The sequence below is a fragment of the Primulina tabacum genome, chromosome 5 (assembly GCF_025594145.1).
Source record: "Primulina tabacum isolate GXHZ01 chromosome 5, ASM2559414v2, whole genome shotgun sequence".
NCBI lineage: Eukaryota > Viridiplantae > Streptophyta > Magnoliopsida > Lamiales > Gesneriaceae > Primulina > Primulina tabacum.
Window position 1 is genome coordinate 42,759,367 of NC_134554.1, and position 72,089 is coordinate 42,831,455.

At 36.6% G+C, this 72,089-nt stretch overlaps 2 protein-coding genes across 4 annotated transcripts; both read right to left on the reverse strand.

Annotated features, from left to right (window-relative positions):
• Positions 1-24,825: 24,825 nt before the first annotated feature.
• LOC142544494 (uncharacterized) lies at positions 24,826-25,221 on the reverse strand. The gene has a single exon (XM_075651537.1). The coding sequence runs from the start codon at positions 25,219-25,221 to the stop codon at positions 24,826-24,828; it is 396 nt and encodes a 131-aa protein (XP_075507652.1).
• Positions 25,222-56,769: 31,548 nt separating this feature from the next.
• LOC142547807 (uncharacterized) lies at positions 56,770-72,019 on the reverse strand. 3 transcript variants are annotated; one of them, XM_075656274.1, is made up of 24 exons: positions 71,814-72,019; positions 69,856-69,936; positions 69,663-69,762; positions 69,486-69,570; positions 69,345-69,394; positions 68,740-68,819; positions 68,529-68,588; positions 67,963-68,062; positions 67,799-67,876; positions 67,013-67,077; positions 66,783-66,851; positions 66,624-66,701; positions 66,445-66,540; positions 60,426-60,496; positions 60,197-60,274; positions 60,005-60,095; positions 59,609-59,704; positions 59,260-59,477; positions 59,062-59,170; positions 58,376-58,507; positions 58,176-58,283; positions 57,988-58,097; positions 57,779-57,880; positions 56,770-57,696 (listed from the first exon to the last, which is right to left on the reverse strand). In XM_075656274.1, exons 1-24 carry the CDS (start codon positions 71,856-71,858, stop codon positions 57,192-57,194), a joined length of 2,607 nt encoding a protein of 868 aa, XP_075512389.1. In that variant the 5' UTR covers positions 71,859-72,019; the 3' UTR covers positions 56,770-57,191. The 3 variants fall into 3 exon arrangements, with proteins under 3 accessions (XP_075512389.1, XP_075512388.1, XP_075512390.1); XM_075656273.1 differs by having other exon boundaries at positions 59,062-59,176; XM_075656275.1 differs by lacking the exon at positions 71,814-72,019 and adding an exon at positions 71,638-71,795 and having other exon boundaries at positions 59,062-59,176.
• Between the last annotated feature and the right edge of the window lie 70 nt (positions 72,020-72,089).

Consider the following 72,089-nt stretch of genomic DNA (forward strand, 5'->3'; position numbering starts at 1 on the left):
TCAAGAGTTGTGGGATATCGACGGAATTGAAGTAATATTTTATGAAGAGTGTGGAGGAAGCAAGAAGGAAGAGTTACAAATTGAGGATCTAATCTTAGCCCCGACCCAAACGGAGGATCGACATCCGGAGACTCAAGATCCCTTGGAAGAAACAAACTTGGGGACCATGGAATGCCCTAAAACCACTTATATCAGTATGTGTGATGAAACAAAATGTGTTGGAGCCAGAGCTTTATACAGAGGCAATGCTCATGGAACTTGAAGATTTGGATGAGTTGAGAAGGCAAACTGTTGGAAACTGAATTTCGGAAGTTTGACAAAATGAGCGTTTAATATATTGAACTAACTGATCAAGAAGACTGAAAGAAACTGATCTAAAATATGCAAACAATCGGTTGTCTATAACTGAAGATTAGTGCGCAGTTTCTCGAAGACAAATGACTGATCAGTTGGGATAGCCGCATGTCAGAAAAGTTGCAGTGTACGATTGTCAGAAGAATGTTGACGTGGCAAACAATGGATAGAAAGTTTCAAATCAGATTTAATATTACTGTTGGAGGCAAAGCCTATAAATAGTAGAGAAGAACAGCTGAGAAAGATACAATACTCTGAATCTCAACTCTGAATCTGAATCAACCCAATTGATATACCGTTAGTTACTCTGCTGAAATCTTTTCTCACTCTTATTATATAAATTCATAGTATTCAAGGCTATACTTCGAGCTTACAAGCACAAACCGTTATTGTTATAATACTTGATTTTGAAGAGATCAGTTTTGCTAAGTTATTTCAGTCCAGTTGAGTATTGTAAAGTGTTTTGTAACTAAGAATTTCAGTTTGGCATTGTTAAGTCCAAAACTGAAATGAGTCTGTACAATTATTTGTATCGATCAAAGTCTTTTAGTGAATATCATATCCTTGTGATAGAGGGGTGACGTAGGAGTGTTTGAAATCTCAGAACATCCATACAATCTTGTGTCCTCTTATTTCAGTTTTTATTCTATCTATCAGTCAGTTTATTTCCCCACTTTTATTGTTAACTGATTGATATCGGTTGACAAGATTCCCCAGTATCAGTTTATCACTAAACTGACTCATAAACCGAGAAAAGTTTGTGAAAATTGTTAGTGTTTATTCAACTCCCTCTTCTAAATACTCTACCTTTAACCGATCCTATCAAGTGGTATCAGAGCAGTTGAATCTTGTTCCTGAATATTTCAATATACAAACTGATTAACATGTCTTCATTCAAAAAAATTCCAATGTTCTCTAGAAAAGAATTCGATGATTGGAAAATCAGAATGCAGGCTCACCTAGCTGCACAAGACGATGACATGTGGTACGTTATTGTAGAGGGACCCATGAAAATATTGAAGGCAAACACTGCTGTTGCCATAACTGATGGGGCACCACACCGCATTGAAAAACCCCGATGAATGGATAGTTGAAGACAAGAGAAAAGCCAACTTGGACAACGTGGCTAAAGATATTTTGTACAAGACGCTGGATAAAGTCACCTTCAGCAAAATAAAAATGTGCAAAACTGCTAAGGAAATTTGTGAGAAACTGATTCAGCTCTGAAGGCAATGAGCAAACCAAGGAGAATAAGCTATCTGCTATTGTTCAAAAGTTTACAATATCAAGATGAAGATTGGACAATCCATGCATGAATATGATGAAAGGATCAGCAGCATAGTAAACGAACTGAATGCACTCGGTTTGAGTTGCAAACAGAGAAGGGGAACCTTCTACACCAGCTGCTACAACTGCCCTAACTGCTGTCAAAATGGAACCAACTGGTTCAGTTGACAAATCAGCTGATCAGTTAAGTAATGATGCTATGTCATTATTTGTCAAAACATTTGGAAGATTTATGAGAAGAAATCAAGGAAACTTCCAAAGACAATATCAAATAAATAAATCCAAGGAAAAACCCAATGCTTGCTACAATTTTGGCAAAACTGGTCATTTTATTGCTGACTGTTCTAATCCAAAAAAGGACAGTCGAGGCTCAACTGAAAAGGGAAAGAAATCTTATGAGCACAACAGAAGAACTAAGGATGACAAGAAATCATACAGAAAGAAGCATGAGGTGCTTCTAGCAGAGGAAAGCAAGTCCAAATGGGCAGAATCTGACAGTTATGATTCAGAATGTGAACGCTTGAGCTGCTCCAATGATGATGATGAAGAGGTTAAGTATCTAATGACTGATGACACAGAACTGGAGTCAACCAGTTAACATGTATTTGAATTTAGTTCAACTGACTTCACACGAGATGGACTTATTTCTACACTTCATGACATGGTCAATGAGTATCACAAGCTTGCCCTATCTGTTGAGAAGGCCAAAGCAAAGTAAACTGATCTCATTGACGATATAACTGAAACTGATGAATAAGTTGATTTGTTGAGTCTTAAACGAGAGATTGCTGAAAGAAGCAAGAATCAATATATGATTCAGCAGTTAATGCTTGAGAATTCAAAGCAAAAGTGGGCTTATTAAGGTATGGAATAAATCATCTGTTGCACTAGCTGAAATACAAGATAAGCAAAAATCAGTTACAGATAAAACTGGTTCAGGGTTTGGCAACCAAGATGAAACTTCCACCAGTGATACCAGCCAAAACTGAACATGAACAAAGCGAAATATAATCACTTTGTAAAATCAGTTGTGGTACAAGAACAACCAGATCCAAGTAAACTAGTTGTATAGCCTATTGAAAATAAGAACAAGGCTAGAAGGTATGGTATTGGTTATAGCCCAAAAATTTCAACTGACCCACAAAGTCAGTCACCAAAAAAGTTTAGCAATAAATACCTGAACTATTCAAATGGCTACTCCAATTACATAACAGCAAGCCAGTTTAGAAAAGATATCGGCGGAACAACCAGTTGAAAAAGGCTAAAGCTCATATTGCTTCATCTGCACACTACACATCAAGCACACACCAGCCAAGAAAAACTATCTGGAACACATCAACTGGAAAGTCAGTTAGACTAGTCCAAGTATGGGTTCTTAAAGGATTGATCAGTTTAGGACCCAAATAGATGTGGGTACCAAGATCATATATTGTGTGTGATTGCAGGTGACAGGTATAAACAAAGAATTCACCTGGTATCTGGACAGTGGATGCTCACGTCATGTGACAGGGGATGCAAGTTTGTTATCCCAACTGATCAAATACACTGGTCCAAACATCAAGTTTTGGAGTCAACTGCAAAGGTAAAACTGTGAGTAATGGTAAGCTTATCCATGGAAATTTTACTATCAATGATGTTTTACTAGTTGAGAATTTGAAGTGTAACTTGATTAGCATCAGTCAGTTATACGACAATAAATTCTCAGTTCAGTTCGACATACACACTTGCTTAGTTAGAGGCTCAACTGATGAGGTCATCCTAACTGGTAATCGTTGTAGGAATACCTACAAAGTCAGTTGGACTGATCAACCTTATGCACCAGTTGTTTTATAGCCTCCAAATCTTCTAAAAACTGGTTGTGGCATAAGAGGTTGAACCACCTAAACTTTAAATCTATTGCCTATCTGAGTAACCATGATCTTGTAACTGGTTTGCCCAAAATAGATTTTTCAAAAGATAAAATTTGTTCAGCATGTCAGTTTGGTAAGCAAGTAAGATCTTCATTTAAAAACAAAGATTGTAAATCATCTTCCCGATGCTTAGAACTGCTACATATGGATCTCTTTGGTCCTATACTATTCATGAGTTTAGGGGGAATGAAATACACCTTAGTAGTTGTGGATTATTTTTCAAGATTTACTTGGGTTATCTTTCTTAAATCCAAAGACCAAACTGCTGCACAACTGATTAAGTTTTTGAAAATATTATTAAATGAAAAATCAGTTGGGATTGATCGAATAAGGTCTGATCGAGGGACTGAATTCATCAATCAAGATTTTTCACAATTTTTAAAAAATACTGGGATCAAGCATGAGCTATCAGCAGCAAGAACTCCTCAGCAAAATGGTGTAGCTGAGAGAAGAAATCAGACCCACCCTTGAAGAAGCTGCTAGAACAATGCTTGCTGATTCTGGTATTTCTCAGAGGATTTGGGCAGAAACAGTAAACATTGTATATTACACTCAGAACAGATCAATGATTAATAAGAATCATTTGAAAACACCGTATGAGATTTGGCATGGATGCAAAAGCGTGGTTTCTTATTTTAAAATATTCAGCTGCAGATGTTTTATTCTTGATAATGACAAAAATCATTTAAAAGCTTTTGATGCTAAATCTGCAGAGAGAATATTTCTTAGGTATTCATCAGTTAGTAAAGCTTACAGACTATTTAACAAATGCACTTTGAATGTAGAAGAGTCTATTCATATTGTATTTGATGAATTTGTGCTAACTGATAAGCCAACTGATTCAGTTGAGCTAGTTGATCACTTTATAAATATTAGTTTGGAGGATGATAATGAAGAAGAGAATCACATTAATCGAAATATCCTTTCAAACACCAGAACCAGAAGTGCTGGATCAATCAGTTGAACAAAAAACTGTTACTGATAATCAGTTGGTAGAGCAAAATGATAATACTCACTTACCAACTGATACAACAGCAACTGAAACTGAAGAAAATTATTCAGTTGCCAACCGAAGCAGTTGTTGAGATAAATGCAACAAATTCTGAGTACAGATGGAAGAAATCACATCCACCAGAATTGGTAATAGGTAATCCATCTGATCCGGTAAGAACTCAGAATCAAATGTTTAATTTATTTATTCATTCAGATTTCGTTTCCCAACTGGAACCTAAGAAAACTGATGAAGCTCTTGCTGATCCTAACTGGATAAATGTCATGCAAGAAGAGCGAAATCAGTTTACCCATAACAATGTCTGGAACTTAGTTCCAAGACCAGTTTCTAAAACCATTATAGATACAAAGTGGGTATACAGAAACAAACTGAACGAAGATGGTTCAGTTGTGCGCAACAAAGCGAGGCTTGTAGCACAAGGATATAGGCAAGAAGAAGGAATAGATTACGATGAAACTTATGCATCAGTTGCAAGACTGGAAGCAATCACAATGTTCCTTGCTTATGCCCCATTCATGAATTTTAAAGTCTACCAAATGGACGTGAAGAGTGCATTTCCGAACGGTCGGTTGCAGGAAGAAGTATATGTTGAACAACCACCAGGTTTTGTTAATCACTCTCTTCCTGATGATGTTTATCATTTGAACAAAGCCTTATATAGTCTTAAATAAGCTCAAAGAGCTTGGTATGAAACTCTTTAAAATGCCTAACTGATCATGATTTTACTGTTGGATCAGTTGATAAGACTCTGTTCAAATTTTCAAAAAATGATCACATTTTACTTGTGCAAATATATGTTGATGATATTATTTTTAGTCAACTAACCCGAAATTATGTGAGAAATTTTTCAAGTTAATGCAGGAAAAATTCGCGATGAGTATGATAGGTGAACTGAAATTTTTCCTCGGTCTGCAAGTGAATCAACTGGAAACTGGTATTTTTATCAGTCAGACTAAATATACTAAGGAATTTCTTAAGAAATTTGGCATGGAAACATGTTCAGCTGCAAGTACTCCCATGAGTTCATCAATCAAACTAGACAATGATCAAGGGGGAATATCAGTTGAGACGACACTTTACAGAGGTTTAATTGGTTCATTATTGTATCTAACTGCTATTTGTCCTGATATTGTATTTGTTGTTTGTATGTGTGCTAGATTTCAGGAAGATCCTAAGAAATCACATTTTTCAGCTGTCAAACGCATTTTAAAATATCTTAAAGGCACACAAAATGTGGGCTTATGGTATGCTAAGGATTCTTCTTTCAATTTAGTTGGATATTCAGATACAGATTATGCAGGATTTAAGCTAGATCGTAAAAACACCAGTGGTTCATGTCAGCTTCTAGGAGACAAACTGATTTCAGGGTTCAGCAAGAAGCAAACATCCATAGCAACTTCCACAACTGAAGCAGAATACCTTGCTGCTGGAAGCTGCTGTGCACAACTGATCTGGATCCAACAACAACAGAAGGACTATGGAGTCATTGCAAAAGAATCACCAATATTTTGTGATAATACAAACACGATTTCAATTACATACAATCCATTTCTTCACTCTAGGACCAAGCATATCGATGTCATGCATCACTTCATTAGAGATCATGCTCTGAAGAAAGCAATAAGGCTGGAATACATATCAACTGAACAACAAGCAGCTGACATCTTCACCAAACCTCTACCAGAGACTAAGTTTTCTCATTTTCGCTTCTTGGTTTAATTGATTTGTCTTAATTATACCGATGATATTGTTGTTATGTCAGTTGTTGTTAATTTTTATTCAGTTAATCAAATATCATTTATTAACTATTCGGTTAGTCAAATGTCAGTTATTAACTTTTCAGTTAGTCTTTATCAGTTAGTTAACTATTTGTCAACTGATATCAGTTCATATGCAGATAAGGAAAGAGCAATGAATCAAAACAACAATTTTATTGATAAAATCTCATCCAAATTACACGATTCAGTTCCCTTTCAGCGGAATCTTACCGAAGGGACATCCAATTAAATAATTCATGACAATTATTTCTTCTGAAGCTTTATGAAGAAGAAATATTTTCCAGCACATCCCACTCCTTATAAGCATCAGCTGGATAAGACAATCATCAGTGGCATGCTCTGAAGTATGGTTGACTTCAAGACGCCTCTTATACTTTCTTGCAATTGCCCTCTGCTTAGAAGTAGCAACTAATCCATCACGTTGAATGGTCTGAAGCTCGTGTATCTTGGTCCAAGTGGACATGACCTTTGAAAAGATGAGTTCTTCAATAGTTTCCTTCAATCTTTCCAAACGGCGAGGCGTTAATGAAGAAGGAGGGACATTGGAACTGCTTGAACTATCCATCAGTGTTTAACTATTATTATCTAATGGCTCTACTCTTATTTTTAGACAGACTAATATTGAAGAAATATAAGAAGACGAAGAGAAACTAGTCAACTACAAACCCTTCGACTTATTCAGACTAAGCTTCTCTTATCATTTCTTTTATTAATATGCATCTATTGAGGGGGAATATTGAATCTAAAAGGTTAAATGGGAAGACAATAGTCAGTTGATCTTCAACTGTAATGACTCAGCATACAACTGATCACTCAGTTGCTGACCTAACTGATCTTCTCCAATAAATTAACAAATTAATCGATAAATATTCCATAATAAGTGATGTGACTGATAATTACGCATTTAATGCATGTCTTTCAATGAATAGTGTTTTAAAACATGGCTTTACGTAGTCCATTTAAATTCTACACGTTTTCATCACATGTACACTCGATTTTATTCAATTTATTTTGGATTGACATGTGTCCATAAATTTGAACAATCACATACATATATACTTATCCCCGCCTCACTTCAGTTTTTCCTTTACGTGCATTTCAGTTTACAGAGCACTTCAATACACAAAACTTTCTCTCTCGCTGATAACCAATCCTTCAGCAATGGCAAATCAAGTTCCGGCATACATGTTGAATGCAATGGCAATCGACTTTGATTCAGGCATGACTGTCCAGGACGAGGACATCAAGTATATATTTCTCAAACTAGAGACTGCTGGATTAAAGACATTTCTGGGAATTTCTTCCCAAGAAATCTATCCAAAAGAGATTCAAGATCTCTATGCAAATGGATTCATTTCCGCTGACGACAACATCTCTACCACCGTCAATAATCAATTGCTGATAATAGAAGAAGACTCCTTCAGCAATTTCTTTCAACTGCCAACTTTTGGTCTGGCCAATATCTCTGATGTGAAAACATCTGATGTAGAGGAGATGCAGACTCTCCTATCAGCTGATGGACGGAAAATCAAAGTTTCTGATCCCAAAAAGAAACTGAAGCCAGAAATCCTGTTGCTGGCGGACATCGTGGCCAAAGGGCTACTTGCCAAACTTGGATCCTTTGCTGCTCTCACTCTAGAGAAATTTCAAGTCATGACTGCTACCATGGCTGGAAAAAGACCGAATTGGAAAGGTAACATCTTCAACCTCCTTAAAAACATGTTTCAGTCTTCAAAACAACCAAAGGGCTTTGCGGTGCCGCTCGACTATCTGCTAAAAAGCAAGGGCTTGGTGGGTGACTCCTCTGAGATGTCATCCAAGTTCAAGATATTCAATGAAAAGAGTTTTCAGCTGCCAAAGCTCAGGCTGTACATTTCTCCAAAAAAATTTATTAAGATGAAAAAAGAGATTGGGACGAAGGAGGCTCACAAGCCAGTGAAGAAATCCAAGAAGACAGATCAGAAGAAGACTATCAAATGAAAACTGATTGTCAGTGAAACTGATTCTGAAAAGACTCCTTCTCCTGAGATTGCCGAGAATCACTGAACTCTGAAGACAAAACTAGCAATCGTTGTGGGCACCATCCAACTGAGAGGCTGTTACTATCTGGAGCTGAACAGCCGATCAAGGCTACTCCGTTGCGGGCAAAATCAGTTACAACTTTAATTGAAGAGCAGTTACCTCCATCTGCTACTCCTCTCAAGAAGGCTATCACCGAATCTGGTGATAAGAACAAACCTACTGGAGTTAAAGCTCCACTAATCACTATCTCTGACCCAACTTCATTGCCATTTGACAGACCCAAAGGGATAGTGATTAGAGAAATGATTGATGCAACCAGATCAGGATTGAATATTCCTCATATCCTGACTGACTCAAAGGGCAAGGAAAAGATGACAAGAGCCCAGACCAACAAACACAATTCAAAACCATATTGACCTCATCTGGAAAGAGGTCAATGAATTTTTTGAGACTAAGCTTAAAGCTTATGATGAATGGGTAAGGTTTAGGACTGAAGTGTTTGTCAGGCAAAAGAAATCAGTTTTGAAGAAGTTTATTTCCCTGAAAACCATAGTCCTAAAAATGGTTAAAGCAGCTTTAGTGGTTCAAGCGTTGCAGAGGAAGAAGTACTTCTTTGATCAAGTATGAGCAAAGAAGTTAAGACAAATGGTTGTTCAGCTACACCAAAACTATGATCCCACCAGTCCAACTGCCTTTAATGACAAAGCAGTTCATGACCAGCTGGACTCGGATCTTATTTCACTGCAGATGGAGATTAAGCATTGGGAACTAGATCAAGAACTGACCATTCCAGCATATTCCCAAGATCTTTCATCAGACGAACTAGCTGAACTATCAGTTCAACCGCAAAAGCCATCCCAGGAACCAGTTCATGAATCTTCTGAGCAAGTAACTGCTCCTTCTTCAAAGGATGCGCAACCGTCAACTACTGCTCATCATTCCTCAACTGTAGGACTTCAAATTTATACTGATGCTGGATTGTCATTGGAAAACATTGTTGAAGTTATTAAATCAGTGGCCTCTGATATTCAACAGACTACAACAGAAGCAGTTGAAGAACTATTCGCAACTGACGAGCCAGCCTCACATGCTACTTTTCAACCCAGTGAAGGGTCAGTTCAGTCGACTTCCACGACTGAACAAGAAGTTATTACAGGAACTGAAGAGGCAGTTCAGTCATTCTCCATGACTGAACAAAAATTAACTGAAGAGGTGCCATCTGCACAGCCTACCACAGTTTCAGTTGTTCAACCAACTGAAGAACTTATTTCTATATCAGATGAGCAACCAATTGAAGAACCAGCTACCATTTCAACTGATCAACCAACTTCAGAGCCTTCTAGTTCCGCTGTTGTTCCAAATCTCTCTTCTTCTCCACATCTTCAACAGGAAACTATGCCAGAGGATACTTCAGAAATGGTCAATCTTGAAACTGAAACAACTGACACGGCCTTGGTGATCGTCAATCAAGAGAACCAGGAGCAGGAACCAGAAGCTTCTGAGGCCATGTCTCCTGGTATATCAATAGAAACTGAATCTTTGTTTGAAGAAATTCAGGCTATTCAGACCAACCTTGTCAGTGTAATGACTTCCATTTTTTACATCAAGTCAACCCAATTTTTGCACACTATGAGGTTCGACTCTATAAAGGAGAATACCATGGGAAGACTACATCAAATCCAAAAATATGTAACTTTATTATTTTTCCAAATGGAAGAACTTTGAAAAGACATAGCGTCAGCTGAAGCTCACTTCCAAACTCAAGCCTTGGTTAGAAGACGTCTTGATTTTTTTGGAAAACATTGTCTCTAAAAGAATGGATTTGCTACAAGAAATCCTGATGAATGCAGTATCAAACCTCCGATGTGCGGATGTTATCCAAAAAAGTTGATGCGTTTGACAAAAAAGGGGAAGAAGAAGGAAAAGATCAGTCGGGGCAATCTACAAAGTTGATCAAAAAGAAATAGAAGATTATTTGGCATATTTTGAAGATTATTTTAGTCAGTTAGAAAATTTTTAAGATTCTTTTATTCTTTCATTCTTTGTACGAATCTGAACATTGAAATAGTTGTCAATAAAAGATTATTTTATCTACAATGGATTCAGTTGATCAGTTCTTATTTTCTAAGTTTTGTCAAACACCAAAAAGGGAGAAATTATTGGAAACTGAATTTCGGAAGTTTGACAAACTGAGCGTTTAATAGATTGAACTAACTGATCAAGAAGACTAAAATAAACTGATCTAAAATATGCAAACTACTAGTTGTCTATAACTGAAGATTAGTGCGCAGTTTCTCCAAGACAACTGACTGATCAGTTGGAACTGATCAGTTACTACTAGCAAACTGAACTACGTAGACAACTAACTACAACTAATTGTAGTAATTGATCAGTTGGAACTGATCAGTTACTAAAATCCAACTGATCAGTTACTACAATCAGTTGTAAGCTTATCAGCTGTGTTCTATCAGCTGATCCCTTAGCTATACACATCATCAGTTAAGGAAAAGGACGTTCAACCAACTACACAAAAGCTGACTGCAAAAAGTAGTGGGATAGCCACATGTCAGAATAGTTGCAGTGTACGATTGTCAGATGAATGTTGACTTGGCAAAAAACAGATAGAAAGTTTCAAATTAGATTTAATATTACCGTTGGAGGCAAAGCCTATAAATACCAGAGAAGAGCAGCTGAGAAAGATAGAATACTCTGAATCTCAACTCTGAATCTGAATCAACACAATTGATATAATGTTACTCTGCTGAAATCTTTGCTCACTCTTATTATATACATTCATAGCATTCAAGGCTATACTTCGAGCTTACAAGCACAAACCGTTATTGTTATAATACTTGATCTTGAAGAGATCAGTTGTGCTAAAATATTTCAGTCCAGTGGAGTACTGTAAAATGTTTTGTTACTAAGAGTTTCAGTTTGGCATTGTTAAGTCCACAACTAAAGTGGGTCTGTACAACTGTTTGTATCGATCAAAGTCTTTTAGTGAATATCATATCCTTGTGATAGAGGGGTGATATAGGAGTGTTTGAAATCTCCGAACATCCATACAATCTTGTGTCTTCTTATTTCAGTTTTTATTCTATCTATCAGTCAGTTTATTTCGGCATTTTTATTGTTAACGGATTGATATCGACTGACAAGATTCCAGAGTATCAATTTATCACTAAGCTGACTCATAAATCGAGAAAAGTTTGTGAAAATTGTTAGTGTTTATTCAACCCCCCTTCTAAACACTCTTTCACCTTTAACCGATCCTATCACAAACGTATGATACTTTGATGCTTCAGAAAGTCAAGGTGGCTAGAAGTTACAATAACCACGTGAATAAGAAAGTATTCGAGGAGGGGAATGTAGTTTGGAAGGTGGTTCTTCCCCTTGAGTCCAAGGACAGGGAATTTAAATGGTCGCTCAATTGGAAGGGACCGTTTAAAGTTCATAGATTGCTGGATGGAAATGCATATCGATTGATTTGTTTAGATGGTGAGCCACACATGAGGTGCATCAATGGAAAGTACTTAAAACATTATTATTCCAGTAGTTGGGTAGGGGTACAAGAGACAGATAGTTCGTGAAGTTAGAACGGACTAGAAGTATTATATAAAGTAGGCCAGATGGCCACTTTGATGGGTTTGATAGTGCTGACTTGTAAAAAGTTTATGTAAATATGTGAGGAATAAGCTTTTAAGTCATTCCTTGCTGAAGTTGTTTGTAAATAATGATGGAGCACTTATGAATAAATAAAAATGATGGCTCATAGAATTCGCTGTAATTGATGTATTTTGAGAGGAATGTTTGTTATGTTAGTTGGCCAATTCGATCATAAAGAGAAGTTCGTTTAGTGCATATCTCGAAACTTTGGTGAGCATTATTCGAAAAATGTTGTTTAGTTGTTGGTTGGTGACAAGTGTTGGCTAGCGGTGTTTGCGTCAATATTGAAGAAAAACAGGCTTTTTGTCGTTTGTTTAATTTTAAAAATTTTGTCATAGTTTCCTTTATAAATGTGATATGCCAAAATTGTAAACACCTGCAAATATATCCCAAGCAACATATACAAGAACAACAATGTATTTTACCAGCAAAGTTTGGCATTCAAGCTACTTTCCCAACGCTACACATCAGAAAAGAGACTTGTCAAATCATGACAAACAAGTATAAAAACGTACACCTACTGTCCCTAGCCTATGTATTTTATTTTCTCTCAATGTGTCTGACACTTCATTCATATATGTTCAGCCGCTGGCAGAGATATTCACCAAAGCTTGGTAATTTACTTTTATATTGGCACTGAAACGTCCACTACTCGTTTTGCTTAAAAAGTACTAGATTTTTTTTTTCTTTTTTTCTACTCCTAATTCGGCCGACATACGCGCGCACGCACACACACATACATGTCTATATATATATATATATATATATATATATATAATATTTTGACATCATTTTAAATTAAAACAACCAACTATACGTGAAACTCAAAAGAAGAATTTAAAACATGAGATCGTCAACCGTTTTGCCAAAACTAAACTATTAATATTTCAAAATATATTAATACTACCAACCTCTCAAAAACCACTCAAAATCAATCATAATAAAAGTCGTAAAAATATTTAACATAAACTTAAAATCATAAGTGCGGAAGTGCACCTTCAGTTCAGTAAGATCAACCATCAAGACTTTATTAGCATCAATATCATACTCACCTGCTTCGATCACACTTAGTGAGTCTAAGGACTCAGCAAACCATAATATTGATAACAAATAATACGTATATCATCACATGCAACAGTGAAAATACTTTTACTTAAAATAACATTTCATAATCATGCATAAACTTAAACATTTTCATATCATCATAAACATATTCATATCCATCATATATATACGTATTCCTTTTCGTTGAATTCACTTTTCGTTGAATTCAGATCGTTAATTGTGACTTTCGTATTAGAGGTCGATGGATCCATCTACATGTAACAACAATACTAGGCGGTGGAGACACCAGAGACACTCTCACCCATCAACTGAGCATTTGTATTACGTATTAACATATCATCGTATTCGTAATAGTCACAATTACTTCACTTCTTTTAACGTTTCATATTTCCATCACTTTATAAAATTCATGCATATAATAATCTTTTTTCTTTTAAACCAAGCATGCAACATATCTTTTATCGTTAACAATTCATCATAAATTCTATAAACATTTGAAATAATCATTTTAACATATTAAATAGCATTCAGAGTACTGTCATGACGTTTATTATTTTCTAGGTGTAAAATGACCGTTTTATCCCTAGACGTAAAATTTATCGATTTCAAATTTTTCTTGCTTTCATTGACTCTAGACCGTGTCAAATAATTATTTAAGCTTAAATTGAATTTCTCATATTTTTATTTAGCTTAAATTCTAGGTTTTCTAATTACTCTTTAGTTATTATTTCGCGGAGCGTTTAATTCCTAAAATAATTCAAACTTTAATATAAATTTCCCAAATTTTAACATAGATTTTTTTATTTAATTTACCCTTGTGAACCATGATTTGGCCCTTGTTGAACCATGTTTCAAACCTTAGTCATTTAAACCCTAAGTTCGAACCATAAACCAAACCCTTAAACCATCTCCCTTTTCTCTCGAGCTGCACCTGAGCCACCCCGACCAAGCCCTTCCCAGACCCTCTATGGACTCTACTTGACCCCTAGGACTCGACCCTAGCTCGAGCCGAATCCACCTACACCAGAAGCAAGCTGCGGCCGAGAACCCTTGTAGCACTAGGACTCTTGCAACTCGACTAGGACCCTTGCCCTCGAACCAATCCCGAGCCCTGCCCCTTATGAACCCTCTCAGGACCCTAAAGACCTAGGCTAGCCCAGCCATAACCACCCTATCCGTGCCACAAGCCCAAGCGCACAGCTGCAACACGTGATAGGCCTCGGGAAGAGTCCTAGCTTGCTAGGACTCCTTCCCAGCCATTGTTCTTGGGTACTAGCATGGCTAGGACTCCTATACTGACCCAACCACGTCCCAGCCCAGTCCTGGTTGAGCCAAAGTTGAGCCATTCATCGTGGTTCCCTCAACCTAGCCTTAAGACATCAAAACACATTATTTCGGTTCTAGCTGGTTTTAAATTCATGTGCAGCCTATCAACGTGCATCCTAGGACCCTTAACTCGTTTAAAAATGTTCCCTATTGATCCTTAACCATGGTAGCCCCTTCGCATAAACATATATCATGTTTTTGGAACACAAATCAAACTTTAAACACATATTTTATTCATAAAACAAAATTAATGAAAATGGGTTCATGTTTTTCATGCAAATCATAAACAAATAGATATTAGGGTGTGATAGATGAGAAAAAGAAAGAATTATGGAATGCCTTTGCGTATATTTTGAACAAAAATATGTTGACGATACGAAAAACGGCGACGAGAACCCTTGGCTGAATTTTCCTCCACAAAACCAAAGCCTTGCCCTTGAAAATAATCGTGTGTGCGTGTGTTTTGATGGTGATAGGAGTATTGTGAGGTTAGGGGTGAGGGAGCCGCGAGTTTTTAGCTTAATGGGATGGGGTTTAGGCTTATTATTTGCTTAATTAATAAGTGCGCAAGCCTAGGCCCATTAGCATTGTACAATAGGCCCAATAAGTCAAATATTGCATTTAAAAATTATTTCGTTTAGGAAGGTTCATGAAATTATTAGCCGAGTTGTCAAAAAATTCATATTTTTGTTGAAAATCAAATACCGATAAAAATTACATCTTGGCATATAAAATCACCTCAAAAATCCTTATTTCAAAAATAACAAAAAGTATCAACCTTATTTTAAATAATTAAAAACAATTATTTAATAAAAATATTTTTCATTTTTCAGCCATCGGTCTCCGTTCCTCGATCGCAACTCGAATAATATTTAAAAATACATTTTCAAGCATTCACGTAGAAAACTACTTTAAAATCATATAAATATATCAAACATAATCAATTTAGGAATTGAAATCATTTAATTAGCTATTTTCTATTTTCTCTAGATCCGCATGTAGTTGGATTACGTCGTTTTAATTTTGAACCTTACAGGCCAGTGGCACTACCATGAGGATTTTTCATCTCCATTGATCTTTAAGAAAATGAGATCTCATCCTCAGTGAATTTGGTATAGCATCACAATTCTTTGTCCTGATAGATTTCTTGTAAGCACATGAAATATTACATAAGTTACACAAACTATAGACCAAGCTCTGAATATGCACACCAAGGGAGCCACTTTGTTGAGGTGTAAGGTGTTGCTCATCAAAAAACTCATTCAGACATATGCACAAACACCTTGAGTACACCATGAAATGTGGCATATTCTACAATATTTTTGTGATAGAGGATTGGGAAAAATGCGAAATATACCTATCTTCAGAAGGTGTGGCTTGATGTAAAGGACATTGATGATGACAATTTTCAGAAACTTATATGGCATTACAAAGGCGATGTAATCGATTGTTTCTTCGGGAAGATCGGTGGGCACCGATGGAGATTTGGGGGAAGGAAATGAGGAAGAAAGAGATAAGGATGGGGTTCAGGGAATGCACACTCGGATTTAACCTGTTGGAGGAAGAATGTGCGTTTTAGCTGTCAATTCTTCTTCAAATTCGTAGAACCATTCCTATCAACCATGTGATTATATGCTGAGCTCTGAATAGTTAGAAGACCGAACAAAGTAATTACACAGCCAACTTGGCCCACTGGGCCAAATTGGTCAAATTAGCCAAAATGGGCCAAATTGGCCATTGGCCCAAATTGGGTAGGAGGACAACTGTTGTGCCTAAAAAATAATTCAAGAAGCCCACAAAAAGTTGGAAGCTCGTAAGCAAAATTCCAACATATGAAATCCCAAGAGAATTGCTGTTGGCCAAGGAGAAGAACGATGCGACCAGTCAAGGCCACTACCCAACATGGAAGTTAGTGAAAAGATCGTGGAATACAGCCTAAACTAACATGCGGAGTTGAACAAAAATAGGAAGAAAGAATCAGAAAAAAAAAAACAACACATCCAACAAAATCTACAGCAAAGCTCTTCAGAATTCTCTTAATTCTATGTCTGTTTATTTCAATTTCCAGCAGTCAAGTATTTGAATTTTTTACATATTCCTTCAACTTTCTTATAAAAACGTTGATCAAGTTCATAGCAACATAATTAGATTTGATGTTAAAATATTCCTCATGTGATTTTGTCATATTCATCATTTTGTGTTTTCGCTTTTGAGTCATTTCGAAGGAGTTAGAACTTACGACCGAATCAGTACCTACAACGTTTGGTTAAAGAAGGCAGATCATTCATATTTGGCACGAGCACGTGCCTGGCACGTCCCACAATTTTCGTGAGAAACAGGTACATAAATCGAAAATTTGAATATATATTCTGAGAAAAATCACTGGCATAAAATGCAACCTCATATATCAATTTAATGAGTAAGAGTTGGAAACCAACTCCTTATCATGATTTTAATCTACCTAAAACAAGTCAATAGCATTATAATTTCAGACACAAAATATGTTAATTCCAGCACACAACCAAAACAATTTAAATATATTTTGTATTTTATTGAGTATATAAATCGAGAATTCGAACATATATTTTGAGAGTAACAACTAGCATAAAAAGGAAAACTCGTATATCAATTTAATAAATAAGAGTTGAGAAACTAATTCATTACCATGATTTTAATATACATAACACAAGCCAATAAAATAATAATTTTCGATATCAAATATGTTAATTTCATCATACAACCAAAAAAATTTCACTATATTTCATATTCTATTGAGTACATTAATCGAGAATTTGAGCATATTTTTTGTGGGAATCACTAACATAAAAATGCAAACACATAAATCAATTTAATATTAAGAATTGAGAAATCAACTCCTTACCATGATTTTAGTCTACCTAACACAAAACAATAGCATAATAATTTTCGATATGAAATAGGTTATTTCCAGCATACAACCAAAACAATTTCAGTATATTTTGTATTTTGCTAGGTACATATATTGTGAATTTGAGACGAACAGCCACCATAAAAATGCAATATTCATATCTCAAATTTAATGAGTAAGAGTTGGGAAATCAACTTCTTACCATGATTTTAGTCTATCTAACACAAGTCAATAGCATAATAATTTTCGATATAAAATAGGTTAATTCCAGCATAAAACCAAAACAATTTCTGTATATTTCGTATTCGATGTATATCTCATAAATTAGCACAAATTGGCTCTACTATCCACTATTTCTATCACTGCCTAATTCACATAAGCAGGATATCCTCTTATTCTTAAGGAAGAATATTTGAGTGGCTTTTCCATCTACATCTCATATGGAGTTCTATCCACTACCTTTATATGGACTTGGTTCAACAAATTTGTTGTTGTTTCTAGTGCAAATCCCCAAAAAGATGACGGCGTTTCAGTGAATTTCATCATAGATCGAATCATGTCCATCGATGTCTGATTATGACATTCTGACACACCATTCAACTGGGTTATGGCAAGTAGGTCCATTGTGAGAGGATCTCATTGTCTTTAAGGTAGTCTTGAACTCAGTTGTAAAGGCCCGTATTTCGTATTCATAATTTTTTTTTTCTTTAAATTAAGTTATTCTTTGAATTAACTTAAATTTAGGAATGTCTTTCTTATTATTAATCTTATCTCTAATCTCCAAACTCCGGTCCGGCCTCGTGCTGGAAAGATAAATCTAAACATCTACTTTTAAAATAAATCAAACACTTCATATATTTATAAAAATTCATTTTTTATTTAAATAGTAGCAATTATGCATGGCTTCTACGTAATCTGATTTTCGGGTTCTACAACTCTCCCCCCTTAAAGGAATTTCGTCCCCGAAATTACAACTTACCGAATAACTCAGGATAACGACTCCTCATCTCCGGCTCAGATTCCCACGTAGCTTCCTCCTCCGAATGATTGAGCCACTTGACTTTCACTAGCTTGACCATTTTGTTCCGAAGCCTTTTCTCTTGTCTATCTAGGATTTGCACTGGTCTTTCCTCATAAGACAAGTTCGGAGTGAGCTGCAACGGTTCAAAGTTCAGGACATGCGATGGATTCGTCATATACTTCCTCAACATAGAGACATGAAACACGTTGTGTACTCCGGCCAGAATCGGCAGAAGGGCAACACGATAAGCTAATGTCCCAACTCTGTCGAGGATCTCAAATGGTCCAATGAATCTCGGACTGAGCTTTCCTTTCTTTCCGAACCGCATGACACCTTTCATCGGTGCAATCTTCACGAAAACATGGTCACCAACAGCAAACTCTAAATCTCTCCTCCTCTGATCCGCATAACTCTTCTGTCTACTCTGAGCAGTCCTCATCCTATCACGAATCTTGACGACTACATCAGCAGCCTGCTGCACAATCTCCGGACCCAACTCTGATCTCTCCCCCACTTCATCCCAATGAATAGGAGATCTACACTTGCGACCGTATAGTGCTTCATATGGAGCCATACCTATAGACGACTGAAAACTGTTGGTAAACTCCACCAACGGTAGCTTTGATTCCCAACTCCCGGAGAAATCAAGAACACATGCACGAAGAAGATCCTCCAAAATCTGGATAACTCTCTCGGACTGACCATCTGTCTGTGGATGAAAAGCTGTGCTAAACAACAACTTTGTGCCCATAGCTGAATGTAGACTCTTCCAAAATGAGGAAGTGAATCTAGGATCTCGGTCAGACACTATAGAAACGGGAATACCATGAAGTCTAACGATCTCCCGGATATATAACTCTGCATACTGGATCATGGAGAAAGTAGTCTTAATAGGCAAGAAATGAGCTGATTTCGTAAGACGATCAACAATCACCCATATAGCATTCGACCCTCTGATTGACTTCGGCAAATCGAAACCGAAGTTCATGGTGACATTCTCCCACTTCCACTCGGGAATAGGAAGAGGCTTGAGCAACCCTGCTAGTCTCTGATGTTCCGCTTTCACTAGCTGACACGTGAGACACTCGGATACAAAACGTCTGATATCCCTCTTCATTCCTGGCCACCAATATAATAACTGCAGGTCTTTATACATCTTCGTACTCCCTGGATGTATAGAGTACGGCGACATATGGGCCTCAGATAAGATATCTGCTCGAATAGAATCGCTGCTAGGAACCCATATTCTGTCTCGATATCTGACAATACCGTCTCTAACTGCGTACAGGATACTGCCCTTGGCTTCATCTCTCTGTCTCCACTTAGCCAACTGCTCGTCTGCTAACTGTCCACTGCGAATACGGTCTAGAAGAGAAGACTGAATCGTCAAAGTAGATAGACGAGGAACTCTACCTCGAGGATATGTCTCTAGATCAAACCTCTGCATCTCAGACTGAAGAGGTCTCGAAACCATCAAATGAGTCATCCCTGCGACTTTCCTGCTCAACGCGTCTGCAACTACATTAGCTTTGCCAGGATGATAGCTAATGTCACAGTCGTAGTCCTTAACTAGCTCCAACCAACGCCTCTGCCGCATATTCAACTCTTTCTGTGTAAAGAAGTATTTGAGACTTTTGTGGTCGGTAAAGATCTGACATTTCTCTCCGTACAAATAGTGCCTCCAAATCTTCAATGCAAACACTACGGCTGCCAACTCTAGGTCATGTGTAGGATAATTCTTCTCATGAATCATCAACTGCCGAGAAGCATATGCTATCACCTTCCCATGCTGCATCAATACCGCGCCTAACCCGAGTTTTGAAGCATCGGTATACAGAACAAAGTCTCCGGGTCCTGAAGGCATGACCAACACTGGTGCTGAAATAAGAGCTTGCTTCAATGTATCGAAGCTCTTCTGACATTCCTCGCTCCACACATACTTAACATTCTTCTTCGTCAATGATGTGAGTGGAACTGCGATGGAGAAAAATCCCCGAATAAACTTCCGATAGTATCCTGTTAGTCCAAGGAAACTACGGATCTCTGATGCATTTTGCGGCACAACCCAATCTCTGACTGCTGCAACTTTCGCCGGGTCTACCTCGATACCACTGCTAGAAATGACGTGGCCTAAGAACGCCACTTTCTCTAACCAGAACTCGCATTTGCTGAACTTCGCGAATAGTTTGTGCTTTCGTAAGGTCTGCAATACTGTGGTCAGATGTCTGCTGTGATCCTCTTGATTCTTTGAGTAGATGAGAATATCATCTATGAATACTATCACGAACTGATCAAGATACGGCTGGAATACGCGATTCATGAGATCCATGAAGATCGCTGGCGCATACGCAAACCGAACGGCATCACCAGAAACTCGAAGTGGCCATAACGAGTCCTGAAAGCAGTCTTGAGAACGTCGGCGTTTTTCACTCTTAGCTGATGATAACCAGAACGCAAATCAATCTTGGAGAATATCGAAGCTCCCTGCAACTGATCAAATAAATCCTCTATTCTCGGGAGTGGATATTTGTTCTTCACTGTAACATTGTTCAACTCCTGGTAATCAATGCAGAGCCTCATCGAACCATCCTTTTTCTTCACGAATAAGACTGGTGCGCCCCATGGCGAAAAGCTCGGGCGAATGAAATCCTTGTCAAGAAGTTCCTGAATCTGTTTCTTGAGTTCTGCCATCTCCGTCGGTGCTAATCTGTACGGCGCCTTTGAGATCGGTGCCGTACCAGGCATAAGCTCAATAGAAAATTCCACCTCTCGCACAGGTGGTAATCCAGAGACGTCATCAGGAAAAACGTCTAGAAAATCCCAGACAATTGGAACATCGGATGCTGACTGTTTGGGCGTCTCGGGAACGGATACAAGAGTAGCTAAAAATGCTCGGCACCCTCTACGAATGAGCTTCCTAGTCTGGACACAAGATATCATACGCGGTAAATTAAAATACCTGTCTGGCTCGAATAAGAATTGTTCCATCCCAGGCGGTCGGACGAGAACTGATCTCTGCTGGAAGTCAATCAAAACTCGGTTCCTCAGTAGCCAGTCCATCCCTAGAATGATATCAAATTCTGGCATCGGCAGAACAATCAGATCCGCATACACAAGATTACCATGAAGTTCCAGGTCTATATCTCGGATCACATTAGTAGCTGTCATCTCCTCTCCAGAAGTCAATGCTACTGAATACGCTATGTCTAGCCCAATTGATTTGATCTTGAGAGAATTTGCAAAGGTTTCTAAAATGAACGAATGGGTAGCCCCTTAATCTATCAAGGCTTTCGTAGCTGAACCAGCTATAAAGATTCTCCCTGAAAGATTGGAATATTATGCTAAACCCAATATTTTTACAAGAACTATGCTTATAGACATGCAAAGGTCAAAGTTCTTCTAACCTAAATTCCCGTAAATAACACTGATTAGAGCATGCAATCCTATCATAAATTCTAAGTTCAAAATATTAACCCAAAACATTAAACTTCAAATACAACTTAAGGATTTATGATACCTGTCATGAGCATCGTCTCCGGGTTAGTCTCCCAGCATGGAGAGCAAAAACTCTGCCTTGGGTAGGCAGATTCTTCTGTGGGCAATTCTTCAATATGTGGTCAGTACCACCACATTTGTAACACTTTCCCGAACCATACATACAAGGCCCAGCATGACAACGTTAGCACCTGGAACAGACTGGATACTCCACTGTTCTCGGGACTGCTCGTCCCTGCGGTTGCTGCTTGCGGCCCTCTGTCCTTGGGTGGACCGTGGAAATGTCTCTTATTCTGATGCTGTGACTGAGGAGGACGGTGTGGTGCCTGAAATGGTCGTTTTCCAGGGCGATCGCACTCAATATCATTCTGGTCTTGCTCTTCCGCTAGAGCTCTGGAAACAGCCACATCATAGGTAGTAGGGGCCAGCCACCCTAACATCACAGCGTAAGATTGGCCGCAGACCATTCAGAAAATGCCTCAATTTGGCTTCAACATCATTAGCAATCAGGGGTACAAAATGGCATCCCCTCTCGAACTTACGGATGAACTCCGTAACTGTCAAATCCCCCTGCCTCAGGGTCATGAACTCCGTGGTCAATCTGGAACGCACCTCTTCAGTAAAGTATTTGGAGTAGAATACCTCTGTGAAGCGTGCCCAACTCAAAGTAGTCAAATCCAAAGCCACTGATGCTCCTTCCCACCATAGGCGAGCGTCTTCCTCCGAACAGATAGGTCTCACATCGAACCCTATCTCCATCTTCAAGCCCCATGAACTCGAAAATAACCTCAAGGGACTTAATCCATCCCTCGGCAGCCATAGGATCGGACGTCCCTAAGAACTCCTTTGGTCGCATCTTCATGAACCGCTCATAGATAGCCTCCGATCCCGGCTGTCTGGCTCCCACTGCATTGTTCCCCGCAAACTGTGCGAAGAACTGAGTCATCCCAGCTAGCATCTGGGCATTCATGTCTGGTGGAGGGGGTGGTGGTAGATCTCTCTCCTCGTTCTCCCTTTGTCTCTGACCCTCACCGTCCTCATGACGGCGCTCATCATTACCTCTCGGGCGTCCAACACGGCGTCTAGGAGGCATGCTGTTCCATAATTATAATCCATACGTAACCAACATGCATAATTCCACTATTTCTTTAAATTTAAATAAATAATACATAATCGTAATCTTGACGTAAAATATTTCATGCTTTAAAATAAATGCGTAATCGTAAAACTTACAGACCGAAGACGTGACTTTATGAGCTTCTCGAGAGCAGTAGTAGTACAACCCTTTACAAGATCATAGGCTCTGATACCAATTGTAAAGGCCCGTATTTCGTATTCATAATTTTTTTTCTTTAAATTAAGTTATTCTTTGAATTAACTAAATTTAGGAATGTCTTTCTTATTATTAATCTTACCTCTAATCTCCAAACTCCGGTCCGACCTCGTGTATTTATCCTGGAAAGATAAATCTAAACATCTACTTTTAAAATAAATGATCATGACTTAAAATTATTAAAATAAACCAAACACTTCATATATTTATAAAAATTCATTTTTTATTTAAATAGTAGCAATTATGCATGGCTTCTACGTAATCTGATTTTCGGGTTCTACATCAGTACTTAAGTAGTTTTCATTTAAATCAGATTGAAGTGTTTTAATATTCTTTCCTGATTTTTTTTTTACTTCAGCTCTGAATTCTTTGAACTTTCAAAGGTTTCATACTTGTATTTCATTAAATACACATACTCATACTTCGAGTAGTCATCAGTAAAGGTAATGAAGTGTGATTGGTCATATTTCGTGCTAACACTTAGCGGGCCACAAACACCTGTATGGATCAAATCCAATAGAACATGTGCATAATCGGTTCATGAGATTTTAATGAATTTGAAAGATATTGTATTGAGAAGTAATCTATATGGACTTGTGAAGCGTATATTTGTGTCAGAGATCCTGGATATGTAACTGCTCAAGATATCATCTTACTGCCTTATGCAAAAATTGCCCCGAAGCCTATGATTTTTTGAATCCAATTGTAGATGTTATGCCAGTTATACCTATGTTTTTTTCTTTTAGCTTTTGTTTGGCAAGCTGCTTAAGTTTTCGATGAAATCTTTAATAATAATTATTTAATTAATAATATATATAATAATATCCTATAAGTTTTAGAGTATTAACTATCGATTAGTACATTGAGCTAGTGGATAGGCTTTGGTCATCTTTCCTTTCACACATGATCACATGTCTCTAAAAATTTTATGAGCGATGAGTCAACATGTCATCTTCCCCTAGCTTGTGCGTCCTTCTATGGGAAGTATGTCATAGCCTAGTGTGTCACAAGTATTCTTGATTTAGACTATCTTGTTTTTTTTGTTTGTTGTTGTTAATATCGTTTTAACTTGGATATGGTTGTTCGGAATATATTTTATTTTAAGTTATAAATATTGTTTTGTATTTCGCATGTTTCAATTAAATATTGCAAACATATTAGTAAATAAATAAGAAAATCCATTTGTATCAAACATAACAACGGAAATAATTTTTTTAACCAAATCTGGTACATATAGAGCATCTCTCAAAACAACTTAAAATTATTGTTTAATATTAAATAAACATATCAGCAACTCTAGTTACATTGCCCATCATCAGGAAAATCTCACCTTCCTTAACCTTCTACTTGTTGTCATTGTCTGCAAATTATTACATAGATGATATCCACATCTAGTATCTAATACCCAAGAATTTGAACTAATTGAAATATTTATTTCAATACAGAATATATCGTTGCCAGAACCCTTATGGGAAAAATATTTCTTGCAATTGCGCTTCCAATATCCAGGCTTCGTATAGTTGAAGCAAACATATTCTACTTTATTTGGCTTTGTGGGTCCTTTAGAAGTGTTTTGGAGCTTGCTTATTAATGGGTTGTTTTTATTGGAAGGAGGAGAACATTTCTTTACCTTCCCTTATGGATGGCTTTGTCCCATATGAAGAGCCCACTAGGAAAACATGTTTTTCTTTCTTGATGGTGGCTTCATAACTTGTAAAAATATTGAGCAAATCTTCAAGGCTGACCTCCAACTTTTCATTTTTAAGTTCATCACAAACCCATCAAACGACAATGGCAGTGACAACAATATAATGTTCGTGGACAATTCATTTGGGATAACCATGTCCAAGCCCACTAACTTCTCAATGAGCCCAATCATCCTCACACAATGCTCATGGACCGATGTCGCTTCTCGCAAGCGTGATGTCATGAGCTCTTTGTTAGTAACGTGTCTATGTAGGCGTGTTTGTTCACCATACAAATCTTGTAGGTGGTCGTAAATGTCAGTAGCATTCACAGCTTCCTCAAACTGCCTCTGCAACTTGTTTGACATAGAAGCCAGCATATAGTTTTTTTATCATCATGTTTTTTCATTCGAAATATCATAAACATGCATAATATGGTTTGAATTAATCAAAAAGGTTTAGGACGTGTATTTGTATTTAAAACGCTCGAAATATGATTGTTGGTGGCCTTGGTAAGGACAGTCATCGAATATGCGGCGTTATGTATTATAAATAATAAAGGATGAAGAATAAATGAGAGCTAATTGATCCATATGAGCAATATATTGATCCATGTCCATATCTAGATAAATGCAGGGATGCAAATACCATATTACATAAGCTTCCAATATTTTACATGTTTTCGATTTTCAAAACTCTTTTCAAGGATCTGAGCTCGCCATCTTCGAATCTTGATCTTCTACTAAATCTAATATTTACATTAAATTTTCACGTCGTACTGAGATACAAATTTATGGGATGGGAAAGGGTTATAAATCAAACACACTTTTAATAATTATCAAATAATTAAAATAATATGTAAAATATCGTAACATATATCTAGAAAATTGGTCATGACTCTCGATCATCATTTTATCATATAATATCAAATTAATTTTATAATCTCACATGTTATCAAAACCATGCATCTTGTAAATTATCACTAATCTTAATAATTAATGAGTCAAACAAAAACTTTTATTTAACTTAGATTAATTATATTCCTTGTAGAAACATTTTTTCCATTAAGAAACTTCAAGTGGCCGAGACTTGTTGGGAAGGGAGAATGAATTTTTGTGTTGTCTGTTATGTTATGTTCTGTATTATCAATATTTGATAACATATTTATTTAAAATGCACAAGTCATATGTTACTAGGATTCCTAATCCTAGTGTCCTTAGGGACTCTTAATTTTCATTAATTAAAATTATCATATTATTATTATATCATGTATTAATTAAATTTTGATAACGCATTATATATTTATTGTAAATACACATAAATCTTTATATCTCCATATTAAATATATGTATAAATATACACACACACATCTTCACATGCACATTTAATATGTTCATAGACATATTAATAAAAATTAAATAACCATTATTTAATTTTCTTGTTTAAGTTATTAGTTAATTAATTTTAGACTATTTAGAATATTTTATAAGAATTTTGTACACAACTACTAATAGTATTATTTAATTAGTAAATTTCAAATTACTAAATAACTAATTGTGAATTTATTATAGCCCTCATCGACGATCTGACAACGTTGATGTATCAATGATACAATTTTTGTTCATATAATGAAAATCGAAATTTTTGAAGATCAAAATTTCCATTTTTGATAGTTGTCAATTTTGTGAACTCTTTCACCAAAATTGACACTCACTATCCTTGCTCAATTAGCAGTTAATATAACCTCCATTTCTTCCATATTATGGAATCAACTTATAATCTACTTCACAAGCATCCTGTTTGATCTCCATCAAACTACAATCGTCAAATTCAACTCCTTGAACTTTGACTTTCTCAGCAGAACATAAAATCTGATATTTTCGGACCATCAATGGTTTAACTATACAACTAATTGTGGATTCACCTCTCCATGTGATTCAAAATAACATTTATCCTTATTCGTGCTTACCCTAATTAGCATAATTCTTTTCATCAACACCTTGATCAAGAATGTGAGATATCATTTCTGATTGCGCACAATGGATCATTGTAAGAGCGTCTAGTTGCATCGCCCCATGATCCCCTAAGTATCACTGATAGTGTCGGTAAGAAACTTAAGTTATTGTTAGCTTACAGTACGGTTCACGGTCCTTTCAGCTCATATATATCACAATCAAATTCGCATTCATTGGTTTATCGAGAGTTGCATATGAATCTGATAACAATATGATATATCTTTGAGTACTAATAGTGGCATGATATGTGCAACTGAGAAAACACATTTCCAATATGCACAATTCTTACTCTGGCCAGATATTCTCGCACTATTAATTCATCAGATTATATATGATATATTTACACGTAGGCAAATAGTGAATCCCTGATTACAATGCATTTTCTCTTGTGTATTTCGAAACTACACCCAACCTCGCCACTTGATGACCTCAACAGATTCCGTAAACGGATCAAAGTGCATTCTAGTAAGTAGAGTCTCTACATTGTCCCGGGTCAGAGGACTAATGGTGTACAACCATATTGCGGACAATTCCACTCGATAAGTAATAATCACGTGGACATTCCAAGATAGGGTTGTTTAGTGAGTAATCAAATGATCAACCATCTATATGAATGAACATCTCAATGTCCTTATCAATAAAACATAGTGTTTACATCACATATGTTAGTCTCAAACTCAAAAGAAATTATCCTTATTTAAGGCGGATAATTTGACTATGAACATGTTTAGAATATATGACACACTGTCTAATGAGTTTCATGGCCTTACGTTGAGAGACAGATATTATAGTACTTATTATATATTTAAGAAATTTATATATAGAACTTGCATAGTGTATACAGAAAAAATAAATGTTATAGTTGGATAAATGCTTCTTTGGGGAAGGAAGCGGCGACAGTAGAATGGTACTACTGCAGGATGATGAGGATCAGGAGGAGCTTCAAGAAGAAATCTATTTTTTGGAATTATCTGTGTGTTTCGATCACACTAAATGAATACCATATTGATTTTTTTTAAAAAAAACTTTTACCTTTATGTATTTGACTCAGAAAAGTCATACTTGGCAACGGTATTATTATTGCGGCTTTGTGCTCTTTGTCAAAGGTGTAAGCTTCGACATTTAAGTATCTGCATCAATCACGTGTTGACCTTTAAATACAGAATATGGGTTGGTCTCAATGCCCATTAAATTATATTTAAAGCTGTTTCTTTAAAAATCTAGGGGCTTTTTTAATCAAAATATATTAGTTTTTATTTTTTGTTATGAAAATATCGTATTTTTTAATAAATTATCAAATTATTGTAAAAATAAATTGAAATTAAAAAAAAATTGTGTACGCTGCCCGTCCGTCTCTACAAAAAGCGGGCCATTAAAAAATATATTTTCCACCCCCCACCTATTGTACAGGAGGGGAGTGGAAGTGTATAGATATAATATATTGTATATATAAATAAATGTAATATATTATGTATATATAACACATATATAATAATTCAATGACAAATTTTCAATAACTCCCTAAATCTCTTCTCAACTTTATTTTTTCTTCCTATCTCTTCAATTCTTTGTTTTAACTCACCGATATTTTAAAATTTTCAAGAATACCCTTATCCTTTTATATATGGTACGTGGCATTGTTATACCTATCGAGTCTGTTCTTGAAACATATAACTCCAAGACATACAGCTATGCAAGGCTTTCAGCCTATATACCATGCTCAAATAATCGATTTTTTTTATATAAATCTCATCATGCTTCCGTATAATAAATTAAATCTTTTACCTCTTTGACCGGTGTGCCACCGGGTTATATCAACCGTATTTTACAGATTGCTCCTCACAGCCTAACCACGCAGTCGCAACAGATGGTTACCGACGCAGATTCCTTCAGCAGCACTTACCACAACCCTAATTTGTTTCCTACTAATACATGAGAGGGGCTAGAGCAAGAGATTCCTTTATTCAAACACAAACATTTATTATTACATAGTAACCTCCTATAGAGGAGGAGAAACTTGTTTAGCTACTGAACTTACAGAACACATAAACTAGGAAGAGAAATATTACAACTTATTTATGAAAGAAATTGAGGAAATGTTCTATGATCTCAACTTCCTTCTTCCTGCCATTTATAGAAGGATTTTTCGGATTTGAAACTCAGATTTCAAATCTTGATAAACCTTTACAAGTTGCATATGGACAACTTTCTGTGGTGGTTGAGTGTTTTGGGATCTCGGTTTTCTCGTGCCCAAACGCAGCGGAAGTTTTAAAATTTTTAATTTATTTTGACAATCAAAATAAATTTGTTTGAGCACTCGTATGATTTTATGATTAAACATTCATGAGGAGTTTAGTAATATACCTTTAGTGAATTGATTCACATGACTCCAACTAATTCGGTATAGGCGGATGTAGCTCTGGATGAATCTCTACGAACGATCTTCAAAAACCTCTTTGTTTAATCTTCTAACTTGGTCCATGACTGGAAGATTTGTTCCTCTTTCAAATAGCACTAGAATATTTGAAAGAAGTTTTTACGTTGAGATAAAAAATTTGAGAGAAGATTCAAATCTCTTTTTCTTGAAAAATGGCTAAAAATATTTTGGAGGATTTTAGATGAAACTCTCGTGAATCACCCTTGGGAAATTGTGGAGGCTAGGTCATTTTTATTTTTTTAAAAACAATAGCCTTGACCTAAATTTCATAATTAACATTAATTGGCTTGATTAATTAATTGGGCTAGTCCAACTAGTTTAATTAATTAATCAAAGTTCATTAATAACTTTAATTATTTAATATGTTGAACTTGTAATCATACAAGCCCATTAAACATACTCACACTATATTTAATTTAATATTTAATAAACTCAACTTTTGAGCTTAACAAACTAAATCCATTATAAATTCAACATTTGAATTTAGTATTTAAATTATAAATTCAGCTCCTTGAATTTATCACCTCCAAAATTTAATATTTAATAAACCCAAGTTTTGAGTTTAATAAATTAAATTCCTCAAATTCTATAAATTCAACTCCTTGAATTTATTATCTCCAAATTTTATAAACTCATAAATTCAACTCCTTGAATTTATTTTCTGAAAATTTAATTATTATAAATTCAACTCCTTGAATTTACTATATCATAATATAAATTCATCTTCTTGAATTTATTCTCTCAACTGGAACAAATGATCCAGTACTTGTGTGACCCTCAATGGTTCAGGGATACAGCTAGCCGTGGGTTCACAACTCTTTGTGATTCAGAATAACATTTATTCTTATTCGGGCTTACCCTAGTTAGCCCCATTCTTTTCATCAACACCTTGATCAAGAATGTCAGAACTCATTTCTGATTGCACCCATCGGATCATGGTAAGAGCGTCTAGTAGCATCGCCCCATGATCCCCTAGGTATCACTGATACTGTCTGCAAGAACCAGTCGATTATGATTAACGTACAGTACGGTCCCTTCATCTCATATATCCCGATCGAATCTGCAACCATTGGTTCATCGAGGGTTGCATAATAATTCGATAACTATGTGATACATATAAATAGTGGCATCGCATGTACCATTGGAGAACTCTTTCTTCAATGTACATCTCATACTCTGGCCAGAGATTCCATGCACTATTATTTCATCAGATCACGTAGGATATTCACACCCATAGGTGAGCGGTGAATCCCCGACTACAATGCACTGGTTTCTATATGTGTCGCAACTGTATCCAACCTCGCCACCTGATGACTTTCCTGGAGCCGGTAAACGAGTCAAAGCACAGCCCTAGCATATAGAGCCTCAGTGTTGTCCCGGGTCGTAAGGACTAATGGTATACCATCATAACCACAGACTTATCCTCTCGATGAATGATAACCACTTGGAAATTCCGAGGGAGAGTTGTTCGGTATAATCATCATATGACTACCCATCTGCATGTTTGGACATCTCTATGCCCTTACCAAGAAACGCAGTACACAACATCACAGATGCTTGTCTCGAGCTCAAGCGGCCTTTATCCTTATTTTAGGCGGCTGAATTGACTAGGAACGAATTTAGAATATGTAGTGTTTACAAATGAGTTTCAATATCGAATTACGATTCATTTGTATTAAAGCATAATCAAGGACTTTATCTATGGTGATTGCATGAGTATACAAATAAAGTAAAACGAAACCATTAAAGAGTAAATTATATTAAAATAAAGATTGTTTATAACACTTGAGTCAATAAATTCCCCAGCCAACAGTTGGCTTACACGACATCTACTCTAACAGAGTGGTCCCCCCCCCCCCCCCCCCCCCCCACTTTTCTTAAGTTGTATTTTTCCTAGATCATAAATCTAGAAATAACTTGTTCTTCTGATTTGATCTCCTGGCATAAATAGTATATATGCGTCTGGATCATATCAGCCGATATCTCGTTCCCTGCTTCTTTCAGCACTTGATATAGCTCTTTGAAAACCTTCAGTGATTTTCTTGTAGCTTTGATTCTTCGTTTGGAAAATTTAAAAATTGTTTTATACATATTCATTGTTTCCAACTTTGTTTATTTTTCTGGTTCCCATTTACTATTTATTTATAGATGTAATTAGATCCAGATTGTCTTGTTTTTTAGTGGATTAGTCACATGCCCACTAACTTTTGTCTTTTTATTGGATTTCCTTTATCTGTAAAGATAGGAAATCCAATGTTTTTTGTCCTTTACCACCGATTATTGGTGGTCCTTGTCTTCCACTCACATGGTGGTCCTTCTTTTTGTTATCACATGTCCACTTTAACTTTGTCGGGGAATCATTGGCTTTCTATGTCCCCGAGGAAATCGTGATTGTGGTCCTTCACCACTTGTACTGGTGTCGGTAAAGTGTTTCCGATCTGATCTCGGCTTGAATCCTTTACCAAACTCTGGTTCTTTCTGGTTCTGGCATTCTGGGCAGATTTTTTCCGACCATCTTTCCACATGTGCCATATTAAAGAGTTTTCGGCGAGTCTCTTTACTTGCCGGCAGCTTGCTGTTCCACAAAAGATCTATTTTCTTTTCGAACAGATTTCTGCGAAGCTCGTTGTTTTTCCTATCACTGTATTCAACAGGAAAGATCCATTTACAGAATTTTGATAAAACTTAAATGGATACTTGACTTTGTCAATCTCTATTAGACAGACCCAGACTTCCCATGCTTTCCTGGTGGATATGTCATCTTCATTGAATGAAGAGACTAGGGGTGTTTCGTTTGTAGGAGGATCCTTGATGAATTTCTGGACATTCATGTCTGGCCTCCTTAGCTTGATAAAATGAAAGACTTCGTGTGAGCCTTTTCCTGCTGGTTCTGATGATGCACTGAAAAAATACAGTTCCAGAATATCTCCCCTAGAAAAATGATCATTGTTCGTCCAAGTTTCATGTACCGCTTCCTGTATCCACTTTGGTAATGCTGAAATCTCCGGGAAGCTGGGTGAAGTAGTATAAACCGAGGCAAGAGCCCCAAATTCATACCAAGCCTTGACCTCCTTTGGATATGAATTTTGTTTCATCTATACCCTAGGATATTTTCCTGCAACATCAACTCGAACCATAGCTGGGTTGATGCCAATTCTTGTATTCAATTTCTCCCAAGTCTGTTGGTAAATATGGAATGGAGAAATTGCAGTTTCATTTGCACCAACCTTAGCTTTGCCCCTGTCAGTATTGGGTCTAAGGTTGATCTCTCCCTCTTCAATCCCCGAGGTGAAGGGTTGACTTGAAGACTCGAGAACTTGTGCTAGGGGTACTTGAATCCCCTGCACCAACCTTAGCTTTGCACCTGTCAGTATTTTGTTTTGGTCGACTCATCAGAAGATGATCCCGGCTTAACACTTGTGCTAGGGGTACTTGAATCCCCTGCTCCAGGTATAGAGTCCTGTACTCGAAAACTCTCCATTCGGGAAACCAATGGCTTCTCGATGCCTTGGAGGATAGACCTTTGTGTTACAGACCATAACTGAGTATATGCTTGTAAACATCATGTAATTCGGCCAGAGACAATTCTCTTATCCGCTTGTTGAAGCCTTTCCGCAATTTCTGCGTTTAGTGCTAACTTGTTAAACTCGGTTTGAAGCATTTCAAGGTGTTCCCTCAAATTCCTCTGCATCTAATAATAGCATCAATGTCAATGTTGTCCATCTCTTGTTAAAAAATCTGCAAAAAATTTAATAATAATTATATCAAAAATATAATTTTGACATAGAGCTTGCCATCTTAAAAGTCTAGCTTTTTCTGGTTTGGATTCAATTCTATTTTTCAGAAAAGCTTTCTCCTGTGTATTATCAACTTTCGAAATAAATTCCTTTGCAAGTAAAAATCATGGCCAATTTTCAAAATCCATTTTTACTGCATAGAATTCCTTTTCGTTGATATGTCATCTTATGGCTTCTGCATCAGATAATAGTCCACTGTAATATCTGCATGGCTGTTCTCCATCTGGAGTGAGCTTTGTTAAGACTGCCGCCTACCAATGATCACTGGCATCCGTATATAATACCAGATCATCCTCATCTTGAGGAATAGCCATTTTCGGAAGATTTTTACAAATCTCCTTTAACTGGGCAAGTCCTTCCGTGTGTTCTTTTGTCCATATAAATCTTTCATCTTTCTTTAATAATAAACTAAACACCTTCCTGTGTTTTGCTAGGTTTTTTATAAACATCCCAGCAAAATTAACAAATCCTAGGAAACTCTGAAGTTGTTTCTTTTCTTTTAACATCTTTGGAAAATTTTGCACCTTTTCTACTATATGATCTTGCAAAATTATTCCAGACTCATCGATTTCTATTCCGAGGAATTCAATCTCTCTTGTGGCAATGACTACTTTCTTTTCTGATAGAACCAGCCTCTTCTTTTTTATAAACATCAGAGAAAATCTCTAAATGCTTAATATGTTCTTCCATATTTTTAGATGCAATTAAAATATCATCAATATAGACAAACATAAATTTGAAATAATTTTTAAATAGATTATCCATCTTTCTTTGAAATATCTGTGGTGAATTAGCCAATCTTATTGGTAAAACCTCCCAGATATAGTGTTCTTGTGGTAAGGAGAAAGTTGTGAATTTCTTGCTTTCTTCCTCCGTTCGAATCTGATAAAAACCAGACTTACAATCGAACTTTGAGAATATCTTTGCATTGCGTATGCAACTGATTAGATGTTCTCTGTTGGGTATAAAATACCCATCAAACTCCAGAATCTTATTAATCTCTTGATATTTAATAACTAGTCTGGGTTTATTCCTTTTTATTTCACCATGATTTCTTACAAGGAATCATGGGCTGCTGTATGGTGAAATTCCTGCTTTGATTAAACCAAGCTCCAACTATTCCTTGATTATAATCTGCATATCCCTTTGATCAATAATATTCATTGGGATAGGCTTACAACGGACAAATTTATACTCTTTGCCTTCCTTAATTTTAAGGCAAGCTTTGAGTTAATTTTTATCCCACCATGCCAAGGGATCTTCATTGTAATTTTCTTTGATCATTTTCTTGACATCTTCCAATGATACCTTAGATTCAAACTCTACATCATTCTTTTGTAGAGCTATCTTAAGACATTCTATTTCTTCTGGTTCGAGTTCTTTATCTACTCTTAATTGAAGCATTGTTTCTCCAAACCGTTTAGAATCCTTCATTTTTGGGTTTAGAAGTTTTCCTTCATCACCATGCTTGCTGCGAAATTGAATAGGCAATTTTCTGTAAAATGCCTCTCTTAATCGCTGGACTATGATTCTATTATCACAGGGTGTTGTGAACACTAATCTTTTAGTCTCATTTTCTTGAGTATAGGATTTGAACATTTGTAGGAAATTATTTCCTAATAATATGTCAGCTCTTGTATCATGAAAATAAATCGGTGGTGTTTTTACCTTATACCAAGGTGTTTGCCCCATACCTCTGATCATGATTTCAGTCATCTTAATCCATTTACTTAAGATTAAGATTCTCCTGAAAAATCTCTTCCAGCAATCTTAGGTAATTCTTCTTCCAAATTATTTGGAAAAACTCTTCGTTTTGCTGTACAGATTCCAGCTCCTGAATCAATATAAACAGCAAAATATTCTGCCTTATATTGTTCATATAACATTCATACTGGAATGTATATAGAGAATGGGCTTGTGGTCATTTGATTTTCCACATTATATCATCTGCCATAAACTCCATTCCATAATCTGGATGTTTCCTTGGTTTGTGTTCCTCGAGAAACTCTAGTCCAAGAATCAGTCGATCTGATTCTTTTCTTGGAATTCCTTTGATATGAACTTCCAATTCTCTGATATTAATCATTCCTTAGTAAGTTCCTATCATAGGTTGTTCCAAATAGTATATGATATTACAAAAAAATTGATTCCTTTGTTTCGTAATATCAAATACTATTTCTACTTCCTTCCACCCTTCTGAGCATCTAAGCTTTCCTGTCGTAAAAAAACTTTTTAGCTCATGTTGGGTTTCTGGGACAGGCGTTTTTCCCCACCTGTAACTTCTTATTCTATCTACCTGGAAAGATAGTCTTCTTGATTCCAATCTAAGACTTTGATTCCTTTGTAGAATCGGTTTGTCTTGTATTTGGATATTTGTTTCCTGTATTAAAGGAAACTCAACTCTTTCTGGAAAAATATCATGGGCAACTTTTTCAAATATCTCGGGTATTTCAACGAACTCATTTCTAATAAACAATTCTGAATGATGTGTATTAGATAAAGCATATGAAATTTGATAGGTAATAGAATATGGTCTATTACCTTCTTTCATCAACCCTTTTTCCTTGAAATTTTGGTGCAATGTCAAGGCTCGGCTGAAATCTCGATCTGCCAGGTTGTAGGCAATTCTCGGATAAATTACTCCTACAATCTTTCATGCGCAGAGATTTTCTGAGATAGTTCCCAGTACTGAATCTTGAAGGTTCCCCATTATTTTATCACATATAGCAATATCAATGAATGAATCTATTCCTTCTTTGAAAGTAGCTTTTATCATAATATGGATTGCTCTGATATGAATCCAGGACATAGTCTTTGCTACCTCTATCTTGAGTTTTTGTAATTCCTCCTTAATCTCTTCAGAAGGAATTAATTGCATCTACATTCTATTTCTTGTAATTTCCATAGGAATTGTCATTTCCCTTCTGGAAACATTATAGATTAGATGATGTTTTCTATTTCTTAGGCCAAGACTTCCTTAGAACTTTTCTACCTGTTCTGCAGAGAATCCTTGATATCTCTGAAAACTAGGATTTTCTCTCATGATCTTTTGGACCATGTTATGGGATATCGTTGTCTGGCTAAAGAAACCAAATAAATCTTCATGTGTTTCATGTCGAAACACTTCGTCTTCAGTCAGATTCCGATTCAGTTCCATCATTTTCTTCCTGACTCAAGACTACTTCTTCTTCAAATATACTTTCATCCGAGGCAATATCCTCGAATCGGTATACCTGAATAAGATATTGGTAATAAACTACTTCTTCAATATCCGGGGTTGGATCGAAGCGTTTAATACCTCTTTTTTCATTTTCTAGACAGTTGGTCGAGATATGACCTCTTGCTCCACATGTCCAGCAATTACAATCCTTGAAACTTTCATTAGCTCGAGTATGAGCTCTTCTGAAAGTTTTCTTCATAGGTGTTCTTCCTGTGCTTCGAGATGTACTCGATGCTTGGGATGATATCCTACTTCTTGATGGTCCGTTTCTTTGTCCAGATTTGTAAGATCTGGCTTTCTGTCTAGACCATACTGTTCTTGGTTTCCAAGAACTTCTTCTACTACGAGCATAAGGATGAGTCCTAAAACTTTTCCTCTTAAGCTTCTGTGGTTTACTTCCACTAATTGTTGGAAGATCATTTTCTTTACAACACAAAGGAGTTCTTTTATTAATATCTCTTAAGCGTTTGTAATTCTTTTGTAATGCTGCCATATGACACCATTCTGCCAATTTTTCTTTGAGAAAAGAGGCTCTTCGTGCCAACATGTCTGGGTTTCAGGTACGTATTCCCTTATGAGCATTTCTCTCTAGGGACTTGGCATTTTAACGAAGAAAAGCTTCATAGCTGTATCTTCTTCAACTCCTGAATTCCATCTATATTTAATGAATAACATAATGTATTCGTCCACTAAACATATATCATGTAATTCAAGACTATACAAAGCTTGAGTATATTTCTTCCTCTTCTCTTTATCTTGACTATTAAAATAGTCTATCTTTATAAATTGTGCTTTAAATAGGGTAGCCATTTTTCCAGCGATCTCACTGAGAGATTCTCCAGCTAGGACTGACTCTTTAGTTTCTAATGGAGTCATATCCTAAGCAATTTTAACTGATCCCATAAGACTCGTTTCTAGAATTTTAATGAATCCTTCTCTGTTGAGATCAAGTGTTCCTGCAACAATTCTCATAGCAGATGTCCAATCATCTATGAGATCTTCTCTGTTTTTGAAATCTAATACTTCAAGGTTAAGCATAACCCCCGTAAGGATGTATAGGTTCTAGAACAGATTTCCCATAGGGTATTTGGTGCAAGGAAATTTGACTTCTCCTTGTCCTTGTTCCCGCTGGGTGTGATGCTTCACCAGTATGGAAATCGGGTTGAAATTCTCTCATATTTATATTCTGAGATCCCACACCTTCCCTTGGTGGCTCTTGAGAAGATGATGACCATGTTATAGCAGGTGGTTCACCTCCTGCTATGTTCATTTTTAGATCTACAACTTTGAAATTTGCAAAAGATTCTGCAAGCTCTTGTAGATCTTCTAGACCAATCCTTTCTAAAGTTGTCATCAGATTAATTTCTTTTCTGAGACAGATTTAATTAGATTGATCATCTTTTCTTCTTCAGTCAAAGGTTTTGACACCACTTTGGTCTTTCCTTGTTGATGTAACAAAGGTTTATTACCAAATGATGGTGTTAACCTTTCTCCTGAAGTTCTTTTACTAGAACTTGATTGTTGTTCTAGTTTTTGAATTTTTGTTTGAATATCCTTTAATATTCCAAGAATTTCTTCTTGATTTCAAGGATTTTTCAACTCGTTGAGGTACAAAGTATATCATATTGCCATAATTTTGTACCGTTTTCTGGATTTCCCTAAGATCTGAAAAGAGCTTAGAGGAATCTGGTACTATCTCCAAAAACTTATTAGATTGAATCATAAGTTTACCTGAGGGTGCTGTAGCGTCTCTTGCTTCTCCTGATATCTAACCAAGGTTAGATGCTCTTGTATATATTCCAAAATATTGGAATAGTTCTTGTAAATTATTTTTCTCAAACTTGAGTTCGGAATCATAAATTTTTCGAAATTCTCCTCCTCAAACATTTAGTTGCTTAATAATAATAAATTTTGTGTTTGAAATAAATTTTTCCTAGGCTCTGATATCATTTTCGGCCCAGAAAATCAATCATTTAGAAATAACACTTATTTATGGGTATTCTTGTCTCTTTTAACTTTTTAAGGAGTTTTAGGCAAAGGTTTTTAAGTGTAGGGAGTTAGAATAAATTTGAGTTGAGTTTTAGGGATTTATCTACAATTTGCCCATAATTCAATGTGTCCACACACAAATAATGTATAATACAATCATTTATATATTTCGTAATATATGTATATATTTATAAATAGGTATTTGAAAACAAAATAATTCAATTATATATTAACTAAAAGAAAATAAAAATCAAACATCGATTGTCATATAAAAATTCAAATTCGAGCTCGTGAAACTATTCATTTTCAATATCAATTTAAACTCTAATTTATTCAAAAACATAAATTTCTCACTGAAATTAAATTTATTTGAATTATTAAAATTTGAATTCATATTTAAAAATGATTAATTTCACTAGCTCGAATTTAAACTCATCTTTATAACAAAATATATTTAATGTTTTTTTCTTTTATGTTAGCATACTATCGAATTTTTTATTTTTACATATTTATATATAAATACATGTATTTATATATTTTTGAAATATATAAATTATTATATTATATTTTGTTAAAAAAATTTATTTTACCCTAAATTTTGGTAATTGACAAAATACAACATCGAGCAGTTACAAGAAATCTGCCATTATATTGCTATGTATTTCAGGTTTCCAACCGCTGATGGAAAGTCTACCTGCTCCAATGCTTTTATTCATCACCAGTCACAGATCACATATATTCTTACCGCCCATATCAGTCAGAAATGTGCAAATCAAAGAAGATATGTTACTTCCAACTGCTTAGAGATTATCAATTTTAGTATGAAGTAGCAATACATTAAGTTTGAGTCGCCTAGAGTAATTAACTTGATGTCATTGTCTATTTTAAGATAAACAAAAAATAAACTTTTTTTCAAATTATAAAACATTCTATTTTTGTTTAAAATGTCTTCGAACATATTTTAATAAATTGATATTTTATTTATCTATCATATCTTAATACAAATTTTTATCAATATATCTTTGAATATTTAAATTAAATAATCATATATTTCATAAAAAATAAAAAATATTTTTTTACACGAAAAATATATTAAAAATTTAATTTAATCTAATACAATTACTCCTCTGCTTGTACAAGAGGCAGTGGAATTAAGCATGTTTATCGGTTCTAGGGTTCCAGTTTCGGACCGGTTCTGACTGGTTCCGGATCTGGTGGTGCCGGAACCGGCCGGTTCCGGTTCCAAGATTTAAATCTTGGAATCAATCCAATCTTGGACCTGTTTGACAACTTTTAGACCGGTTCCGATTCGGTTAGGACCGGTTCGGAGTTACTTGACCGTATATAATTACTTTTATTAATAAACATTTTTTTATTTAATATTTCGACATGAAACAATACTGAACAATCACAAAAATAAAATAATTGAAAGATTGATTTTACAATTGAAAATCTAAAATTCATCACGATTTATTAAAATATATTTTGAATATTCTGGATCTTCATCAGAACTTGAACTTTGAAATTCATCGATTGCGCCAGAGGTTCTATTCTTTTTTTCCAGCTGCAAACCAATTTTGTAGGCATGTTAGCATGGAAAGTGGTTCTGGCTTTAAATTAGTTCTTTGTTCATCGATGATCCTTCCACATACTGAAAATGATGATTCGGAAGCAACACTTGAACTTTGAATTGGTAGAACATCTCTTGCAATTGCAGCTAACACTGGATAAATTTTAGAATTTACTTTCCACCAATCGAGAACATCGAATTCTCCGTAGTCTCGATATATTGGCTTCGATAAATTTGAATCTTATTGTAATTGGATGTTGTCACCGATTTTCCTTTGAACTTTTGTCGTTTCAAAGTTTGAAAGAAGTTCAGTGCTACACTTTTGCTTTTATATGTCGACATCTCCTCCGGCTGCGCACTCGGTTCATCACATTGTTCACTAGCATACAAATCAAACAATTCTTGGAGAGAATGCATGATTGACTTCTTTTTATCGTCAACATTCTTCCGAAGAAATTTAGCATAATATTCTAAAAACACGTCTAATCCTCCTTGATTTTGAATAGGATCAAGTATTGTTGCTAAACCATGCACAATTGGTATAGTTTCCCTATATTTTAAAAATTCATTTTCCATATTTGAAACAAAATCACGCATAACAGAATCATCCCGATATTCAATAAATTTATAAAACAAATTGAAAAGCAAATGTAGAAATATGGTTGAAGTAGAGAAGTTAATGCGAGAAAAATTTTCGGTTACTTCTTTAAAAATTTCTAACAAAGAAACACATTCACTCAAAATATTCCAATCATCATCAATTAGCATTAAAGATTGTACCGCAATATTATTATAATATGGAGTAACTAAATCTTGAAAACATAATAAAATATGAAGCAAATGATATAAAGAATTCCATCTAGTTTCAATAGGAAGAGGAAATTTTTTAAATTTAATTCCATTTGATTTGACTAGCAGTCACGTCTATATCTTCTTTCACGTAATAATTTCTCACATAATTTGAATTTTTCTATTACAATGGACATTTGCTCATCACATGCACATTTAACACATAAGTTGATAATATGACATGACATCTAACATGAAGCAAATTACCATCTAAAATTGGTTTTAGTAAATCTTTAAGATATTTAATTGCAAGAGTATTGACACTCGCATTATCTAAAGTTATCGACATTATTTTATTTTGTATGCCATAAATCTTAACAACATTTAAAACATATCTAGCTATAGTGTATGCATTGTGATATGATTCTAAATGATCTAGCGCTAAAATTCTTTTTTACATAGTCCAAGTTTCGTCAATCCAATAACATGTAACAACAAGATAAGATTCATATTTTAAATTAGTCCAAATATCAGTTGTGAAACTAACTACAAGAAATATTTGAAAGATGCGATTTTTGTGTTTCTTTATATTTTTTATAAATATCAAAACAATATTTCTTAAGTGTGTGCCTAGAAATATTGTGAAAACCGGGTTGAATAGTACTAGTAAATTCAACAAAATCTTCTTGTTCAGCTATTATAAAAGGTCGACAACATTTGGTTAACAAACTTTACGATGGCTTTCCGAGAAATTTCTTTTGTAATTGTGAAAGTTTTACCACTTGAAGGATTAATTTGTTGTTGTGTTGGTTCCCTACCGAATAGTTGTAGTGTATGAGGGTCAAGTTTATGTACCTTAACTAAATGTTTTTTCAAAGTGCCGGTACCACCGGAACCACCACCCGTTTTGTAAGAATACCTCGTTTTGAAAATTTTACAAACGGCAAAAGAGTTATTCGTACCTTGTTTGTTCAATATCAAAGTGATCCCTAACTTTGCTTCGTTTTGCACAGGTTGTTGTCATGCTCGTTGACATTGTGTTGCTTGCTCGAGTAAACGATCACGTCCCTAGATATTTGTTGGGGAGTTCCATGGGTTCTTCATCCTCGTGGCCAGGTTCGACTTCATCAAAGTCGGGGATGTAGCCAAAATGTTCATCAAAGTCAGAAGTATATTTGCCACTACCACCACGACGGTTTGAAGATGATGCCATTGAAATTTGAATTATTTATAAGAGTAAATTGCGAATTAGTAAATAAATAACAAACAAAATAATATTGATTATAGATAAAATTGTAACACAATTATTGAATATATTTGGAGAAATGATAGCAAAGAAAGATATTGGTTGTAGAGAAATGAAAAGTTGAGAAAAAATTGACATGTGAAATATAAAAAATGACTTGTATTTATAGGTGATTTTTGGGGGTAAAAAAAAATTATATTTGCAATAAAGCCCCCAAATTTGGGGGCCAAATTGCAAAAAAAAATGCAGATTTATGTAGCAGTCGAACGGCTCTGCAGCCTTTTGGCCAATGACTGCTTTTGCCAAAGGTCTTTTTTTATTTTTTTTAAAAATTTCGTATTCCGGGTTCTGGGTCCGGTTTCGGGTCGGTTCCGGATATGGACAGGAACCGGTTCGAAACCAGATCTGAAATCGGTTGAATCGATTCAGAACATGCTGAACCGGTTCAACCCACCAACCAATGGATTGTACACGGTTTCAGGTTCGGTTCATCCATACCGGATCCTGTTCCGGGCTTAACGGACTGGTTCCGGTTCGGTTCCGGCCCGAACCGGTCCGTTAAGCATGCCTAGGTGGAATGGATCTTATTTTTTAAATTTCTTTCATGCTTCTTGAAAGGCGGAGAAGCATATGTCTTTTCATTAAAATAACCAAAATTATTGCTTCATACATTTCACAATCCATGGTTTGAACTTCGAAGTTATCGTTAGGTAAAAGATGCGCCGAGTTTAGACTTTTGTGAACATGATGGTATTGATAGACATAGCCATCCCCCACATACCCATTTCCACCACGAGACAAGTCAACACTAAAGAGCACAAATAGTTAACTAATGAGTGAGATTTTCTTTCTGACTTGAAAATAAGGGCATTGCATTTCGAGTCAAAGCTCACAAACCCAGTTGCGACAAAATTAATTTGGATTACCACTCACAAATTATCACAACTATAACCATCTCCCCTCGTCAATATTCTTAAAGCGTACAAAAATCGGTTCGATTATCAATCAACCATAGCATCAGAAAGAAACTTTGAAACGGTCCTAAACGTCTACTGAAATTTAAAAAAAAAAAAAATCTAGCAATCGGCTGAAGCATATTCATATGCCACTACATATAAAAATTTGAAACATGTGTTAGAAAATAAATCTGACTACCGAATAAATCACTACAGTTAAAATTCATAGAAATGAACCACCCTACGCGTGTACTGTGTAAAAACAAAAGCTTCAAGCAAAACACTAAAATTTGTCGAACCATAAACACATTAAAATCATAAAATTTTTAAAATGATATCTAAACATGTCCTCAAAGATCATAAATGCGGAAATAATGCAAGGTCCTCGGGTTCTCATGCACCACCAACTTAGTCAAATCAGTCATCAGCACCTCATGTCTTCTCATACGCATACTCACCTGCATCAAACACACCTACTGAGTCTAAAGACTCAACACATCTTAACCATGATAACAAAATATACATAAGATTAGACCCGAACCAGACCCTCATAGGACCAGACTGAACCCTCCTACACCAATCTAGCCCTAGCCTGCCAACCCCTGCACGCTGGTTCTCCCTAAAGCACCAAACATGGCCATCACATGCTTCTACCCTCTCAATCCAAGTCACATGCTACGACCAGCCACCCATGGACCGTCCAGAGCCTCCACCCAGACCCACCAGGGTCTGAACCGTGGCTCATATCTGATCCATGCATGCTGCCCCTCTTCCCTACCAGATCGGGCCAAAAACATCCCCAAAACCCTACGATCCGATCGGCCCTCTACATGACTTGATCCCGATTCGATTCTAGTACTTAAACACCTTCAACCATGTTTAGGTTCGATCCCTTAAACACCGAAATCTGGCAGCCCCTTCAAACCATTCCAAAAACGTGAGAATCAAGTGAGGATAAAGAGAATTTTCCATGCATAACCCTTCAAAACGTACATAACTCGGTAGATCTATCATATATCATGCAAAATCAATCAAAAATATGTAATATGGTGTGAACGATGAGAAAACAAAGGTGTAGGGCGTGCCTTTGGCTCTAAACACTCGAAGAACTACACAAATTGTTAGGTGAGATTTATTTAATGGGTGGAGCCCACATTAAATAAAATAATATTAAATCCCATATCCCACATCGAATGTTTACAAAAGTTGTAGGAGGGAATTAGTTATAAATAGAGCTCAATTTCTTCACTTATTGTGTCCCAAAATCAATAGCTTTTCAGCTTTGATAAAAAGAGATTGCATAGAAAAAAAAAGTGTATTTTTTCTTGAGTGCGGGAATTCTCTTGTGTGAGTTAGAGAAATTACTTTCTCGGTATACTCGGGTTTGGGAGTGAGAAATATTGAGTGTATTTGTGTATACACTTGTTGTAATATTTCTTTCAGTTGAAAAAGTTGCAGTGCTTCATGGACGTAGCCTATATTGGGTTAACCACGTAAATCTTTGTGTTCTTGTTGGTTTTTTATTCTGCAATTTGAGTACTATATTATTATCGTGGTCGGAATCGTTTCGGTATAATTTCCCAACAACTGGTATCAGAGCCTTGTTGTGAAAATTCTTTAAAATTCTGAGTATGCTCTGTGGTAGCAGCTTTGTCTGATCTTCCACATCAAAAAAGATTTTTTAAATTTTTTTCTAAGGCTAGAGAAGTGATGGGGGGAGATGATGGATCGGGACCGGGAATCAACAAGTTTGACGGAACAGATTTTTTGTTCTGGCGGTTACAGATAAGAGATTATCTGTACAGTAAGAAGCTGCATCAACCTCTATCAGGAAAGAAACCGGAAAAGATGGAGGATGATGATTGGGAGCTCCTTGACCGACAGGTGTTAGGTGTGATACGATTGACCCTAACGAAGAACTGGCACATAAAATGGCGGAGGCAAAAACAACGGAGGAGATGATGTCCATTTTGTCGGACATGTACGAAAAGCCATTGGCAAATAATAAAGTACATCTCATGAAGAAGTTATTTAACTTGAAGATGAGAGAAGATGCGCCGGTAGCTAAACTCATCAATGAATTCAACACGATTGTTTCACAGCTAACATCGGTTGAAATTAAATTCGATGACGAGATTTGGGAACTTATTCTTTTGGCGTCTTTACCAGACAATTGGGAATCGATGCGGGCAGCGGTTAGCAACTCTGTTGGAAAAAGAAAGCTACAATTCAATGATGTCAGAGATCGGGTGAAAGAACATCATCAAGTTCTGCTCTAAATCTCGAGAATAGCGGAAGGGGCAGGAGTGTCGAAAAGAGTTTTAGCCAATGGCATGGTAGATCCAATTCAAGAAATGGAAAAGAAAATAACACATTTGAAAAGAATGTGAAGTGCTGGAGCTGTGGTGAGACTGGTCACTTGAAAAAGAATTGAAATCAACAAAGAACGACGCTAATATTGTTACTGAGGAGGTACATGATGCTCTGTTACTATCCATAGAAAGCCCGGTTGATTCTTGGGTTATGGATTCAGGAGCTACGTTTCATACATCTGGTAATCGTGATGTATTCGATAATTACATTGCGGGAGATTACGGAAAAGTTTTCCTGGCTGATGGAAAACCTTTGGAAATAATTGGTATGAGTGATATCCAGATGAAGATGACAAATGGATCTGTCTGGAAAATCAACAAAGTAAGGCATGTACCAAAGTTGACACACAATCTGATTTCAGTGGGACAGCTTGACGACGAAGGTCATAAGGTGACCTTTGGTGATGGTTCTTGGAAAAAGAAAAAGGGAGCCATGATTGTTGCTCGAGAAAAAAAAACTAGAACACTTTATATGACTTCCAGTTTGGGAAATAAATTAGCGGATGTGGATGGTGGAGCTAATTCAAGTCTATGGCATAGTAGGCTTGGGAATACGAGTGAGAAGGGAATGAAAATGCTTGTTTCAAACGGAAAGCTACCAGAATTAAAGATCGTTGAACACAAGCTGTGTGAAGCTGTATTTTTTGGAAAACAGAAAAAGGTGAGCTTTTCAAAAGAGGTTAGAGAACCGAAATCGACGGATTTGGAGCTGGTACATACTGATGTATGTGGACCATCTCATGTGACATCCCTTGGAGATCACTCAAGATATTATGGCACTACTATTGATGATTCGAGCAGAAAATTTTGGGTTTATTTTGTGAAAAATAAATCAGATGTTTATGAGACCTTTAAACATTGAGAGTTATCCATGGAAGATGTGATGGATTCACTGTCATCCAATCACATATGGGAGTTGTCAGAACTTCCTGAAGGTAAAAAGATTTTACATAGCAAGTGGGAATACCGGTTAGAACATGACGGTAGCAAGAGGTACAAAGAAATACTTGTTATAAAAGGTGAAAAGAAAGTCATTGGTTACACTGATATTTTCTCTCTGATTGTAAAGTTAACTACTATCAGGACTGTACTTGGATTGATGGTAAAAGAAGATTTACATCTGGAACAGTTAGATGTAAAGACGATGTTTCTTCATGGTAAGCTAGATGAAGAAATGAATCAATCACAGGGATTTGATGATTCGAGCAGAAAATGGTGTGCAAACTTCAGAAGAGCTTGTATGGTCTCAAAAAAGCTCGAAGACAGTGGTACAAGAAGTTTGATGGTATAATGAATAATGATGGTTTTCTGAGGTATCAGGCTGATCACTGTTGTTATGTGAAGCTTGATGGTTATTATATCATACTACTGATATATGTAGATGATGTGTTGATAGCAGGAGCATGTCTGGAGGATATTGATAGACTCGAGAAAGAGTTATCAAAGAAATTTGCTTTGAAGGATTTGGGTGCTGCAAAACAAATCTTTGGAATGGGGATCCTTAGAGATTGGGTGAATGGAGTCTTGAAGCTTGAGAAGATTCGTGGAAGCAAGAATCCAGCTGATATGCTCACGAAGGCTGTTATCATTGAAAAACTGAAGTTGTGTTTGACTTCAGTTGGTCTCCTGGACTAACAAAGGAGATATGAGCTGCTGCACTGATGGTGTGAAGACATGATTGAAATCAAGTCTTCAAGTGGGAGAATTGTTAGGCTGATATTTATTTAATGGGGTGGGGGCCACATTAAATAAAATAATATTAAATCACATATCCCACATCGAATGTTTACAAAAGTTGTAGGAGTGAATTAGTTATTATAAATAGAGCTCAATTCCTTTAGTTATTGTATCCCAAAATCAAGAGTTTTTCAGCTTTGATAAAAAGAGAGTGCATAGAAAAAAAAAGTGTATTTTTTTCTTGAGTGCGGGAATTCTCTTGTGTGAGTTAGAGAAATTATTTTCTCGGTATACTCGAGTTTGGGAGTGAGAAATATTGAGTGTATTTGTGTATACACTTGTTGTAATATTTATTCCAGTTGAAAAAATTGCAGTGCTCCGTGGACGTAGCTTATATTGGGTTAACCACGTAAATCTTTGTGTTCTTGTTGGTTATTTTATTCCGCAATTTGGGTACTATATTATCATCGTAATCAGCATCGTTTCGGTATAATTTCCCAACACAAATGATGCGAGAGACAAACACCGGAGGGACGAGACAACGTTCCTTAAGAAATCTCCTTGAAAAACTGGTTGAAATTCTGCTATGTGTGTGCTGTCGTGAGGGTGTGGAGTAAGGAGCTAGGGTGGTTTTGAGAGTAGGTTTTGAGTGAAAATATTGAGAGGAAAGGCCTTGCATTTGATAAGTGCCAAAATTGCACTTAATTTACATGCTAATCCATTTGATCTATGTTGGTTTCAAACAGAATTATGCTTGGTTTTTGTTGTTTTTGTATAGTACAGGGGATAAACAGCCATTGGATGGTTTAGAGCAATCAGAGGTATTTTTTAGAGTGAAACTGCGATAGACGAGAGTCGCAGCGCCAAAATGAAGAGCCGCAACGCTCATTTGTTCGAAGGGTAAGTACCTAGGCGCTGCCCAAGAAGCGCCTAGGCGCCTCAAATACGAAGAACAAGCGCCTAGGTGCTAAGGAACAAGCATCGCGGCACTTATACTCACGAATGCCAATAGCGGCGAGACAAACACTTTGGGCTTTCCATTTACGGCCAGACGCAGAATTAAAAGGCAACCGAGGGTTCAGAAGAGAAAAAATGTCGTTTTGGAGAGAAAAACACACATGAGAGCAAGAGCGAACACGAGACGAAGATCCGGAGCACAAAGATCGATTACAAATATGAAGAACGACGGATCTGGGGACGGAGACGCCACTTTCGATTTGTTATTTGATTTATTCATCTTTATTTTCTATTGTTTCGATGTCTAAATATTCAAACATGTGTTGTTTTTATTTAGAATTCGTCATGAATTAATTTTCCAGTCTAGAGAATGATGTAGCTTTGTGAACACGATGATTTGATGTGGTTTATTTGATTGAATTCCGTTGTTGTTTATTTGTGTTCTCTGTGTTTATTTTACTGCAATTTATTGGCCATGAATTGTGTGTTGTCTGATTAATTCTACAACTCGGGAGAGGGACTAGGATTATAGATCATTAGAGACACATCGTTGAATGTTTATATCGTTCGGAAGGCGTATAACTTTAGCGAAACTTAGACAAGAACATTGTTTGCATTTATCATTTAAATTTAGATTCTTATTAGGAATGTTTGAATCGAAGTTTGAATTATACATTTTATTCGTCCCTTGGAAAAGGGGGATAAAATAATTAAGTGTTTTTGGCCATTAAATAATTGTAATTCATGAACATAAATTTAACTGGGAATAATCATCTTTGAAACTTAGTGAATCATTTCTCTAGATATTTTCTCTCATTGTTATTTCCCAATTCGGTGTTAGTTTAATTATTTATTTGCAATTAAGTTGTTTTTTTACAAATCAAACTTCTTTTGATTTTTCTAAATAAAGTTGAGAATATTTTAATTACAAGCATTGATATACGTTTATATATACACACCTCGTGGAATCAACACTTGTACTCCAAAATATATTTTACTATAATTTGATGTCGTGCGCTTGCGAGCAATCAAAAAAACACTCAACAACATTCTACTATGTATAGGAGTAGTAACTTAGGCCCAAACTCCTATTAAAACAGGCCCATTAGGCCCAAACACACGCACGTAAAATTTTTTGTTTTGAAAAGTTTTCATAAATATTACTCGAGCTACCCCTGGTATGTGCCGCTTTCCTATTCAAAAAGAGGACTAGCTGTTTAAGTAATTTGTTTCCACATTCTCAACATCTGGTGCGCCTCTATGGTCTTTCTTGCTGAGTTAAGCTCCTTCGAAAAGTATAAAATTTTGCTAGAAGTCGATTACCGGTTTAAAATATGACTCGACATGTAAAAATATCCTGACACCCTAGTTTTTCAAAAATTACACATTAACTACATCATATATTAAATAATTAAAAATAATTATTTAATAAAAACATTTTCCTTAAACATTCCTCGGTCTTCGTTTCTCATCCAAGCATCGAAAATGCCAAAAGCACTATTTAAGCAATCAATTAAAACTTTCTACTTGAACATATAAACGTGCTTTTGGACATACATTTAATGTAATTAAAATAATTTAATTAGGCATTTTATCATTTTCCTAGATTTGCGTGCAGTTGGATTACGTTATCGTATTTTGGACATTACAATTTCTCTTCCCCTCAATTATAATTTCGTCCTCAAAATTTAAAACTCATCAAATAACTCTGGGTAGCGACTCCTCATCTAAGGCTCAGTCTCCCAAGTAGCTTCCTCCTCCGAATGATTTAGCCACTTGACTTTGACCATTTGAATAACTTTGTTCCGAAGTCTCCTTTCTCGTCTGTCCAGAATTTGACTAGGCTTTTTTTCGTACGACATATTCGGTGTCAACTCCAGAGATTCATAATTCAGCACATGTGAAAGGTTCGACATGTACTTCCACAACATCGAGATATAAAACACATTATGTACTCCAGCTAGATTTGGTGGCAGTGCCACTCTGTAAGCTAGTGTTCCAACCCTCTCGAGAATCTCTAATGGTCCTATAAACTTAGGATTGGGTTTCCCATTCTTGCCAAATCTCATTACACCCTTCATAGGTGCAACTTTCACAAATACGTGGTCACCCATTGCAAACTCTAGATCTCTGCATCGCTTATCCGCATACTCTTTTCTGACAGCTCTGGGCAGTCTTCATCCTATCTCGGATCTTGACTACTAGCTCTGCGGTCTGTCTGACAATGTCTGAACTAAACTCTGCTCTTTCTCCTACCTCATCCCAATAAATCGGTGATCGACACTTTCTCCCATAAAGTGCCTCTTATGGAGCCATGCCAATAGATGATTGATAGCTGTTGTTGTATGCGAACTCCACTAGAGGTAATTCGGTTCCCAGCTGCCGTGGAAGTCGATCACACATGCTCGGAGTAGGTCCTCTAGAATCTGAATCATTCTCTCATACTGACCATAGGTATGATGATGAAAAGTTGTACTGAACAATTTGATACTCATAGCTTGATGCTGACTCTTCCAGAAAGAAGATGTAAACCTCGAGTCTTTGTTTGAAACAATATACACTGGAATTCATGCAATCTGACTATCTCTCTGATGTACAGCTCTGCGTACTGAGTCATAGTGAAAGTCTTCTTAATAGGCAAGAAATACGCTGACTTTGTAAGTCGATCGACTATTACCCAAATGGGATTAAATCCTCCAACCGTTATCGGTAGTCTTACCACAAAATCCATAGTGATACTCTGCCATTTTCACTCGGGAATAGGAGAGGCTTAAGCTTCCCTGCAGGTATCTGATCTTCTGCCTTAACCTGCTGGCATGTCAAACACTCAGACACGAAACGAAAAATATTTCATTTCATGCTTGGCCACCAATACAAAGACTGTAAATCCCTATACATCTTCGTACTCCTTGGATGAATAGAGTATCGGGTAGTGTGGGCTTCTTTCATAACATCTTCCCTCAGAGAATCTCCACTTGGAACCCACAGTCGATCACGATAACTAACAATGTCATCCTCAAGAGAATACAACTTCAGACCCTTGGACTCATCCCTTAGTCTCCACTTCTGCAACTGCTCATCTGAAGACTGACCTACTCGAATCATGTCCCTCAGAGTCGATTGAATTGTCAAGGTAGAAATATTAGGAGCATCGTCCCTGGCATACACTGCAAGCTACAATCTCTGAATCTCTGCCTGCAATGGTGTCTGAACAGACAACTGTGTAATCACTGCATTCTTCCTACTTAATGCATCTGCGACCACAATAGCCTTTCCCGTAAGGTAGTTAATGTCGCAATCATAATCCTTAATCAGCTCTAACTATCTCCACTGCCTTCAACTCTTTTTGTGAAAAGAATTACTTCAAACTTTTGTGATCAGTGAAAATCTTGCATTTTCCCCATATAAGTAGTGCTTCTAGATCTTCAGAGCAAACACTACTGCTGTAAGTTCGAGGTCATGAGTTGTATAATTACTCTCATGCACTTCAACTGTCTGGATGCATAAGCTATCACTAGATCATTTTGCATAAGAATTTCTCCCAAACCGAGCTTCGAGGCATCTGTATAAAGAACAAACTCTCCTTGCCCTGATGACATCTCTACAACTATCGCTGAAGTTAAAGCTTGCTTCAGCTTCTCAAAGCTCTCCTGAAACTCTGATCTCCACACAAACTTCACATTTTTCTTCGTCAAGGTGATCATGGGTACCACAATAGTAGAGAAGCCTTGAATAAATTTCCAGTAGTAGCCAGTTAGATCCAAGAAACTGCGGATATCTGTCACACTCTTAGGCACTGGCCAATCTCTAACTACCTCGGCTTTGCTGGTGTCTACCTCAACTCGGTCTCTAGAAATAATGTGGCTTAAGAACGCCACTCTCTCAAGCTAGAACTCACACTTGCTGAACTTGGCAAAAAGCTTTCTGTCTTTCAATATCTGAAGTTTTGTTCTTAAGTGTTGATTGTGTTCCTCCCTACTCTTCGAATAGATAAGAATGTCATCTATGAAGACTGTGATGAACTGATCCAAATACGCCTGAAATACGCGATTCATGAGATCCATGAAGATCTTCAGTGCATTAGTCAACGCGAATGGCATCACCATAAACTCATAGTGTTCATATCGAGTCCTGAAAGTCGTCTTGTGAAAATTTGACTCTCTCACCTTCAACTGATGGTATCTCGAACAAAAATCTATCTTCGAGAAAACCGAAGCTCCCTGCAACTGATCAAATAAGTCTTCAATTATAGGCAAGGGATACTTATTCTTGATGGCAATGCTTTTCAGCTCACTATAGTCAATACAAAGTCGCATACTGCCATACTTTTGTTCACAAATAATACAGGTGCGCCCCATGGAGAAAAACTCAGGCGAATAAAACTCTTGTCCACCAACTCCTAAATCTGCTCCTTCAGTTCTTTTATCTCCGCGGGTGCTAGACGATATGGTGCCTTAGAAATTGGCACTGTCCCCGGCATCAACTCGATATAAAACTCCACCTCTCGATCTGGTGGGATGCCAGAAACGTCCTCAAGAAAAATGCTAGGAAAGTCTCTGACAACCTCGACATCTTTTAGCCTCTGACTGACTAGCTCAGTTACTGACACAAGGCTCGCCAGAAAATTTTGGCAGCATCTCTTCATAAGTTTCCTCGCACAGACGTAGGAAATAATGTGTGGCATCTGCTTGTTCCTCGCTACCTCAAAAACAAACAATTTCCCGCTGGACGGTCGAACAGATACTGACCTCTGCCAAAATCTATCAAAGCTCCATTCACATATATCCTGTTAATACAAGAATGATGTAAAATTCAGGCATTGGAAGTACAATCAGATCTGCCTGTACAACATTCTTCTGTAAGCGAAGATCCAGATTCTTCACTATTTTCGTTAATCTTCACTATTTTCGTATTAACAATCTGACCACCAGAAGGACTAGAAATTATAAAGCCCAATTCCAAGTCCTCTTGTAAAATTTTTAGCCTCTTGGCAAACTCGGATATGAAGAGTGTGTAGCTCCTGATTCCAGCAGTACATATGTAGCTAGACTTGAGATAAATATCCTTCTTGTAACAAATATACCATCAAAACCATTCAAACCTAATAAATTTATGAAATTATATCATTAATAACCCCATTTTCTCATCATGAATTTTTGAAAATCACAATTCAGCCCTAGATATTCTTGAATTTACCGATTCAAGCCCTCAAAGTCTCAAATTTTGCATAAAATTCCATATTATTTTCGATTTTTCTCAAATCAAGCCCTAAATTCTCAAAAATTCACGATTTTGGCACTGAAATTCTAAAAATTACGGAAACAGCCCTCTTTTTACATGAAATTTGAGAAACAGTGCCTGAAGTTATCTGGCTTTGCAGTTTAGTCCCTGAGTTTTCCGAAATTCCAAATTTCACCTAAAACTCTTGGCCAACCCCAAATTCAGTCCCTACACTCCTAAAATTGCAGATCGACCATCTGAGGTTCTCGGCTTCTCTCATCTAAACCCTCGAGGCCTTCAATTTTGTATTTTAATCCCTAAAGTTTTCGATTTATGCAATAGAAACCTCAAATTCTTAAGTTGATTCAATTCAATTCAACCCTTTACGTTATAAAGTTTACATCTTGTGTCAAAATTATCTTAAAATTCAATGGCATCCCTTAAAATCCATCTAATTTAGAGCATGCAACCTAGTTTCTTCTTAGTTCTTTATTCCCAATGCAACTCTCCTAACCAACTTACATATCTTGCGATCAACGCAATATAAAAACGTTAAGTAACTAGGTTACCAGTAATCAAGGTCGTGTCTGGCTCTGCTTCAGCCTCCTCAGCATGCATGACATATGCCCTACCAGTAGTAGGTCCATTATTCCTCGGACAGTCAGCATCTTTATGGCCTTCCTCCTTGCAAATGAAGCATCCAAATGATCCCACACGCATTTACCGTAGTGAAGACAATTGCATTGCTTGCACGTTTGCCTCTCCTCAGGCTTTGAGGCACTTGGATTCTACGGTGGCTTCTGCTGCCCCGGCTTCTTGAACTGACCTTAGGGCTTATGTTGCCCCGGAGCCCTGGGAGGTCCTGAAAAGTGCTTCTTATTGGGCTGAAAACTCTGATGAGTCTGTTCTCTTGCGTTGTATCTCAAAGTCAATGTCTCTCAAAGATTGCTCAACCTGATAGGAACAAGCAGTAGTAGCCTCATAATCTTCTGCCCTCATCAACATCACGTCCCTACGAATAGTGAGTCTGAGGCTATACATAAAATGCCTCAGTTTCTCAGCAGCATCTCTAGCAATGAGTGGCACGAAGTGGCAACCCCTATCAAAATTTCTGATGAACTCGGCAACAGACGTGTCCTCCTGTCGGAAACTTGTAAACTCTCTAGTCAGGCGTCCCCTGAAGTTTGGAGTGAAATACTTGCCATAGAATATATCGTTGAACTGATTCCAAGTGAGGGTGGTCAGATTGACCCATGCTTTGCTCCTTCCCACCATTGAGATGCATCGTCTCGCAGAATATAGGTGGCACCTCAGACCTTGTCAGCGTCCCCCATGTTTAGTTATCGAAAATTTAGCTCGAGAGACCTGATCCAACCCTCAGCAACAAACGGGTCCAGTGGTGCCAGAAAACTCTTTAGGATTCAGCCTCCTAAACAGCTCATAGACGTCCTGCTACGGCCTTGGAGCCTGCTGAGCTCGCTCCATCAGGTGAGCTATATATGCTATCTAGCAATCGGCCGAAGCATATATGCCACTACATATAAAAATTTGAAACTTGCTTTTAAAAATTAAATCCGATTAGCGAATAAATCAGCAATTAAAATTCATAGAAATGAACCACCCTACGTATCTTAACCCAAGCTCATTGACTAAGTTTCATAATTCATTTTAAAACTTAGACTGTAGTACCGGTTTTAACCCGAATCAACCCGAAACTCAACCCAAGTTTCCCAAACTTTAACCATGGCTTAATAGTACCTAACCAGACCTTAAACAAGCTAAATCAGACCAATTAAGACCCTCAAAGGATGCCCGGAAACCTGCTGGAGTTTTACGCAATAAATGACAAAACCCTTGCTTCACTACCTAGCCATATGCTCGACCATAGCCCAAACCAGCCTGGACCAGACCCGAACCAGACCCTCCTAGGACCAGACTGAACCCTCTTGCACCGACCTAGCCTTGGCCTGCCAGCCCCTGCGTGCTGGTTCACCTGAAAGCACAAAACATGGCCATCAGCATGCTTCCACCCTCTCGATCCAAGCCACACGCTAAGACCAGCCACCCATGGACCGTCCCGAGCCTCCACCCAGACCCACCAGGATCTGAACCACGGTTCAGATTGGACCCATGCACGCTGACCCTCTTCACTTACCCGATCGAGCCAAAAACGTCCCCAAAACCCTACGATCCGATCGGCCCTCTACATGACTTGATCCCGATTCGGTTCTAGTACTTAAACACCTTCAACCCTGCTGTGGTTCGACCCCTTAAACACCGAAACCTGGCAGCCCCTTCAAACCATGCCAAAAACGTGAGAATCAAGTGAGGAATAACCCTTCCAACATACATAACTCGGTAGATCTATCATATATCATGCAAAATCAATCAAAAATATGTAATATGGTGTGAACGATGAGAAAACGAAGGTGTAGGGCGTGTCTTTCCGTCTAAATGCTCCAAGAACTACACAAATGATGCGAGAGACGAACATCGGAGGGACGGGAAAACGTTCCTTAAGAAATCTCCTTGAAAAACCGGACGAAATTCTGCTGTGTGTGTGCTATCGTGAGGGAGTGGGGGAGGGAGCTAAGGTTTTGAGCGTAGGTTTTGAGTGAAAATAATGAGAAGAAAGGCCCCACATTCTACTATGTAGAAGAGTAGCAATTTACGCCCAAACTCCTATTAAAACAGGCTCATTAGGCTCAACAACACGTACGTAAAATATTTCGTTTTGAAAAGTTTCCAAAAATATTACCTCTCTCAAAAAGTCCTTAATTTTGTTAGAAGTCGATTACGAGTTTAAAATATGACTCGACGTGTAAAAATATCCTAACACCTTATTTTTCCGAAAATTACACATTAATTACGTCATATATTAAATAATTAATAAAACATTCATTTAATAAAAATATTTTTCTTAATCAGTAAACCATTTTTTTTTCTCGTCCAATCATCGAAAAATGCTAAAAGCCATGTTTAAACAATCAGATAATACTTCCTCCTCAAATATATACATGATTTTGGACATACATTTTAATGCAATTAAAATAATTTATTTAGATGTTTTATCATTTTCCTATATTTACATATAATTAGATTACATTATCGTGTTTTGACTTCTTCCCAAATACAACGTTGCTGAACACCCAAAATTCACAAAATACGAAATACCTGGTCATACATTGAGATGTGTTTCTAGAGACGTGATAAAACACTTGGCCTTCTAGAATATCAGTGTTAAAGAATTTTGTTTCTCTCTCTTCTGTTTTTCGTTTTTCCCCGAGGCTCATCTCGTCTCTCCCAACCCCAAAATATTCCTAGCCACATTCTTAACAAAAAATGAAGCTCCTTGCAAAACCGGAACTTCTGGGCAATTATTGATGCTATATGTCTAATTTCAATCATCAGGTTTCCCCCGTGACCATTATGTTAGCCAAGGTACATATATTCCACCGAGAAATACAAAAGAGGTTAGGAGAATGAGAGAAATAAAGCAAAAAGTTCGTTATTTCTTTCGTACATCCAATTTCCTCTTGCCTAAGCATCTCGGTAGTACTCTCATATGAAGAGCAACATGGATTCAGCCAAACCAACTGAACATAATCTTCCTCGACAACTATCATAATCTACATTTCCTCGCAGAAACGGACATGAAAACAAAACTAACCTCCATCAGGGTCCCTACCATTTCCCAGTTCGTATCAAATCCAAATCTTACATATGCAGAATAAGATTTCTGGCCTACCTTATATCAAATGTATATAATTCATATAAAACTAAGACGTAACATCATCAACTTAAAGCAGAAGGGACAGTGAACGAAGCAAAAAAACTTTAGCTAATGAAATTCTTACATCATGACAATTACTGAACCCAAACCAATAAAACCTAAACAAGAACAGCCTACTTAAGCACATCCTTCGGCACTCTTGCACGGTACTGTACAGTATCCTCTCCCAGAATCGAGGGTTTTTTGTTTGTTTGTACCCCTCACTGGTTTATATGGTCAAATTCTCTTGAAAAATTGACGTGTGCAGACTCCACCAGAATCGAGTAGAAGTAAACTATCATGAATGGCAATGAATAGTTCATTCATCGCAGCTCAAGATCCATTCACAGCCATTTCTGGTGAGGACTTTGATTGTAGCAAAGACAAGTCATCCCCACGTTGCCTATTGTCAGAAGAATCATGCAAACTATCAGAGAAGCTTCTAGAAGAAGCTTCTTCCGTATCAGTGTGGTTTTCCACTTCAACATTTTGACAATTGCCATAAGACTTAATATATCCTCTCTTTTCATGATTTGGTTCGGTAGAGTTCTTGTTCGCATCCAACTGGGAAGTGTTAAACGCGATAGTTGATGTTTTCTTACTGGGTAGTGCTGCCTGACTAAGGGTTGAGCACAAGGCAGCGAAAACACCTTCCCTCGGTTTTAAGCTTTTTGGAGAACGTTGCAACCTTTTGGCCTCAGGCTCCTCCTTTGAAACCAATTTACGTTTCAATTCTGTCCCTCCCTCATTTTCATTAGATGCATCTATCATTTTTCGAGCTGGCGGCCTATAATCCTCGTCATCTTCATCATCATCGTAGTCAACAAGTCCACCAGACCTTCATGCACAGGTGTTAAGTATTTAGCAAAACATTTATTTACGAACATAAAATTTACAACTCTAGTGAAGCCATAAAATACCTGGGCGATGGGTGGCCAGGTGCAGACCCATTAGCTACAGAAGCTTGAGTTTGGGACCGTTCTGCACTTGTCATTTGTGCGGATGCAGAATCTTCTTCATCGCTGATTTGAATCCACATTCTCACTCAGAAATATCAGTATTCTGAGTTCCAACATATACAGTGCATTCTACAAAAAGACAATCATTCAGTGATAAATGCATTACAAACCTGCCCTCGTTAAAATAATCCTCCTCTTCTTTCTCCAAAGCGCGCTCATCAGTTCGTTTTCTTTGGTCTAGCAGATTGCCAGTACTTGATGTACCCACACTTTCTAGAGACTGTAAATGCATAATGTATCATAATCACGTATGATTTTAAATTAGGTGAATCCACAGACAACATGAGAACAACTATACCTGCTCATATTTAACTTTCAGAGCTTGCATTGACGATAAACCCTTGAACTTGGCCAACTTGTCCCAGAATGTATCAACTAAATACCTGAGTAATATCTTCAAATTCTCCTGCAGAAGATATGCTTCAGAAAAACAATTGCTAGACGCAGATGGATGCATCAGTCATGCGTGCTAATGACCTATGGGAATATAAGCCCCACCTTTCGAATATATTCAAATAGTTCGAGAACAGAAGAATTCAGAAGATTGTAACGATCCCCATTAGCAACAAATGCATCCACTATTGGTTTGAAAAGGTTATTCTTCACAAAGTGATTCATCAGATGCTCATCCTGCAACAAATCGTAGACAATCACTGGTGAATTGATAGTTGAAATAAATACAGAAACACTCCAGTGATCACTCTAGTTTAGGAAGAATTAAACAAACAGACTCATAAATTTTTTCATGAGAACCAGTCAACTTAACAAGGGAGAGAGGCCGAACAGAACAAGTTCAAATTCTTTTAAGTATTTCATTTGCCCATTGCACAGGGTTCTTTTATCAAGAGATATTAGAATGTCATATTTGTCGAAGGAAATGGAAGTAAATTATAGTCATTATGCAATCTGTGAGCAAACTTTGCCCGCATGAAAGCAGGAAACTAATCGATCACATATTTTGAAGGTTCATACTCTTACATAGTCAGGAAAGTTGGAAGTCAACAAGAAATAAATAATGAAAACAAATTTTCGATTAAAATAATAACATAAATGTATGCCCATAGGCTAGTAAAACTTCTTCACATAATTTTGCTCACCGAGGTAATAAAAAGTTTCAAGACAAAGCAATCTCTTTCTTCAAAACATCACTCATGAGAGTTAGAAAGGTAGAACTATTAACTTACATTCTGTGAAATAAGCGTCCTCACAAATCTAACTGCAGCAACAATAAGATACTTTTCTCTTCTTCTTGTCAGATACAAAATCTTATCGATCACGTTATTAAGAAGAAAACTGCATCTATAAACAATGGCGCACAAGTTCAAAAAGAAATCTAATGTCAAATATACAGCTAATAAATACACAAGGAACAGAGAAATTACTTTATTCTATATGGATGGTGCAAAACACAGAAGCATAGAAGGTCACATATACTCAATAGTATTTCAGGCTTCACATGACTCTGATTCCTAGGTCCTCCATCCGAGCCCGTGTACTTGCTGAAAATTTCCCCAGCACTCTTTGGAGGGCATGAAGATGTTATAACATCAATTATTTGTCCCAAGTGTTTCTCATAGAAAATTTCCACAGTAGTTTCTCGCTGCAACAAAATTAAATCATGTACAAGACAAGGACCAACTATATTTTAGATAAACAGATGAGGATCACAATGGAACTGAGGAGAGACTGAGGGAGGGTGAGACTGTGTTCAATGAGAATTAGACAGTGCACCTGTGATCCAGATGTATAAGAGTCCAAGAGACTACGAAGAATCTCAACAAATTGGCAATGCATATCATCTCCAAAATCTGTTAACATATTTTTCACCTACAAATCAAGAAGCCGCTGTAATTATTAAAGTTAACAAAAATTATTAAACATTGATTCAACTTTAAACCTTTTTCCTTCCTATAATTTTTAAAATTTTACACTTAAAAACACAAGATATGTATAAAACAGTGTGAAGTACTCCCAATGAAGAGAAGTGATGATGCAATAATCAACTTAGAACGCTAATTATATTTTCCCACAAAAAAGTGATATTTTCACCACCTTAAAAAGAAGTGCCAAAAATTTGTATAGATTGTGAAAACCTAAAGACTAAATACTCGCAGTCATATAACTTACAAGAAGTCCAAAGAGAACCCCTTCCTGCTGACTCACGTAACCACGCAAAATATTTGGATCTTGGTTTAGGAAAAGAACGAGGATGTCTGTTCTGCATCATCACAACAATTTAACATCAGATATTATCCGAAATAGAGACTAAATGAGAAGAGGAAAAAAATTGGTTCCTAGACTAATGATTTAATTCATCACCCAGTCAATACAAGCTTCTTGTCTACACTTTGCAAGACATCAGCAACGATATCAAATATGCCTTCAGTGACAAGATCTCTACAAGCATAAAGAAAGCACAAACAACATAGTTGAAGAAAGATGTTAGCAGAGTACAATGAAATTTTGAAAGTGTCTTAAATTAGAAACTATTTAGTAGGTTTAATAAATTTCAAAAGAACAGCAAGTAATATAAAAATATTCAACTTACCTAAATAGACGAAGCTGATGGACCATTTGTAAGCTCTTACTTAAGGTACAAAATTCATGTAAGAAGTATACCTACGCCAACATAAAGATCGCAAACAAAGTTTCTTAAAGGTCCAAGGTGAGACAGGAACCACCAGGTTCTCTCTTGACCACTTAAAATATAATATAAATATAAACATAAAATACAGGGAAAAAAATCAAAATGATTCAGAAATTCATGCATCAAGAACAAAAATCAACTTTGGATGTCAATTTTGCATGATATCATGTATTCAGTTTAAATAGAAATATACAAAAGTCTACAGTTTTCCCTAAATCCCTTGCTGCTTAGGGGTTTCTGAAGACACTAGTCTGATAATTACATTGGGGAGTTGAAGAACAATCCCAGGAAAAATCCTCAAAATGTGTGAGTTCACAGATCGAAGAACTACACAAATTAACATTTGTAAGTGCAATAACACAGTATGCCTGTAAAATATTTTAATCCACATAGCACATTCATCATTCTTGAAAATCATTTCGGCATGATAAAGACTCAATAAACTGGTTTTGCGTTTATAACTTTCGCTATTTGTCCAAATTGAGACGCAAGCTCCATTGAAAAAAAGTTTGTCATTTACAAGCCCATAAAGATTTGAACTAACAAGTTTCCTCTCTGGTAATCTGATGTCGAAATTCATGCCCAAGGATCCAGATTCCAGAGATAGCAATAATAGATTTTACACATCAAAGAATCATAGAAACTTAGGAGTTTGAGAATCCAGAAGCCTGATAATAGGTTGTGAGGTTACAGCTTACTCAATGTATGTAGTCAAAGCAATTACAAAGTCCAAGAGCTATTTAAAATCTTATGTTCCACCTGTTACAAACTTCTCTGCCATATGAATAGCACTTGATTCTGCCACTGAAATCAATTCATTATATTCCCAGTACAGTTAATTCATGGAACAATCTCTAATCTTTTGGGCTTTTTTTTTTTTAACAATCAACAGCATTAGCCCCACCATGAAATTTTTTCAAGTCATAAACACTGACATTTGAACCAACCTCAGGCACAATTTGGACCAACATATTTTGGTAATTAAACAGAAAATTTCCTATTATATGCAAATGTTTATTTAGATGAGCAACCACGGTAGAGCTATTCAAACATAAACCCATAAAGGACATAAACTCATAACATATTGTAGCCATATTCCGCACGGGAGGTTCTTAAAAGATGCAAATGACAAGCAAAAACACTAATAGAGAGCATAACCTAGTCCAAAATACAAATGGCTAATTGATATGTAAAACGGATATACTAATTCTAAGCAGGCTGGATGTCAAAAAGAATTTAAAAGGTAAACTTTTGAAGGTGGAGCAAACTGGTCTCACAAGACAATTAGTTACAAGTCAAAACATCATGATTGCCATGGTAAATGAGTGATGTCACCATTCCATGTCGTCGATTTAGCATCTAATTAACGTGATAATGTTAAGATTGTTGATGTCTAGTCACACTTCACTTGTTGCTTTTGTTAATATTGCCCTGGTTTATAGGGATGTAGTTTAGGTTTGAAAATTGAATCATTCCTAAAAAGATTCACGTCTTTAGGTTATGTGAACGTGGTTGCACTTTGATTTACATTTCTGTTTTGTAATTCTTATATAAAGCCAATATATTATTCATCCAATAAAGTGAGCTTTTGAACCAACAATTTTGTGTTTAGAGTTTAAGAGTACAACAAAGTGGTATCAGAGCCCGACAACAGGGGCCTGATCGAGTGCAGTTAAAAACAGCAATCTCCTACGAAGAGAGAAAGAGAGAGAGAGAAACAAAAGCTGAGAAGGAGCGAACAATTTGACAAGATAGAGTGAAACAATTAGCGGGATCAAGAAAAAGAGGGGGAGGGTGGGGGAGTGAGATGGCAGCTGAAGGAAGCAGTTTCGTACAAACTGCCATACCAAAGTTCGATGGTCTCTTTGACCATCGGGCTATCTGTTAGGTGAGATTTATTAATGAGGTGGGGCCCACACATTAAATAAATTAATATAAATTGAAATCCGACATCGGAAAGTTTACAGAAGTTGTAGGAGGGAATTAGTTATAAATAGAGCTCAATTCCTTCAGTTATTGTATCACAAAATCAAAAGCTTTTCAGCTTTGATAAAAAGAGAATGCATAGAAAAAAGAGTGTAATTTTTTTTTGAGTGCGGGAATTCTCTTGTGTGAGTTAGAGAAATTATTTTCTCGGTATACTCGGGGTTTGGGAGTGAGAAATATTGAGTGTATTGGTGTATACACTTGTTGTAATATTTCTTCCGGTTATAAAAGTTGCAGTGCTCCGTGGACGTAGCCTATATTGGGTGAACCACGTAAATCTTTATGTTCTTGTTGATTATTTTATTCCGCATTTTTGGGTACTATTATCATCTTGATCGGCACATGGAGAATTTTTGGTAGAGACAGGAATTCTCACAATAGAAGATGAGACTGAGCTGACACAGGCACAAAAGAAAACAATCGAGGGGCAGCGATTGAAGGATCTAAAGGTCAAAAACTACCTTTTTCAGGCTCGAAAAAGAGACATTAGAAACACAACCCTTAATCCACTCTCTCCATCTAACACAAATCATTTCTTTTGAAGAACAAAGTCCATGTTACTGTACGCATTTTCCAAATCAACGTTAAGCACCTAACCTTTCTTCTTTTTCTGATGCATTCCTCTACTATTTCATTTGCGATAAGACAACAATCTAAAATATGTCTCCCTTGAATAAATGCACACTAGTTTTCCTCTATTGTGTCGCTCAAGACTTGCTTCAACCTGCTGGTTAAGACTTTAGCTAAGATCTTGTACATGCTCGTTATCACGCTAATTGGTCTAAAGTTTTAACCTTGATCGCTTCTTGTTTCTTTGGGATCAGACAAAAGTAAGTTTCATTAATGATACCATTAACAATGCCTCCTTCGAAAAATTCAGCAAACACCTTCGTTCAATCCGCTTTAACTGTATCCCAACACTTTTGATAGAAAGCCAAGGTAAACCGTCCGGCCCTGGAGCTTTCAATCCATCGCTTTTTTAATCTCTTCCTCAAAAATGGAATCTCCAACTCCTCTGCTTCAAGCCTATCTAAAGGGCTCCACTCCAACCCGTCGAAACCCCCCATCACCATCCGATTTCCTATAAAGATTCTTGTAAAACCGATAATGGTCTCTTCAATCTGGCTCTCCTCCATAACCACAGACCCATCCTCCAATTCCACCTTATCTATCACTGACCTGTTCCTTCGATTATTTAGTAAGGCATGGAAAGATTTGGAATTTTAATTCCAAGAAAGACAGGTCATGCAGTCTTAATTCCCCGATCAAATTGTCAAAACACGACATGCTCGTAGTATTTGAAAGCCTATTTGTCACGTCCCGAGACCGAGACGTCGGTGACATCCGGCATTGTTAATCAAAAAACAATAAGACTCGTAGCAAATAGCTAAATACCAGTCTATTTCATAAAATTCCATTGTCTTTATATTAAAGGAAAAATACAGAGGTTGCGAAGCGAAAAGTACAAACATTACTAAGAAAGACAAAGGAACACTAATGGGCTTGAACATCCAGAACTTGAATTACTTCCTTCTAATTCTTTACCATCCCTAGAACTGCTCCTGCTCCTGCTCCTTATGTTTTACATGTTATTCATTTTCATCTGGAGAGGGACGTAAGGGAGGTGAGCGTTTTGGGAAACACTCAGCAAGCGGAGCCGATCGAATACCAGAAAACATTTGATACATAATACTTTTGAAACATTCTTCTTTTTACGTAGCAGTATATCAAAGTTGAATGCATAGTTGTCAAGGGCACAAGGCGCACCGAGGCACACAAGGGCTCTGGAGCCTGAGGCGCAAGGCGCAAGGCGCGCGCCTTATCGAAGCAAGGCGCACATTTTTTATTTTTTAAAAAAATATATTTATCTTAGAATAATATATTAAAATATGAAATAATTAAGTCACAATGTCACACAAAACAACAAATAATTAATAAGTTCATAATAATAAGTAACACGATTAAAATTCTTCAATCATCCAAATCAAGTTCATCTTCTTCCATCAAATCATTAGAGTCCCTAGAACTTTCGGTCTACATCACCCCATGTCAAATCATCATCCCTAAAGACTAGATTATTTTCTTCGTTGTCCAATCCTCCCATCAACCATTCATTGCTATCATCGATATCATCCAATGAAATAGGATCAATTTTGTCGCGCAAATCATATCGACGTTTCAATGCCCTGTTATATTTAATGAAGACTAGATCATTCAAACGCTTCTGCGCCAACCTGTTTCTTCTTTTCGAATGAAGCTGCAAAAATTTTAAAATACATTTATCCTTCGTGAATTGTTCAAGGTTGGGTTTAAGGTTGGGTTGGGCCTTTTACATTTAAGTTAATATTTAAAAAAAAACAGAGAAGTTGTATTTTCAAAATGCAACTTCTCTGTTACTGAATTTAAAAAAAAAAGGCAATCTCAGGCGCGCCGAGAGCCCTTCCAAAGCGATCCCAGGCGCGCGCCTGGGCTCGCCTTTGTGAATCGTTGCGCCTGGGATTTCCCTAGGCGCAACGCCCGCGCCTGGTGGCGCCTCTCGCTTTGAGGCGAGAGGCGCTCGCCTTTGACAACTATGGTTGAATGAACAGAAGTCAAACATTGAACAAATCAGAGCTTCAGAGTTGGATGAACAGAAATCAGACTTAGAACAAATCAGAACTTCGAATCAGAACATTTCAGAACAGAACTTATCAGACAAACAGATTATAATGATTATAGGCTATCCTTGATCTTGGGCTCCCTCTAGGGCCTTCCCCTGTAAATAGGCTTCCTCTGGAGCCTTTTTCCGCATTCGGGCTCCCTCTGGGGCCTCCTCCCGCATTCGGGCTCCTTCTGGAGCCTTTTCCCTCACAGGTTTTCCCGATGCACCATTATCAGATTCAAACAGATAACTTATCGTTCGAAGACGAATTGGTTCAAACAGAATGACACCAACATAGAACGAAATGGAGAAGCATAAACGAACAAACAGATGGAAAAAAACGATTTTGAAGCAACTTGGAATTTCGAAATCATCACTTGTACATAACATTCAGTAGACGATCGAATTTTAAAACATATATAATCTTTAAAATATATAAACCCACTTACCTGAAAGATTGTTCCAAAAATCTTGGAATGTACAAGTGGGAATTTGACACTGAAAAACCAGTCACCTTGCAAAAATGTTTGCGCTTAATTGAACCGTTAGGATCTATCTGAATTTTGGATATGTTGCTCCAAACACGTGTAGTATATTCTGAACGGTGGAGATCAAATTTGGACGTGTAAAACAATGAGCAAAACTTTCTGAAATTGAGCAGAATTTTTGGTACTCGAAAATTACAACTTTTGGAGAGAACTTTTGATGTTATTTTGGTGTGATTTCACTCATTTCTTTGCCACTGTTTATGGGCACCAATGTGACTTTAGGCCTTCCTCCCCTATACCAAAAGTTGCATGGTTTATGGCATTAATCACCAATGTGACTTTAGATCTTCCCCTTCCATATCAAAGGTTGCATGGTTTATGGCATTAATCACCAATGTGATTTTTTACTTTCCCCTTCCATACCAAAGGTTGCATGTAATACATAATACTTTAAAAACCTTCTTCTTTTACATAGCATAGTATATCAGAGTTGGATGAACATTTTTTTTATATAAAAAACTAGAATTTTATTATAATAATGATAGAGTTCACACTTCCGTTGTTGGTTCTGTTAATATTGCCCTGGTTTATACGGATGTAGTTTAGGTTTAAATTCCTGTAACAGATTCACCACATCTTTAGGTTATGTGAACGTTGTTGCACTTTGTTTTACATTTCTACTTTGTAAGGCTTTAATAAAGTGAGCTTTTGAACCTACAATTTTGTGTTTAGAGTTTGAGAGTACAACCGCTAAATCTTTAAACATGTGGTAAAGACTAAATCGGTAATCGGTATCAATGTTTACCAAAGTTTTTTTTGTTTCCATTTCTGTAGTAGAAGACTTCAGCTTTGAAAACAATTCCTTAATGAAAGTGTTATCATCTTTTAACAGAGAAACAACCTACAAAAAAATCAAACAAAATAAATTTGGTTTACAAAAGAAACATGATATGAAGTGCAGAATAAATTTGAAAATAGTCTTACAATTGCATTATTTGAATGAATAATAGAATTAAAATTGACAGTAATGGCTTCATCCAGTGCTCTGGGCCAAACGACATCCTGGAAGAGGCAATTCAAGGTGTAAATGGAATTCATTAACGCAACTACATGGAAAATACGATCTGTATTTGACAGGGATACCTTCAGATAACTAACTCTGTAAGTTTGATGTATTTTCGAACGAACTACAGGATCTTTAATAGGTATGACCTGAAACAAGCTCACATTAGTAGAATTGGAAATATAAAGGGACCACTTCAACTCCCAACACCAATTAGCAACATCCTTGTCAGCAGAATTTGCATTATCACTTCTATGTGGTATGGTGGTAGGGTAGGGAAGGCAGATCGGAGAAGTAAGTGAAATTATACCTCTTTAAATACCACATGCTCTTTTAGAAACTTGCGATGTTGAACATGAGGTACCTCCGGATCATCTGTTCAGACAATTTGAAGCAATTCAATTAAACCTAGAAAAAGGTGGCAACCAGAGAGAGAGCCAGGCTAACAATCAAACATCCAGAATGCACTAACAACACGAGATCGTAATGCCTAATGCAATCCTAGCACAATAGAGTAGGCATGCACTTATGATTCATCGTGTTTCAGTTCTTTGGAGACACTTTCAGTTCATATTAAGCTGGAACAAATAACTAGATAACGTATGGAGATAAAGATTAACATAGGGAAAGGGTTCAAAAGCCTACTAGAGAGTGTAATAAATGAGAAAATGCTGTCAGAAAAGATTCAATAATCCATGGAATTTCAAAGTGAAAAAAATATATTAACGGATTCAGCGCCCCATAATCTCTACAAACACTTCAATATACAGAATAAAACATCACATGACGCCACACTGAGTAACGGTAAGATTGAACACAAGTTCGTGTGGTCATTTACAATGGGAAGAGCGATACAAGTCATATGACTGGGATGATATCTAAATAACACTCCAATCGACTAGCCCTAAGACAGACTTTACAACATAGAAACATATCAAGAAAAATGTGATGGACAATGATAAGATTAACCACCTATCTCGACTAAAGTAGCCACAGGACAAGTTCAATAAAACCTTGGGAAATTCAGTTATCTATTTGAGAAAAAGTAAAAGGACTGGAGAGAAGGAGGGGATGAGGGATGAGAGAAAGGAGATACATTCAAAGCAGCCGATTATATCCATGATCAACTCATCACTAAATATTCTCTCAAAGATCTGAGGACTGTTCAATAGAACTGCAAGGTTCATAAAGCATTGTTAGACAAACACTAATCCACAAACATGGAATAACATGCCTAAGTGCTGTAGCAACGATATTTACTGATTCCTCTGATAATCTTGAAGATCATGCGGAGACCATCTATGTTTTCCAGGTCTTCACACATCCTAAACAAGTCCATCAGCTTCCGAAAAAAATCTTGCTGCATCACAGATGAGATCCAGTTCCATTAATACTTACTAATAACTTGAGCCAAGCAAATAATAAAAATAAATTAGCATTGCCAGAAAATAAAATGACACGAAAAACAATTTAGAAATTAGAGTCCAACTTAATCCTCGGAAAATGGATGTTCAAAAAATTGATGAAAGAGGGAAACGACATCATCAATCATTTGATCAAATAATTTATTTCATCAGCTCATTTTAGGAAACTATCCACAAACTCCTACAAAGGGTGAAATATAATTTAAAACAACAAACTCCAGGTCATACACTAACAAAGATTCCGCCTGTCAACCTTTTTGATTGTGCAACTAGCTGTTTACTTGAGGATTGCTTTGATAAAGAACATGAGCAAAACAAGACAAATATAAGAAATGAACCAAATAACAATACAAACATAATGTCCAAGGCATATTGCCAAGGTGTTTACTCAAGAGTGCTTACATCATGCAATATAAGTTCGGCCACATGAATCTGATCTGCAATGCCACTCTCAACCACTGTCTGCAAAGAGAAAAGAAACCTAGCAGTAACTTTAAGTACATTCAAATATGTAAATTTCATGCGTCACAAGAGCCACAAAGAAAACTAAACCACTGCAGAATCATGATATATGTATTTTTTGGGGAAGGAGATGGTGGAGAAAGGAAGGTACCTTAAGTATCAAAGGAAGAGTGGACAGCTCAACTGAAGGTAACTCCCTCAACTTGCTGTCAGCGTTGTGGTATGTTTCATCTGAAAAATGGCTCAGCATAAATGGAGCATCACATCTATATCTTTATGCCAGGATATGCTATAAACTGAACGGACTTTTCCACAAGAAAAGGCTGAATCCATTCCACCAAATCCAGATGATAAAAAAACAGATACTTATAAGTGACGCTATAATAGCTACTTAGCTATCTAGTCAGAAGGAAATTGAGTCTCAAAGCCTACAAGTAAGCTTCAAGAGTGTAATAAGATCACATTTTGATAAGATTGCTGTTGTTAGTGATCCATTAATTGAAAAAGGAATTATAATACAGAATGCAACATATAGTTGTTCGGCGTCACTTGAAATCATTCACAAGGAAAAATAAAAATGTTAATATTCTTCCCAGCCCTCTCAAACACACCAGGTTTTCATTATACCACTCTGTTTCATAGATTAGTACGAAGGCATAAGTTTGGGAAGCAAAGAGAGTAAAGAAGGCATAAAATAAATTACCAAAAAACCAAAAAAACAAATAACAAGCAAACAAAGAAATCGACATCGCATACCAGTAAGTGAGCTAAAGTGCATATTCCTTTGAATGCTACATATATGGTCCCTGAAAAAAAAAACAGGTAAACTAAACATTGAAATTAAATAGCAAGTGAATGGAAGAACAATAATAGGTATAAAATATATCTGATACTAGCCATATATATGAGCAACCGGTAGTCTCTTGGAAGCTTAGAGCCAATTCAGTTGAAAACTCAGGATCCCTCCATGAAATGATTGTATCTGAAGGTATATAAGATCAAATATAATCAATAGAAACTGGAAGAAGCATAAGTATTTTTTTTTAAAGGGAACTAATTATAACAAAAAGATACCTTCTTGCTTACGATAAATATCATCAGAGCTGATGCGATGTAAAAGTAATGTTTCATTGTCCTCTTCATCAATAACAAACAGTCCTAGATCTTCTGACCTCTGGAACACAAGTGACAATGTTTCAATCTCATACTGGAATGTTATTATGCTAAGAAGAGACTGTTAATAAAGGGAACCACAAAAATGTCAAACCTCCAGATAATCAACAGTGACGTGGCCAGTTCCTTGATCATCCCATTTCCCATCCTCATTCAGGCGATATACTTTAACACGCTGAAAGAAAGACAAAAACAAGTGAGGTATGAGAGAACAAATTTCTGTGTACACAAATATTAATTGGGTAGCAAACACCTATGTATTAAGCAATTTTTAAGTTTATGTTACGAATACGTAATCAATGAATGCGGGATAGAAAAAATGGTAGAACACACTGCATCTTCCATGGATGCAAAGTAAGGATGCAAATTTGTTAAGGGCACAACAAACACTAAGGCACAAGCTGAGTCATGTCTTATTGAGGCACAACGCACTGAGGAATAATTTTTTATTTATTTAGAATCTAAACATGCGAATAAATTTTTTAATGACACTTAATATAGACTTCACAAAGCATTAAACAACAACAAAACAATCATTAATGCACAAGTGAAGTATGACAATATTTATTTTCAGCTACACAAAACTTTAAACTAAACTAGAAACGGGCCTTGTGCCTTTAGGCACATCAAGATGTGTGGACAAATGTGTGACTTATGTCCAAGACCCTCTCCTTACTAAAAAGATACAACTTAGTATATCTTTAGATGCTAAGGTTAGCCTCAATGCGCTTTGTGGGATATTAGTAACTATATAAGAGTGTAGGAAACAAGACAGCCAGCATGCGTCCACCAGCTGTTAGAATAAAATATTTCCCTCAGCCGACCTCGCTGTTATATTAAACCCATGGAAGAACTAAGCAACTCTATCGACAGAGGTGAGACATAAAATTGACACCAATAGCAATAATTTGATTGAATAAAATGATAAATATCCAGGAAATTTCTGTAAATTCCTGAACAGTCAAACTATGATTCTAGACATGGCTATTTGATCCTCAAATATGATTATATCAAAAGGTGCATGCTGCATCTTTCTCTGGTTTATAAATGAAGATCACTCTTCCTAGTATGTAAATACATGCAGAGGTGGTAGTTAATCAGGGATAGAAAACCCAACAATACTATTTTCCAGAGGCTGGTATAACATGAGGCTGTTATAAAAGAGGAAGCAGCTAGCCAGCACCAGAAGGATGAGAACTTGTACACTTCCTGGGGAAATCTCGCAAATTTCACAATTCAATATCATCTATAAACTATAAACATGAATCACGATCACCAGTATTCTCAGTATGATGCAAGGCCATGCTATCCTACAACTGCCTTTTCCTAGCATGATTGCCATAAACCATACAGTTATGCACAACCATTCAATTCTCAATTAACCATGTTAGGTTAATTGTCAATCAATTTTCTACTTCACCAAATTGTTTCATCACAATAATTTCATTATACATCTACTTAGGATAAACAAAACGTCATAACATGCTAGTATATCAACTAGTTTTTGGTGATTAATTAAAAATTATTATAGCTCCAAAATGTCGATCAGGTCCCCATTTCAAAAGCCTAATAGGTGCGAGCTTTGAGACTTCAGACCAAGTAGCCAATTATCAAGAGCTTCTAATTCCTTTATATGCTGCATATCTTTTCATGTGGACGCCAAAGTTCTTGCTGGATTCATTCTCAAATCCATCAGACAAAAGAAAATAATTTGTTCATAGGAGTGGTAGCCTCGGGCATTTATAGACCAGTGTACACGGAAACGACAGAACTAATGGCAAGTGCCATCCACAGTAAACAATCAAATATTTATCAAACAAACTAGATGTTTCTCCATTTAAACAAGAACTAGCTGAATGAGCAGCTTAAAACGCGCTTGGAAGCTAGAAAAATGCATCGGCGTCTGCTCTTGGAGCCGAAATTAAAAAACTTCCAGGGCAAAATTCAACCCATTAAAGTATAACAGATAGGGTTCACAATTAGTCGTCCTTGGGGGAATTTTGAAGAACGCCTCAACACAATACAACGATCCTCGCTTAACTATATCCTGACCTGCATGGAACTGCTGGCGTTTGGCGATTTCTCTTGCGCGCCCATGTAAATAAATAGCTTCCCCCAGGAATCAGCCAAAAAAGCAAAAATTGAATTGCTGGACTTTTTTATTACAATTTAGGGTTTATCGAACTATGACGTTAAAAAGTTCCTCTCTCTCTGCTCTCATACTTTTTAATGAAATTTCTCTGAGCCCGCCCGGCCTTTGATGTACAGGTCTTCCCATCAAATTACATTTTTACCCATGCTTCAATCCATAAATCACGGGCTGCGCCA

Excerpts from the sequence above, each read along its gene's own strand:
- LOC142547807 (XM_075656273.1), bottom strand. The coding sequence starts at position 71,858 with ATGGGCGCGCAAGAGAAATCGCCAAACGCCAGCAGTTCCATGCAG. Across the intron at positions 69,937-71,813 it reads ACGCCAGCAGTTCCATGCAG|CGTGTTAAAGTATATCGCCT; the intron begins GTCAGGATATAG and ends TCTTTCTTTCAG. Across the intron at positions 59,705-60,004 it reads GGGTTCTCTTTGGACTTCTT|GTGAAAAATATGTTAACAGA; the intron begins GTAAGTTATATG and ends CTTGATTTGTAG.
- LOC142544494 (XM_075651537.1), bottom strand. The coding sequence starts at position 25,221 with ATGCTGGCTTCTATGTCAAACAAGTTGCAGAGGCAGTTTGAGGAAGCT.